This window comes from Salvia splendens, chromosome 6 (assembly GCF_004379255.2).
Source record: "Salvia splendens isolate huo1 chromosome 6, SspV2, whole genome shotgun sequence".
NCBI lineage: Eukaryota > Viridiplantae > Streptophyta > Magnoliopsida > Lamiales > Lamiaceae > Salvia > Salvia splendens.
The window spans coordinates 28,732,264-28,804,352 of NC_056037.1; the positions used below are offsets into that span (position 1 = coordinate 28,732,264).

The 72,089-nt window shown below is 35.9% G+C and overlaps 5 protein-coding genes and 1 non-coding gene across 8 annotated transcripts in view; 1 reads left to right on the plus strand and 5 right to left on the minus strand.

Annotated features, from left to right (window-relative positions):
* Nucleotides 1–5,760: 5,760 nt before the first annotated feature.
* Nucleotides 5,761–7,633, minus strand: LOC121807064 (LOB domain-containing protein 25-like). The gene is made up of 2 exons (XM_042207251.1): nucleotides 7,410–7,633; nucleotides 5,761–6,360 (listed from the first exon to the last, which is right to left on the minus strand). The coding sequence occupies exon 2, from the start codon at nucleotides 6,354–6,356 to the stop codon at nucleotides 5,907–5,909; it is 450 nt and encodes a 149-aa protein (XP_042063185.1). The 5' UTR covers nucleotides 6,357–6,360; nucleotides 7,410–7,633; the 3' UTR covers nucleotides 5,761–5,906.
* An 8,522-nt stretch (nucleotides 7,634–16,155) lies between these two features.
* Nucleotides 16,156–29,651, minus strand: LOC121809058. Its single transcript, XM_042209609.1, has 24 exons — nucleotides 29,565–29,651; nucleotides 29,094–29,453; nucleotides 28,569–28,973; nucleotides 28,035–28,421; nucleotides 27,432–27,878; nucleotides 26,936–27,274; nucleotides 26,321–26,728; nucleotides 25,800–26,033; nucleotides 25,304–25,654; nucleotides 24,926–25,165; nucleotides 24,363–24,767; nucleotides 23,857–24,207; nucleotides 23,456–23,719; nucleotides 23,177–23,383; nucleotides 22,961–23,044; nucleotides 21,463–22,866; nucleotides 20,905–21,309; nucleotides 20,431–20,781; nucleotides 20,055–20,294; nucleotides 19,481–19,900; nucleotides 19,003–19,350; nucleotides 18,599–18,862; nucleotides 17,857–17,940; nucleotides 16,156–17,763 (listed from the first exon to the last, which is right to left on the minus strand). The coding sequence occupies exons 1-24, from the start codon at nucleotides 29,649–29,651 to the stop codon at nucleotides 16,156–16,158; spliced, it is 9,693 nt and encodes a 3,230-aa protein (XP_042065543.1).
* Nucleotides 29,652–32,273: 2,622 nt separating this feature from the next.
* Nucleotides 32,274–38,927, minus strand: LOC121808527. Its single transcript, XM_042209065.1, has one exon. The coding sequence runs from the start codon at nucleotides 38,623–38,625 to the stop codon at nucleotides 32,995–32,997; it is 5,631 nt and encodes a 1,876-aa protein (XP_042064999.1). The 5' UTR covers nucleotides 38,626–38,927; the 3' UTR covers nucleotides 32,274–32,994.
* Nucleotides 37,967–38,073, plus strand: LOC121810142. The gene has a single exon (XR_006052400.1). It is a non-coding gene; the product is annotated as a small nucleolar RNA R71 (small nucleolar RNA).
* Nucleotides 38,928–38,976: 49 nt separating the features above from the next.
* LOC121808528 (protein piccolo-like) lies at nucleotides 38,977–47,128 on the minus strand. Of its 3 annotated transcripts, XM_042209068.1 has the most exons (6): nucleotides 46,885–47,128; nucleotides 41,120–42,451; nucleotides 40,906–41,034; nucleotides 39,795–40,800; nucleotides 39,601–39,695; nucleotides 38,977–39,457 (listed from the first exon to the last, which is right to left on the minus strand). In XM_042209068.1, exons 1-6 carry the CDS (start codon nucleotides 46,930–46,932, stop codon nucleotides 39,446–39,448), a joined length of 2,622 nt encoding a protein of 873 aa, XP_042065002.1. In that variant the 5' UTR covers nucleotides 46,933–47,128; the 3' UTR covers nucleotides 38,977–39,445. The 3 variants fall into 3 exon arrangements, with proteins under 3 accessions (XP_042065002.1, XP_042065001.1, XP_042065000.1); XM_042209067.1 differs by having other exon boundaries at nucleotides 39,601–40,800; XM_042209066.1 differs by having other exon boundaries at nucleotides 38,977–39,474; nucleotides 39,601–40,800.
* Nucleotides 47,129–69,353: 22,225 nt separating this feature from the next.
* LOC121809059 overlaps nucleotides 69,354–72,089 on the minus strand; it is a 3,146-nt gene continuing 410 nt past the window's right edge. The window contains exons 2-4 of the mRNA XM_042209610.1: nucleotides 70,678–71,593; nucleotides 69,515–70,549; nucleotides 69,354–69,434 (exon numbers count right to left, since the gene is read on the minus strand). Coding sequence (XP_042065544.1) covers nucleotides 69,354–69,434; nucleotides 69,515–70,549; nucleotides 70,678–71,593 — 2,032 coding nt within the window. The remainder of the gene's footprint in view (nucleotides 69,435–69,514; nucleotides 70,550–70,677; nucleotides 71,594–72,089) is intronic.

The window sequence follows — 72,089 nt, forward strand, 5'->3', positions numbered from 1 at the left end:
TAATAGTGAAATAACTTAGATATAAATATTTGCAAACATTATACTTATACAATATTTGTATATAAAAGTAGTTCAATTTATTAGATGGAATATTAATTTTTCAATCTTAAAGCTATACATAGAATATGTTATTTTTAAGTGCAATACAAAAGTGATGATTAAAAATAAATTAAAATTTATTAACATACATAGAATCGTAAATAATTCAAAGAGCTAAGTTTTATTTTATCTACTCTTATGTAATAATTGTAGTCTAAAAATATTAGTTGAAATTATCAATAATCAATTTAATAAAAGACAATTACATTCTTCGTTGAATATATGATTAATTTAAATCTATGATTGTTTAATTAAATAAAAAATCAATAGTTGCTATCAATTGTTTAATATCACAATGTCGCGTCTTAATATTATCATTAGGTCATTTACAATATCATGAAAATTGTCCATAGTTCTCATATCTATTCCCTTGACTATTCGTGAATCATATTTTTTCTACTTTATTATATTTTTATTTCAATGTAGTATATATTATATATTATGATTAACTTAAATTTTCAGTTTAATAAAATTACGAGATTCATTAAAATAAAATATTTATCTTAGTTTTATCTAAATATTGAGAATGTAACCATATATAAGTATTAACTAGCACTAGAAAGTAATATCATAATATTCAAATAAGGTATGATATATATTAATAATAATAGTATAAGATCTATTAAACTTAATCCCAAATAAATTAGAAGAAAGAAGAGAGTGGATGAATAAATAGATTGAATTGCCCTTCATGACCTTAAGGTTACTTTGGTCATGAAAATATTGGAAATAGCAAAAAAAATAGTTGAATTAATATTAATTTATAGTTAATGTACCTCAATAGATATTATGAAATGTTATTGACCAAATTTGCTCATTTGGGATAATTGATGTACTAAAAAGGTGTTCCCTCTATACATTATATTATATGGATGCTTGTCATTAATTATCTTTTGGGTCTGAGATTATCTCAAAGCAAAATGTGCTTTGTTCCGTGTCACCTTCATATAAAACCCTATCTAGATTTAGATCATTAGTTCATCCATCAAAACAAACTTGAGAGTGAAATTGTATATCCCATCTACAGTTTCTTTATTTAAATAAAAGAATAATCAAATACTAAATTTATTGATATAATAGTAGAAAAATTCATAACCTTTGAGGGAAATTAATTCCAAATAAAATTGATGTGCTATGACTAAAGTAACTAATAAAATCGAGCTACTGTGGTAAGAAGAATAAAAAGTTAGTGTGTGTACATTGTCTTGATGATAGAATAATTAATGTAGGCAAAAAATCTAAGCTTAGAATCCTTAGTTGGTACTCTAAATTTTAATTCATTTTCCTATAATAAAAAAAAAGTTAAAATTGGTTAATGTCAGAGTTTTAAGCCCATCAAATCAATCAAATGCAGCTAATTTAGATTAGCCTAATTATGCTATACTTTGGACTTGGGCTTATAGACTTTTGGGTGGTTTGGAAGGGGGCCCAATAATTGAAAATGACTGACTGATTAATTATTTTTAATTCGAAAATCACTTGACTTCTCTCTTATCTTAGTAGTACAAAAAATTCTAGATTAACTTTTTATAAGAGTCAAAAATTCATTGTTTCAAAAAATTTGTTTTCAATGGTAGAATGGGTTCTACCTCCTAATACTTTTTAGAGAAAATGAACCATGAAAATAAAAACTGATGCGAATCAATCCTCATAATGTTTAGAATATTAACATAGGCTTGTAATTTTTTGACAGCAAAAGTACCTTTTGGTCATGTTATTAACATAGGCTTGTAATTTTTTGACAGCAAAAATACCTTTTGGTCATGTTTGGTTGACAAAAGTGAAGTGAGCAAGGAAAATAATTGCTGAAAAATAAATCTCAGGAATATGATTCCTAATAACTTTACTTTCTTGGGTTTGAAAAATATTAAGATTTTAAATTTTATGTTTGATTTAAACACCAAAATAAAAATATTCTTCTATTTATTTATTTTTAATTTATAAAAAATAATAATATTAAATTTTAATAAATTATTAATTACATATGATAATAATTATATTTTTATATTTATTATTAGTTTAAATATGGATTATTCATAGTAATATATAATAATATAATTGTAATTATAATTACATGGAGTATTATAATTATAAATAATAATAATAATAATAATAATAATAATAATAATAATAATAATAATAATAATAATAATAATAATAATAATAATAATAATAAATATGATTATTGTATTATAATTGAATAAATTTTATAATTTGAAATTTTACTACGACTTTATTGATGAATTATAAATATATAAAATAATAATTATTATATAATTTATGTTATATAGTTATATTTTAATTATTTAATAAATTATTAATTATTATTATGATAATAACAAATATATATGAATATTATAATAATATAGTTATAATTATGATAATTTTAATTATAGTTATTTATTATACCAAAATTAAGTACTCCCTTCGTCTCATAATAGATGACACAATTGGAGATTGACATGAGATTTTAGGTGATATTGTTTTGTGTGTTAGGTGGAGAGAGAAAATAATATATTTATATTAATGTGAGAGAGAGTTTTTTCAAAAAAATGATACATGACATCTTTTGTGTGACAAACTAAAAAGAAAATTGTGACATCTATTATAGGACAAAGAAAGTATGATTTATAATTTTATATCATTTTTAATACATTGTAATAATAATAATAATAATAACAAAAACAGTGATAATAAAACTATACTTATATTTCATTAAATATGTATGAATCCTAAAAAAGAATACCTGAGAAAAGTTAGAATTTAAAATCCTGAAAAGTTGTACTAACTTTCCTTTTTCTTGTGATTCTGATTACTTTCTCAGTTTAGTTAAAAATTGAAATAAACACAGAAATTTAAAATTTAAAGAATTAGATTACTTTTCCAGACAGAATCCTGACAACCAAACATGACATTTATTCTACGTGGTATTGCTAAAGTTATTTCGTAAACATAATGTGGAATTAATGAATGGAGTATCAATAGGATACGATCATAAAATGTTGTTTTTTGTTACTTTACTGTGATTATACCACGCGCTACTTGCTTTATATTGAAAAAGGAAGATAAAAGATGTTTGTTTTGGAATCAATCATTTTAACAAATGTTCACTAGTATTCTTAAATTTAAACCTATCCCCCCCTCCACTAGCTTGCCTAATACTTTAGGGAAGGCATGGCCCAAATTTCCTACCATCATGTCATCAACCACAACGTACCATTAAAATCATTTCACACTTACAGTCTTAAAATTAAATAATTAAAATCTTAGGTAACATAATTACAAAAAGTTACATAATTTAAATTTTGAAAACGACTATAAAGACAAAATAAAATAAATAAATTAAAAATTCGAATTTCATACTTTATTAAAAAGCTAAAGGTGTGCAATATAATGTACAGTACTCCTAATATATATATATATACACTCTTTGTTATTACACATATTCTCATTTCTATTGCAGTTACAAAAATTAAAGCATAGTTCTTGTCGACTACTTACACAATAATGACCTGTCCAGCATCTAAGTTTGTCCTTTTCTTACTTCAATTTTGGTGATGTGAAATTTTTGGTCCTTGTGAATTGCATAAAAGATTTTGAAATTTCATCAAACTAAAAGACTTATGTCACAATTGAATTAACATACCTATATGCATATATCAATGGGTTAATACAATACATTTTGTGTGTAAAAATACTATAAATTTATGTCTTGCTTGATATAATATTATGATAGAATGAGGAGTCGGATTTGCAAATAAGCATTGTTCCATGTAGACAAGACGCTTTTGCTATGTCGGATATCCGAAAAAATTGAACACCCACTACAATATATTGGCGAGACGCCAATGAACTGACTCTCACTTATTATTATTGTCATTACAAAACAATGGTAAGAAATTTGAAATGAACTATTGCATGGATATGTATTGGTAAGAATTAAGATTGTATAAGTAAGAGAGTTCCCAAGATAAAGAATCAAAAAGTAAGGTCAAGCACAAGTTCAGCTCTGCTTACCTTTCACATTCCGGTCGTTTTCTTGAATTCTTCTTTGGCTTTCCAGCACCTATAGGGGCTCTTGTTCCTTTGTTGATTCTTGGGTTCTCTCCAAGCTTTAACTTCATTCCACTCATCATTCATTCATGCTATGTAGCAAAATGATTTTGAATTATTTTAATGCAAAGAGAATATAAGTATCCACAAAGGAAATGTAGTTATGATGTATCTTAAAATTATAAATAAAATTGTCAAGTAATACCGATATTGTATGTGACATAAGCTGATAATTGATATTATACATGTATGGATGTCCGATTTGGGAGATTAAATTTCCTATTATATCTATTTCATGTTCTGTTCATATAATTGAAATTCATAATAAAATTCTTGATGAATAATGAAATGATAAGGAATTATAGCCGCCTATCTCCAACAAAATTAGTCGAGCTTGAGATAAATGTTTTGTACAATTTTTGTCGTTATATTTTCAAAAGAATTCAAGCTCTTCATATTGAAGAGTTGTAAGGAATAGAGTATTTAAGTAAATCAGTTAAGTTTGTGTATATGTACACAATTTATCATTCCAATCAGATATATATTTTTGCCACGATTCAATATTTACTTATCACATATTGCATCTCGTTATAAAATTGAGCAGCTGGACGATACTATATAATAGTACTAATATAATGATGTACTATAAGTTGTGTGACACAAAGTTTCTATATGGTGTATGTTGCATGTGATATAGATTGATATTATACATGTGTAATACTAATATAGTAAAATAAATACGGGGATAATATTTTAAATTGGTAACTAATAATTATGTTAACAACATACATTATAGATATCAACACGAAGACATTTGTATGTCAACTCAATGTAGTTGACATACTTATGTCTTCTGTTGACATCAATATTTACATTAAGTTGACATACAAATATCTTCGTGTTAACATCTACTATAAAATAAGTTGTTAACATAGTTGTCAGTTAGCAATTTAAGAAAGTTATCAACGGATTATATCCTTACGGAATATATTATTATTAATTTTAAAAAATATATCAATGTTTTTTATTTGAACATAATCGGATGCCAGTTATATATATAACTATAATATTACTCCCCCCCTCCTTGAAGAGTATGCACTATTTCCTTTTTTGTCCGTTCTCAAAGAGTATGAACATTCAAATTTGGGAACTCTCTTCTCTCTAATGAGGTAGGACTCATTTCCCTAGCAATACTTAAAAAACTTTCTCTATCTCTATCTCTCTTACTTTATCAATAATGTATTAAAACATATGTCAAACCCAAAGTTCATACTCTTTGAAGACGGAGGGAATACCTTTTATTTGTCATACAAGCTTGGAGTTCTTAATTAGTCACCCATTTTTTTTCTAAAGGTTTATCCATTCCACGTATTTAAGATTATGATTTTTTTAAAGGAGACGGGTTCTTTGAATCATTCCACAATCTTATCGTTCTCTTGGATTTTATTATTTCCTAGATTAGACATGACTTCTTCTTTTAATATATGTTTCCCCGTTTGTCGGAAAAAGAGATTAAGCCAAATTAATATTGTCGTTAAATTAAATCCATCGTAAAAAAATACTGTAGATAATTAATCCTTCTATGGTCAAATAATCTTACTATCTCCTCATACATAATGCGTAGTTTATGTATATATACTGAAAAAGGTTACATATTAAAATGCATGCAAAACTAATTAATACACCAAAGCATAGTCAATGTTTTACATACATATATGCATTTTCATATACACACATAGTGAGAGTATATAATATTAGATGCCTCCATCTTGACCTTTCCCAGTCCAATAATCCGTACTATTCGGGTCATCATAACCCGACCCGCTTCCTCTCGGGGCTCCGGTTCCGCTAGCGAAGCGCATGATGTCAGCATTGGTAGCGTCGAGCTCTCTCTGAAGGGTGAAGACCTGGCGCTGGAGAATGGTGATGGCGCCGACGCAGCCGTAGACGGGGTCCTTGAGCCGAGCCTCGGCTTCGTAAGTAAGCGAGTTGACCGCGTCCTCGCGCTGGTGAGCCGGGATCTCGTTAAGCAGCTTGCTGACGTTGCTGGCGCCGAAGATTTTGTGGACGTTCACGAACTTCGTAGGCTCCTCGGGCGGGAAATATGGCGCGAAGATGCACCCGGAGAGGCATCTCCGCCGCAGGAATTTGCAGGCCGCGCACGGAGGTTTTGAGAAGCTGCTGCTCGAAGACGAAGCCGCCATAATTCTGCACCATAAAGAAAGAGAACATATTTTTTGGTCCACGCAAAATTTAAATAAAAATAACAACAAATATGAGTCTTATGAAGCGAACACGATTATATATTTAAAATATGCAATCAGTATATTTAATAAAAGCATGTTCCCAACCAATTGAAATAGTAACAAATGTATGTGGAATTCAGTGAAAATGTGCTACTTAGATACATTGAAGTTGTATAAAACTCGACCAAATTAATGCAAGATGATGTTTGTGTATTTATGTTGAGATTTTGTGAAGTGTTAGGTTTTTTTTGAACGAAGTCTTTATAAAAAAAGAGAATTTGACAGCTTGAATTTTTATGAAATAAATTTATTTCTTTTTGTTATTTTTTTAGAGGAAAAAAGAAAGTAATAATTCCCCGGCCGCCCTAGTAACATGGATAAAATAATTCAGAATATTTATTGATTGGTTAATTACTACTTTCTGTTGATAAGTACATAACTTAACAAGTAGGATGCGTTTGGCTATAAAATATAAGTGCCATATGTGAATTTTCTTTTAATTAAAATTTATCCAGGAATAAATTATGATCACGCTGAAATTTGCAATCAATATACTTTTATAATAAACGAGACACCCACACACACACACACAGTTTAGAGCTGTCTGTTCAGCATTAAAAAAACACTTAAGAAAGGAAAAAATAATTGCCTCGAATAGTTGATGAAATTTTCAACAAATAATGTATTTGATAACCTAAAAACTGCAATGAAAGAAAACGATTTGGAACATACAAAATTCATCCACGATTCTAATCAGTCTTTGTTATTTAACTTTAATACTAGTGAAAAAAGTAGTTAAGAAAATGATCCAAATGGGACAAACATAAATTGTGTGCATAGAAATTTTCAATAATTTCAAATATATTTGTATAAAATTCCAAAGAAAAATCGAGTGATGAGGGTTATGATACCAAACTAAAACTAATCAGCAAAATAGAAAGAAATAATTGGATCTAAAACTAGATTTGAAGTTAATCAAGATTAAGCTAGAACCTGCCGGCTGGTACATACCTCCTTAGTTGAATCTCTCTCTCTCTCTCTTCTCTTGAAAAACCTATTCTTTTTTGGAAAATCGAAAAACTTGGGAAACCGGCAGCTAGTTTATGTAGATCTTCGATCACCGAGCTGATAATTCAAATCAATATTCATTCTTAATTAATGCTTCAAATGAAAACTGTGTGTTTGTGTGCGTTTATATGAAGGTGAAGAGAAAATAGTACAAAGTGGAAAAACCCTAAAAGCAAATTAGAGAAATAGGGTTATATATATGTACACCAATTATCTAAAGGTGAGGATCGAGTATGTACATACATATATATACATACAGAGAGTGTAAGGTATGAAGGAATCGATGCAAAAGCAAAAGCTTCTAATATTAATAGTAATTAAACAACATAATGTTGAGGCTGACTCAATTCTCTTAATTAATGGAGTAAACCAATGAATAGCTAAATCAATGGGGACAAATTAAAAAAAACGGTCGGTGAGTGTGAGATTGTTTAACAATGGTTATAAATAATTTTTTTTGTATAAAAGTATTCTTGAGATAGTTATATTTATATAGGCATCGATAAAATACAAACTTTATATGTTGTATAAATTCTAAATTCTTCAAAATAGTGTAAAATTTAAAGATTTTGATGTCAACACGGCATCAACCGCTGGTATTGTGTTGACATTTTTTATTGTTGTTATTTTATCATTGGTTGACATTTTCTAAACGAATTAGATCATAGGTTAGACTTTGTAAAATATTTGAAATTTGTACAATATTTAGAGTTTGTATTTGATTATGTCCCTATATAAATTATTTATCATATTTGCATGCCATAAAATTAAATTGTGTATACAAAGACTAAAAATAGTTTTATGTTCTCACAATATTTAGAGGGTTTCATTGCAACTCGCCCTCTACTAACTAGACATTGATTAGTTAATTAATCACGAGATATAGTGATGAATTCACCTGATACAAACTTTTTTTACTCGGATCTAACAAATTGTTAGTAGTAGGAGTATATCTTTTAACTAGCTAGCTTATTTCATTAATGATTGTGAAAAAAGATACTCCAATTAATAGGAGTATATGATAATTATTCGTAATTTAAAATAAAGTTTTGAAATGTATACGCATATTTTCAGATTTAATAGTATGGTTTTAAAATAATTCTTTAATTAGAGTGAAAATTGGATTATAATTTATAGTTATTCTTTCTAATTATTTATTTCTCCTTATTAATTTATGAATATATATAGTATCATTAGGTATAAGTCATACTCCCTCCGTCCCACAAGAATATGCACTCTTTCTTTTTCAGTCCGTCCCATAAGAATATGCATTTTCCAAATTTAGAAACTTTGTTCACTCTAATGAGGTGAAACTCATTTTCCACTAATAATGTTTTAATTATTTTTTCTCTCTCTACCTCTCTCTTACTTTCCTAATTTTGCATTAAAACCCGTGCCGAACCCAGAGTGTAGGGGTGGCAAATCGTGCGTGTTATGTCGTTATCGTGTCGACACGATAACAACAAACACGAATACGACCTCTTGTGAAAACTCCAAACACGAACACGATCCGCTGCCCTCAGACACGAACACGACACGAACCCATTAACGACACGAACCACTTCGGGTCAACACGACACGAAAACAACACATATATGACACGACACAATAACGACACTATAATAATACAACCTAATACTAAGTGTTCCATTAGACTAAACTTAATTTAAATTTTAAAATAAATAATAATAATAATAATAATAATAATAATAATAATAATAATATTATTATTATTATATATTAATATTATTTCTTAACGTGTAACACGAACAGACACGAACATGACACGAAATTTTCGTGTCATTATCGTGTCGATACGATAAGGACACGAACCCAATAAGTTTTGACACATATCCATTAATTTCGTGCGGGTTCGTGTCGTGTTAAAGTGTCGTGCAAAAAATTACCAATTCTACCAAAGTGCATATTCTTTGGGGTCGAGGGAGTATAACTATAACATATAGCTCTTTCTATTTCAATTCAGTTTCAGCCTTTTATTCTTATCCGTCAGTTGAATACGACAAAATATATGGAAAAATGCCTTTTTTATGTGATTAAATTAGTTGGGCGCGTCAAAATATGACAAATGGAGAATTACCCCTCCCTACTCTATGAGGTCACATGGGATTTTCTAATTTTATGTTTTAACCAACCATATATTTGTAATGGTAATTTAATGTTTATATATGTAAAGCCAAATGTGCGTGATGATAATTCGAAATTGTTTGCGATTATAATTAATGGGTCATGTTACCAACACACTGGTGCATAACAAAGACCATTTAATAACGTGCATAATAAAGATCAAGTAACATTCATTAGATTCAAAAATAGCAATCAAGATTTCATCTCACATTTGTTAATACCGGCAATATATAATATCAATAAAATGGTAAAAGGATTCTAATAGTATTTTAATTGCATATAATCAGATTAAAAATTGATAATATTTTTTTAATGTTCATATATTTTGAAAATTATTACAATATCAACACGTTTATCATATCAACATCTCAGAATACTAAAAAAAGTCAAATATCAATATAACCATGCATATATAGACATACTCCTTCGTCTCATGTTACTTGAAGTGTTTTTTTTTGCACGTGATTTAAGAAAGTTGTGTTTAGTGAGTTAAATAAAATAGAGGAGAGAATAAAGTAAGAAAAAGAAGAGAGAGTGAAGTAAAAGAAAAAATAAAGTAAGTGAAATTAGATGTTCTGTTTTTAGCTAAAAAGAGAAATGATTCAAATAACTTAGGACAATTCAAAATGAAATATGACTCAAGTAACTTGGGACGGCTGAAATATATAATAGTGGTTAGGATGCAAGTGTGGTAAAAAGTTTGTCAATATATCAATACACTAATAATGATATAATAATACATGCCAGATGATGTTTTTATGAATTGGTGCTCTTTGTTAAGACCCTGACACAAGTATATTAATATTGTATAGGTATTATATTGATATTATATAAATATCATAGATTGACATATTGACACAGTAATTTATATGGTGTATATGATTTCTCGAGTATATATGTATTATATTGATATTATATAGAGAGGAATGATATGTTGGGCTCCTTATGTGAGCATCACTCTCGTTTAACTTACATTTAGTGTTATTCGTTTTGATTTATATATTTAGTTTAATATACATTAAAAAATGTTATTGCAATTTTTAATTTCACAAAATTCATAAAAATCAAAGCTTGATTTATTATTTTATTAATTTATTTAAAATTATAGAGAAAACAAGCAAATCGAGTTTTGATTTTTATGAATTTTATAAAATTAAAAATTGTAATAATATTTTTTAATATATTTGAATCAAATTAAATATATAAATTGAAACGACAATGCTAAACATGCTCTAAACGAGAGTAGTGCTCACATAAGAAGCTCACATAAAATATGTAGCATACATTTCTGGTTATATAGATATAGTAGATTGACATTCTGACACATGAATTTATATGGTGTATCTGACTTCTCGACTTTGATGCTATTTTGGATCGAAATTCTGAAATCATTTATATGGTTTATGTATCAATATCATTTCTCATTATATAGATATCGTAGATTGACATACTGACACGTTAATTTATATGGTGTATCTGATTTCTCGACTTTGATGCTATTTTGGATCAAAATTCTGAAATCATTTATATGGTTTATGTATCAGTATAGACCCAAAGTATATGCATGAATACATCTATCATATTATGTCAGTAATATAATTATAAACATATTATATGGATGCATTATGATGACACCATATTTAAAACGATAACTTAGGCAAATAATCTGCGATAAATAGACAAACAACTTGGCATATAGTACCAAGCAATATGCGATACAAAATTAGAGCACTATGGTGACACCATAATAAAAAAATGACAACCTATGCAAGCAATCGCTATACATTGGCAACCAATCTGTGATATATAGGCAAGTAACTCGGTATATGGTTCCAAGCAATATGTAATATGAAATCAGAGAAAATCAGGAAATCTGTGATACATGCGCAAGCAAACCTATCACGTGGTAGACTAAGGTTGAATCTGCTCTTAAATTTAAGGGTCCTCATAGGTGGTAGATTGTCATTTTTAATGGGTTGTCATTTTAGTACAACCCTACATTCATACATATACATATAAATATTGATAGTGATAAAATGCAAACTCTAAATATTGTACAAACTCCAAACTATGATATGCAATGTTAGAAAATGTCAATAGATGATCAAATAAGCGCAACAAAAAATGTTAACATAGTGTCAACACAATGTTAACACAGCATCAACAGTTGAGACTATGTTGACATTTTTTGTTGCTATTATTTGGTCATTTGTTGATATTTTTTAACGATGCAAATTATAGTTTAAAGTTTGTATAATATTATTTGTATTTGATTACATCCCTAAATATACATATATCAGTTGATCACGTACAACATCAGCACAAACATATATACTATATCATGTTAAATCTATATAAATATGTACAAATGATGATTAATCTAGAATTAAGTGGTGAGATTATTTTAATTGAAGATTGGCTATGATTAATTATAATATGATTATCCATCTAGAATTAAGTTATGAAATTCAATTCCGTGAACTAAATATAATGTTATAATATAATGTCGACGGGCCCTTAGGATAACAAAGATAAAAAAATGATTAATTGGAACAAAATTTGAATGGCTAAGAGTATATCATTTGTGCATGCCACTATATTTTGCAGTTCAGAAGATTAAATGGTAAAGTAGTTATTGGTGTAAATAGCAATGGTTGTATTTGAAGAAGCCAATAAATATGAAAAATCAATATGGGATTAAATATTTTTTCTCTGATCGACACTGATTACTTTTCCTGTATAAGTCATTTTACAAGTTTAAAAATATATTTTATAAATTTAAATCATTGTAGCATCGAATTTATTTCACCATAACAATAAACTAATACAACTACCATATTTACCCTTTTTTCATGAATAATTATTCTCCAATGGGAGAGGTATATGAGAAGGTATTATATATTTTTCTATTTTGAAGAGATATCTTTACCTTCCCATCAATGGAGAGGTAAAATTTTATAATTACCATATTTGCCTTCTTTTCATGAAAAACTCTTCTCCAATGAAAAGTTATTTGAGAAGGTATACGCTTTATATTTTTTTAATGCATTTTGTACTATTATTTTATTTTTAAAAAATAATTTATCTTTCTATATACCTTTTTCCTTTGGAATGTGTTACTTTTTAAAAGAGTATATTTCACTTTTTAAGAAAGTAAATACATAATATACCTCTTCTATATACCTTCTCCCCTTAGAGATGCTCTTATAACCGTTTGATATCGCATTTGTAAAATTGATACGTATTTAGCTCTTTTATAAGACGTGGTTTAATTTTGATTAATACTATCATTCTCTGTGTATATATCATACTGCACTATCAACATAATGCTTACAACTTTTTCATTTAGCAAAAAGTGAAGAGAATGTCGGCAGCATGGGGTTTAGATTTGGTAGTTAAAGGGTATATAAATTATGGTCAAAAGTCATGCATTTTCATCAATGTTATTTGGCCCATCTGATTCTCTATGCATGCATCTGAAATTGAAACCATACAGTACTATTTTGTCACAATATTTTATCACTTTAATTTTTATCATATATAGTACTCCCTTTATTCCATAGTAGAGGCGTTTTTTTCTTTTGGCACGCATTTAAAAAAATTATGTTAAGTGAGTTAAGTAAAGAAAGAATAAAGGAAATGGAAAAAGTAGAAAGATGAAGAAATGTCTTGACTTTTTACCGACTCGATATTATGGAACGTATCAAAATGACAAAATGACTGTACTACTATAGAACGAAGGGTGCAGTAGTACTTCTTAATTTACACTTTTACTTATTTTTTGCTTTGCCGACATGTACCTAAAAAGAAAAGAACGTTCACCAATATCTAGCTAGATAGATAGATAGTCTCTGTTGAACTCCATAATATACACAGGCAGACATACCTTAATGGTGATGAGGGCTTAACCTCCTATCACATAATTTTGTATTCATAATGGTGGTGAGGGCTTAACCTCCTATCACATAATTTTGTAAGTATTCATTTTGTCTCTTGTTATTTTGGTTCAAATTATTCGAAATCATTTCTAATCCTTACTAAATCAACATAGATCAAGCCTAATATTAGAAGAAAATTTCGCTATAAAAAATTAGTTTGAAGAAAAAAAAAATGTCAAATTGAAAAATAGCATAAAAGAAAAAGTTTAAAAATAGTCTCACATAAACGTAGTTTTAAGTTAGATTAATGTGTTGCACTGGACAAATTTTAAAATCTAGTAGTAATAAATATATTATTCCCATTCCCTCTACCTAAGGTATTTTCTAAGATATTTGAGTCATATTCAATTTTAAGAATCACACTTTCCTAAAAATAGCAAGATTCAGAAAACCACAACTAAAGGAGAGACATAATAAGAAAGGGAGAATAGAAATATGAGTTTGCAAGGATCAAACATTCATTTATAACATAACGAAAGAGAATTCATTATAATTATACTTGGTACCAAGGATCCGAATTCATTTACATGAAGTTTATCGTATCAAACTAAGTTCATTCCATCATTCCGCCATATTTGAACATTCCTTGTGCGCCGGAAAGTTGGCCACCTTCCACGGACACTTGAATGGTCAACCCTTTTGACGACACGCAGTTCATTCCTTTAAATTTGTATTAAATTGTCGGTTCAATTTAAAATTGATTTTCTTTACATTTAATAGGTAGGATATAAAGCACACCCGATATGCTTTCCAGCTTCAGATAAAATCTCCATCTTAAATTTATTTTTCTTGCAATCGCCCTTTTCATAGAAAAAGATAACAAGCTCCCACATTTTAATTAAGATCCATGCAATGAATTAACTAACCCATGCCCAGTACCTTAATTTAATCGGTCCACACATAGATAAGTAGTAAAACAATTTTCCCTCCCTCACATTTTAATGAAAAAGGGACCAATCTATCTTTATTCATAAAAAAATATTCTCATTAATGAACAATATGAGATTTAATTAATAAAGTAGGAGAGTAGAAAAAAATTGATTGAAGTATTGTTAGTTAGAATAAAACTCATAAAAAATATAACTATTTTTCGTGTGTTCTAATAGAGTACAAAATCACTATCATAACAATTACTATATTAAGATTTAGAAACTTCTTAAAAAATATTTTTCTAATATAAAGTTTATCAATAACAAACATAATACTAAAATTTATATTGAATAAATTCGAATAGCACCTCAAACTCAAATCCACGTAGCTTTATATTTTTTCACATTTCACCTTTAATTTGTCTTAATAAAAAAATACTAGTATAAAATTGTAAGAAAGCACATTTTTCATAATTAAAAAATAACTAAAGCCAACAACCAAAAAAGATTTAGATATTCTTATGTAAAGAGAATCAATTTTAAAAATGCGTCTATTATTTACAATTTTTAAAAAGTGGAGTAACTTATTTAAAAAAATTTGCGCCACGAATTGTAGAATAAACTCCTATGTCAGTGGGATGAGTTCACCATTGTAGATTTATAGTGTTCAAGTTCTTCGATCAGAAGATGAACCGATCACGCTAACAGCCTGCAGGTATTCAGGAAGTCTCAATTACAGTTGTTTTTTTTCTATTTTTGACCATTTATGCCATTTTTTTTTGTATTTATGCTTCTCAATTCGCCCAAATTGGGTGCGTAGAAATGTTAACAATCGTAGAAATGTTAAGCTGCTCTAGTAATCAACAAGGAAGTTGTCTCATTGAATCAGAATTGCACTCAATGATTTTTTGTAATGGTTGCTTCTTGCTCGATCCATCATCTCTGTTGGTTGAATTTCATTCTGATTTTGAGATATACTACATGAGTTCATGCCTGCCAGTTGCTCGACTAAATGTGCCACTGTTATTGTTATACTCCTGATATCTAAGCTAATACTATCTCGGCAACAAAAATTATTATCGGTAGTGGGCGTCATGAGTTTTAATAAATTGGTGAAGTTAGAAAAAGAGGGAGTGAGAAAAAGTAGTTGAAGTATTGTTAGTGGAAAATGAGACTCACCTCGTTAAAGAGAGATAACTTACTATAAGTAGATAGGGACTAATTTTGGTGGATGTTCATGGAGGTAGTATCACAAATGCGGAGAGCGATCATTAGAATGTCATGCTAATGTCTCAGCTTACGTGGCTGGTGAAATGACACTAGATAGGTACTTTACAGTTATTTATTTTTCTAGATATGAATATAAGGTAAGTCACATTTCTACGCATTGCTCTATCTTGGAGATACTTCAGTGAGATATAACAGAGCTTGTGTATTTTGCATAAAATAAAGCCACATTAATTTTTTTTGTACCTGTCATGGCCATGAAACAAGAGGGATCGTATCATAAAGAAAAACTTTATTAGCATTACAAAATTCATATCAAGTTCCAGAACAATTTCCAAACTAACAAAACAAGTTACACTGCCAAGCCAAAAAATGTAGAAAATAAATGTAATTTTTTTTTGCAAACACTTGAAAACAAGCCAAATCGAAAAGCTGAAAAAAATTATTAACAATTCAAGCTATAGTTTAAACTTGTAAAACTTCAAACTATACTTTAAGTGAAAGCAGAGCTTATTTACTTTCTGGGGTTGTCACTTTTTTTGGAGATTTGCCTGTAATGGCTTTCTTCACCTTGGCAATTGAATGCTTCACTTTTGATCCAACGCCTGAAAGTATGTTGTGAGATTTCTTATGAGCTACTTTCATGTCTGTGTCTCCAGTATCCACCACGACTGGTGCTTCAGAACCTAAGTCCAATTTTGGTTCATGTGATTCATCTTCATCATCTTTCTCCTCATCCGTTTTCATGTGTTCATACTCAACCTCACCAGTGTTTTCAGCATGCATGTCTTCAGTGTGGCTGGTTGGCTCTTTTTCAGTGGGAGAATGATCTTCCATCTCAGAGGTTCCTCTCGTAGATACCTGAAGTAGATCTGACAATGAAGGTTTGTCAGTCTCCTCTGATTCAGGCTTCCCTTCTATTTGCTTGTCCTTTCTTTCCTCATTTCCGCATTCCTCTCTTTCTTTCTCAACTTTAGAAGGTCTCTCTACTTCATGTTCACCTTGGGAATATTCTGTAGATATATTCTTGTCGCCATCTTGGTTCTCAAGAATCAAATACCTGGTATCATCTGCTTCCAGAACGACATGGTTATCTTTCAAGGAAAGAGGGGATGCCTCCGATTCTGTTACATCAGTGCTAGCCACACCTCCAACACATCGTGGCTCATTCTCTGATATTTTGATGTCTGAACATTGGGCATGTGGCAAGACAAGAGGGGAGTCAATTTGTTGATTTCCTTCTTTTTTGTCACATTGACCTGTATTCTCAGCAGAACTTTGATGAATGCTTGACTCTGGGACCTTTTCTGTATCTGCAACACAGACAGCTTCTAACTGATTAGGGATATTAGATATATGTTTATCTTCTTCATGGACGTCCGCAGTATCCCTTCCAAGTTTCTGTTTTTCTATTTCTTGCTCTAGAGTCTCTGAGACAGGTGCAACTTGAATTGGGTTTGCTTCCTTTCCGTCACTGGTCTCTGTTCTTTCTTCTGATCCAGTTGCTTCTGGGACTGGAACAGCAGCCCCCAAATAAATCCCATCTTTTTCTTCTTGGACTTCAGCAGTGATGCATGCACCCTCTGAGAGTTGTTCAGTTAGTACAATGTCTTTGGTCTGTTGGTCTTTTGCCTCCAGTGGTGCTCCTTCAGTACTTTCTCCTATCGTTTTTGATGCAGTCATAACGGAAGATTCATCTGGTGTGGAGGCGTGTGTCATCTCTGTGCATTCATCATTCAATTCTTCCACCTCTTGTCTTTCTGTTCCAGTTGCTTCTTGGACTAGAACAGCAACCCCCAAATCAATCCCAGCTTTTGCTTCTTGCACTTCAGCAGTGATAGATGCATCCTCTAAGGATTGTTCTGTTAATTTTATGTCTTCACTAGCAGAGGATGCTTCACATTCTATGATTGTTTTAGGATCATCCTCTCCAGAAGACTTTTCTGTTGTATATTTTTCATTCTCTTCTGGGGTTTCCTGCCCAACATCACCAATTGCACATTCTGATATGTCTTTGGTTTGAGATGATAAATCAAACTGCTCAGCCTCAACACAGGCTTCTTTATAGGTCTCTTTGGCTTTCTCCTTGCTTTTCCCTTCTGAAAGTATCAAATGTTCCTGCAGAGTAGATGTCTAATTAGAAAATGGTTATTACCTATGCATTGATGATGAATTGGGTGTGTGCTATATTTCTTTCACCCCATCTTTTACCTGCAGTTCGTCTGAGCTGCAAATTTCATCTTCCTTGTTATGTTCCTCACTTTCTCCCTCAGGGATTATTGTTGTTTGGACAACCTAGACAACAACTTAGGGTATGGAGACGTGTTATGATGCAAATAAGTAAAGGAGATGGCCATACTTGTCCAGCTACATCAGAACTTCTATATAACAATTTTAATAAATGATTATTTTAAAATTTGGATCTTTCTAAAGGTATCAATTTTTACAGGTTTTGAATCAAACATTGATTTTTTAATTAAATTACTGCAATGATTTTAGTTTTTCATAATAGATTTTAAAGCCTGCTCATGATCTCTAAGCCGAGAAATATGATAAATTCTTATGTCACAGGATGGTGATTGTTAGTTTAACCTTCTTCTATAATAGCAATTCTAATATCACAAAATATCATATATGTATTCTACATATTCTTACCGAGTGATATTTAATATAGCCTAAGATTTTACGAATAAAATGTTGTGAACTGTAGAATTCTCCATTCACAGTGTAACTCAACTTTGTTAATCCAAAGATTGTTCAATATAGAATATAATAGTTTGTATTTTAACATTGTGTGGACTAATTTTGTGATATATACTGACAGTGTAACTCAACTTTCTTAACAGATCACTTAATTCCAGATAATAAAATAATATTGTTAGTTTCAACATAACAATTTGTTCTTAGTCAATGTGCACTCATAAACTGTGTGTCTGTGACTGTATATACTGACCTCATCCTTAGGAATTTCATTTTCAAAGATTGTTGGATCAATTGTTTTCTTCTCTTCATTGTCATTGATGACTACTCCAGAACTGGCACATGGAATTTGTTCTTCTTGAGCATTTGTTTCCCTAATTTCACTCGAACAAGATTCTTTTATATCCTCAGCTACTATTCGAGGCGACTCAATAGATACATCTTCCTTCATTAACATAGCTTCAGTATCTTGCTCATTTGGCGAGTCATCTTCTCGTGGAACACCTTTTGCAATATCCTACAATATGAATAGAAGAAGATTACAAACAGTGTTCAATCTGGAAAATGAATTTTTCTTTGTCCTGTTCTTTAAGCTTGGCTATCTTTTTCATCTACATGATGAAAAAAACTTAAAGTAGCAGAGTCCAATTCAATCACCTGAGCCTCTTGAGTTTCCTCGCCTGTTGCATCAGCTGTCTTTTCTGTTATTTTGTTACTTGAGATATCTTTCGAATCTGTGATTTGCTCCACAGTGGAACTTAATTCTGTATCTTGACAAGGAGAAAATGCCTTGATATCCTCAGTTACTATTTCTGTGTCAATAGGATCGCCAACCTCTGCTACTTCCTTAACCAATGTGCTTTCTGTGATGTTATCTTTTGGAACATATGAGACTGATGTGCTTTCACTATCCTTTACTGAATGTTCTTCCCGTTCCAATAGTAAGTCATCTACTTGGCTTCGTGAATCTTCTTTAGTGTCCTCATCTGTAGTGGCTGCATAGTTCTGCATCAAGTATAAGATATTTGTTAATCATTTTATCTTACAGATATACATTCTTGTTTTCTCTTTTCTAGCATAACATAAGATAACAATTAATTTTTAAATTTTTTTGCTGATGATAGAGTCAGCTTACGACTATGATTCTGGCCTCATCCTCAAGAGTTTCTTGCTTCAAATCAGTTGAATCAAATGATTTTGCACATCTTTCATCGCCCATAGTTTCGTGAGAATCTTTGGTTGAGGCTTGCTCTTCTAAATGGCTTGGTTTTCTATCTTGACTTGAAGAAGTATCTTTAACATCCTCATCTGCTACCTGCAATGACTCAATATATACTTCTTCGTTTACATGAGGACATTCTAGTTTTTCCTCGTTTTCATTCAAGTTGACTTTTACAGTGTTTTCATTTGCAAATTCAACCTCATGGGTAGTAGTTGGTTCAGCATCATTGATCTTCTCTGCAGGAACTTCTTCAGAAAAAGGTTCTTGTAAGCCACCTACTTCAATGGGTGAGTTATCCTCGTTGTCTCCATTTGGAACGCTTATTACGACGTCCTGTGAGGATAATTACTTAAGAACTTGATTGAGCTAAAAGAAGAAATATATTATTGAGTTCTCTTTTCATTAAGAACCTAGCTTTTAAATATCATTGCTTGACTTCAAATTAGCAAACAACAATTGATTTTGTATTTTCTACTTCAGAACTTACATTGTTTATATTAGCAGCATCAACAGTTATTTCCTGTGTGTCATCACATGGCCCTTGTGGATTAGCAGTTAGGATTTGCTCCTCCGTAGGGATTTCCATTTTTTCTTCTTCTTGGACTGGAATACTTCCCTCAGCTACTATTCGAGATAGTTCAATGGATTCACTTTCCTTTATCAATATAGCGTCAGTATTTTGCTCATCTGGTGAGTCATATTCCCGTGAAAAACTGTTTGCCATATCCTACAATATGAATAGAAGAAGATTAAAAACCATGTACAATTTGGAAAATTAGTTTTTGGTTTTCCTATTCTTTAAGCTTGCTATCACCTTCATCTACATGATAAAAAAAGTTGTAGTAAAGTCCATTTGAAATTACCTGAGCCTCTTGACTTTCCTCGCCTGTTGCATCAACTGTCTTTTCTGTTATTTTGTTACTTGAGATATCTTTAGAATCTATGATTTGTTCCACAGTTGAACTTGTTTTTGTGTCTTGACTTGGAGCAAATGCCTTGATATCCTCAGTAGCTACTTGAGAGGAGTCAATAGGATCCTCAATCTCTGCTACTTCCTTGGCCAATGTGCTTTCTGTGATGTCAACTTTTGGACCATCTGATAATGATGTGCTTCCACTCTCCTTATCTGAATGTTCCTCCTGTTCCAGTAGTAAGCCACCTACTTGGTCTTGTGTATCTTCTTTAGTGTCCTCATCTGGATTGGCTGCATAGTTCTGCATCAAGTATAGTATATTTGTTAAATCTTTTCCATCATAACATGAGATAGCAATTAATTTTTCAAAAACCTGCCCACTAATTTTCTGATAATAGAGTTAGCTTACTGCTATGATTCTGACCTCATCCTCTAGAGTTTCTTGCTTCAGATCAGTTGAATCAAATGCTTTTGCATGTCTTTCATCACCTATGGTTTCGTGAGAATCTTCAGTTGAGGCCTGCTCTTCTAAATGGCTTGATTTTCTATCTTGACCTGAAGAAGTATCTGTAACATCCTCATCTGCTACCTGCACTGACTCAATATCTACTTCTTCGTTTACATGAGAACATTCTAGTTTCTTCTCATTTTCATTCAAGTTGGCTGTTACAGCGTTTTCATTTGCAAATTCAACCCCATGGGTAGTAATTGGTTCATCATCATTGATCTTTTCTGCAGGAACTTCTTCTGAAAAATGTTCTTGTAAGCCATCCACTTGAACTGGTGAGTTGTCCTCATTGTCTCCATTTGTAATGCTTATTACAACATCCTGTGATGATAATAACTTAAGAACATGATTGCGCTAAAAGAAGAAATATATTACTTAGTTCTCTTTTCATTAAGAACCTAGCTATAAATTATTCTTGTTTTTCTTGAAATTAGTAAACAACTATATTATTGATTTTTTTAATTGAGAACTTACCCTGTTTTCATTAGCAGCATCAACAGTTTTTTCCCGTGTTTCATCATTCCCTTGTGGATTAGCAGTCAGGATTTGCTCCCCAGTAGGGATTTCCACTTTTTCTTCTTCTTTGACTGAACTACTTTCTGTCCAGGACACTGCTGGAGCTTCCAAAGAAGGTATGTTTTCACTCTCATTTTGTTCCTGTTGTGAGCAATTTACTGATCTGTCACATTGATCTGTGTTCTCAACAGAACTTTGATGAATGCTTGATTCCGGGAGCTTTGCTGTATCTGCACCACAGACACTTTCTAACTGATTAGGGATACTAGATATATTTGTATCTTCTTCATGGACGTCCTCAGTATCCCTTCCCGGTTTTTGTTCTTCTATTTCTTGCTGTAGTGTCTCCGAGGCAGGTGCTACTTGAATCGGGTTTGCTTCCTTTCCTTCACTGGTCTCTGTTCTTTCTTCTGGATCTCCCTTCACTGGATTTTGATTGTTTGACACTCCAAATGATTCCTTACAGAATTCCTTGTCTTGGACATCCTCGCCAGTATCTCTGACACTTTGAAGATTCACTGCATCATCTATTCCTGCTATCTTCTCTTCAGTATGCCTCATATTTGATTCTTCTGGAAAATCACGAAGTTTTGCCTGTTGGTCTTTGGCCTCCAGTTTGGTTCGTTCTGTACTCTCTCCTATGCTATTCAATGTGGAAATCTCCGAATTTTCCACTGGTTCAGAGGTGTCTGCCATCTTTGTGCATTTATCATTTAATTCTTCGACCTCTTGACGTTCTGATCTGGTTGCTTCTGGGACTGGAACAGCAGTCCCCAAATAAATCCCACCTTTTTCTTCTTGCACTTCAGCTGTGATACATGCACCCTCTGAGAGTTGTTCAGTTAGTGCAGTTTCTTTGGTCTGTTGGTATTCGGCCTCCAGTGGGGCTCCTCCTGTACTTTCTCCTATATTTTTGGATGCTGTCACAACGGAAGTTTCATTTGTTGTGGAGGTGTCTGCCATCTCTGTGCATTTATCATTTAATTCTTCTACCTCTTGACTTTCTATTCCAGTTGCTTCTGGGACTGGAACAGCAGCCCCCAAATCAATCCCAGCTTTTGCTTCTTGAACTTCAGCAGTGATGGATGCATCCTCTGAGGATTGTTCTGTCAATTTAATGTCTTCACTAGCCGAGGATACTTCACATTCTGTGATTTGTTTTGGATCATCCTCTTCATAAGACTTTTCTGTTGTATATTTTTCATTCTCTTCTGGGGTTTCCTGCCCAACATCACCAAATGCACATTCTGATATGTCTTTGGTTTGAGAAGATAAATCAAACTGCTCAGCCTCAACACAGGCTTCTTTATAGGTTTCTTTGGCTTCCTCCTTGCTTTTCCCTTCTGAAAGTATCAAATGTTCCTGCAGAGTAGATGTCTAATTATAAAATGGTGATTACCAATGCATTCATGATAAAAATGGGTGTGTGCTACAATTCTTTCACCTCATCTTTTACCTGCAGTTCGTCTGAGCTGCAAATTTCATCTTCCTTGTTATGTTCCTCACTTTCTCCCTCAGGGATTATTGTTGTTTGGACAACCTAGACCGCAAGTATAATAGGTTATTGAAACTGTACTGAAAGTATAAATGGCGAACCTGTAATTCCTATGTATTACAAGTGCTACGCTTCGGAGTGGTCATCAATGTTGGAAGTGAACTTAAATGAGCATACCTCTTTACTTGAATCTTGAGTGTCTGTTTTCACACATGCAATATCTAAGTTGTGAGGATTTTCACCGTCTTTTTTCGGTGTAGGCTCCTCAATGCTCGTTTCCAGCTCTTCTTGGTGGAGGATTCTCTCCATTGCTTCATTTGCAAATATCTTTTCTTCGACCTCTTCTGAAGCCTTTTCTCCAGCTTCTTCAGAAACTTCTGCTACCTGCTCAATGAATGGCATTTCAACGTCATAAGACGCAGAGCTCTATAAAAAACAGAGTATATATATACTAACCTCATTCTTAAGGGTTTCATTTTTAAAGATTGTTGGATCAATTGTTGTCTCCTCTTTGTTGTCATTGATGACTACTCCAGAACTGGCACATGGAATTTGTTCTTCTTGAGCATTTGTTTCCCTAATTTCACTCGAACAGGGTTCTTTTATATCCTCAGCTACTATTCGAGGTAACTCAATAGACTGATCTTCCTTCATCAACGTAGCTTCAGTATTTTGCTCATTTGGTGAGTCATCTTCCCTTGGAACACTTTTTGCAATATCCTACAATATAAATAGGAGATTACAAACCGTGTACAATCTGGAAAATGAGTTTTTATTTATCATATTCTTTAAGCTTGCTATTCTTTTCATCTAAATGGTAAAAAAATCTTAAATTAGTAGAGTCCAATTGAAATCACCTGAGCCTCTTGACTTTCCTCGCCTGTTGCATCAACTGTCTTTTCTGTTATTTTGTTACTTGAGATATCTTTAGAATCTATGATTTGTTCCACAGTAGAACTTATTTTTGTGTCTTGACTTGGAGCAAATGCCTTGATATCCTCAGTTGCTACTTGAGAGGAGTCAATAGGATCCTCAATCTCTGCTACTTCCTTAGCCAATGTGCTTCCTCTGATGTCATCTTTTGGTGCATCTGATACTGATGTGCTTACACTATCATTTACTGAATGTTTTTCCTGTTCCATTAGTAAGTGATCTACATGGTTTCGTGAATCTTCATTAGTGTCCGCATCTGTAGTGGCTGCATAGTTCTGCATCAAGTATAAGATATTTTGTTATATCTATTTATCTTGCAGATATACATTCTTGTTAACTCTTTTCAGCATAACATGAAATAGCAATTAATTTTTAGAATTTGTTCCCTAATTTTCTGATAATAGAGTCAGCTTGTTAATATAATTCTGACCTCGTCCGCAAGAGTTTCTTGCTTCAGATCAGTTGAATCAAATGACTTTGCATATCTTTCATCACCCATGGTTTCATGAGAATCTTCAGTTGAGCCTTGCTCTTCTAAATTGCTTGGTTTTCTATCTTGACCTGAAGAAGTATCTTTAACATCCTTATCTGCTACCTGCAAAGACTCAATATGTGCTTCTTCCTTTACCAGAGAACATTCTAGTTTTTCCTCATTTTCGTTCAAGTTGGCTTTTACAGTATTTTCATTTGCAAATTCAACCTCATGGCTAGTAGTTGGTTCATCATCATTGATCTTTTCTGCAGGAACTTCTTTAGAAGAAGGTTCTCGTAAGCCATCCACTTCAATTGGTGAGTCATCCTCATTGTCTCCATTTGGAACTCTTATTACAAGATCCTGTGATAATAATAACTTAGAACTTGATTGAGCTAAAATAAGAAATATATTATTGAGTTCTCTTTCATTTAGAACCTAAGTATTAATTGTCCTTGCTTGACTTGAAATTAGCAAACAACAATTTATAGTGCATTTTCTACTTCTACTTCAGAACTTACATTGTTGTTATTAGTAGCATCAACAGTTATTTCTTGTGTTTTATCAAATATCCGTTGTGGAGTAGCAGTTAGGATTAGCTCCTCAGTAGGAATTTCCACTTTTTCTTCTTCGTGGACTGGACTAATTTCATCACCTACTATCTGAGGTAACCCAATGGATACATCTTCCTTTATCAATACAGCTTCAGTATTTTGCTCTTTTGGTGAGTCATATTCCCGTGGAACACTTTTTGCAATATCCTACCATATAAATAGGAGATTAAAAACCCTGTACAATTTGGAAAATGAGTTTTTGTTTTTCCTATTCTTTAATCTTGTTATCACTTTCATCTACATGATAAAAAACTTCTTAATGTATTAGAGTCCAATTTTAATCACCTGAGTGTCTTGAGTGTCCCCGCTTGTTGCATCAACTGTCTTTTCTGTTATTTTGTTACTTGAGATATCTTCCGTATCTATGATTTGGTCCACAGTGGAGCTTATTTCTGTGACTTGACATGGAGCAAATGCCTTGATATCCTCGGTTACTACATCAGAGGAGTCAATAGGATCCTCAACTTCTGCTACTTCCTTAACCAACGTGCTTTCTGTGATTTCATCTTTTGGAGCATCTGATAATGATGTGCTTTCACTATCCTTTTCTGAATGTTCTTCCTGTTCCAGGAGTATATCATCTACTTGGTCTCGTGAATCTTCTTTAGTGTCCTCATCTGGAGTTGCTGCATAGTTCTGCATCATGTATAAGATATTTGTCAAATCTGTTTATCTTGCAGATTTACATTCTTGTTAACTCTTGTGAACCCTGCTTGTCTTGAAATTAGTACACAACAATTGATAATGCATTTTCTACTCCTAATTATACTTGAGAACTTACATTGATTTTATTAGCAGCATCAACAGTATTTTCATGTGTTTCATCACATGTCCCTTGTGGATTAATTTTCACTCTTTCTTCTTCTTTGACTGGACTACTTACAGTGCAGGACACTGCTGGAGATCCCGAAGAAGGTATGTTTTTACTCTCATTTTGTTCCTGCTGTGAGCAATCTTCTTGGACTTGCATACTCTCTTTTTTGTCCTCACTTGGAGTAGTATTTGCAATATTTTGCTGGAATTCCAGTTCATTTGTTATCTATTTAATACATGGAATCATATTGGTATGATACTAAAGTTTTAATGCTAAAATGATGATCAAACAAGAACATAAAAGAAATGCAAAGACAGTTTTTATTTTGGCTAGTAAGTAGAACTACAGAGAAAGTTTATACCAAACTGCTGCCAACTAACCCATATATTAATGAATACTTATGTGTTTTTTTCTAAAAGATGATCAATAATGGTTCCCCCATTTACCCCTGTGTAATGATGAAGATAGTTAATAAGTTTGATTCTCACCTCATGGTTAGTTTCAACCTCCAGACTAGTTTCACTATCAGCTATCTCCTCTGTGTTATCATCCTTGATTCCTTCAAGAGGCCTTTGCTCATTTGGAGAACTTATTTCTCTCTCTTGACCCAAGTGGGTTGTCTCAATCTCCTGAGCTGCCTCTTGCAAGGACTCAAGGGATGCTTCTTCCCTGATCAAACTGCCTTCAGTGATTTTAGGAGTCTCAATCTCCTGAGCTGCCTCTTGCAATGACTCAAGGGATGCTTCTTCCTTGATTAAACTGCATTCATTGATTCTTGGTGACTCCTCAATGTTGGCATTCTCAGTCGAAGCTCCATTCAGTGGATTCTGTGACACAACTTCTTCGAATGGCATGTTATCTTCCTTGCCATACTCCGAAATATTTTCTACAATATCCTGTGGCAAGAATAAAAATCATGAAACTTCTATTTGCCAAAACTCCGGAAAAGGATGATGTTGATCATATACTTTTAGGGTCAAGTTAGCCAGTTATTGTTTACTTGTGTCTTTACAACCAACTCAAATATCGTAATCCGTAGTTATGTTTGCATCAGGGGAATTTAATTATCAATAATCAAGATATTTCACAAGTTTGATTCTCACCTTATCCTTAGGAGTTTCATCCTCTTCCCCTGTTTTATTATTAGGCATCTCCTCTTTGTTATCGTCAATGATGGCTTCAAATCTTGTAGTGGGGCTTTCCTCATCTAGAGAACCTATTTCCCTGTCTTGACTTGAAGGAGGTGTTTCAATATCCTGATCTGCTACTTGCAATAACTCGAGGGGTTCTTCTTTCGTGATCAACCAGTCTTCAGTAATTTTTGTTGACTCCTCATCAATGGCATTGCCTGCTAAAGCTTCGTTCAATGGATTTTGTGAGCCAACTTCTTCAATTGGTATCCTATCTTCCTTGTCACAGTCTGGAATATCTTTCGCGACATCCTGAAGTAAAAATAAAAATCATAAAAGTCTATTCAATAAAAATCTAAGGAGTGATGCTTTTATCCTTTTGTTTAGGATCAGGTCTAGCCATCTATTATTCACTAATGCGTCAAATAAGATACTGAATCAATGATGATAAGCTAAGTACATTATTCACCTTTGTCTCCACATTTCCCTCATTTGCATGAGTCGCATCAACAGATTTTCTCTCTACCTTGTTAGTTGAATTTTCTTGTGGATCTGAATTTGAGGTTTCTTCCTCGATGGATTTGTTTATATCTGAAACTGAATCATGTTGTTTAATATCATCAGGCTTGACTTGCAAGGAGTCAATAGGCATCTCCACATCTGTTTCTTCCTCCTCATATATACTTTCTGTGTTCTCCCCATTTTCCAAATCAGGTTTTATTGACTCTTCGCCCCAATTTTTGGGTTCATCGATATTTTTTGATTCCATGATATTGGTTTCCTCTGCTGGAGCTTCTATCAAAGATGAATTTTGATTGTCCTCTTCCATACTTTCCTCATGTTTCCCCACTGAGTAACCCACTTGGGTTACTGCATTCTCTTCAATGTGCTCATGTGGAGTTTCTGTGGCTACATTCTGCAGCCAGATAATATACAAATTGATAAGATATAAGCTATAGGGAAATTATTTCTGTTCATTTCTTTTCTTCTTGCAGACACGTTTCAATGTTCAAAATTGTATAATCGTAAGAAAAAAGTCCACATTCTAATTTTGATGCTTAGTCGTACGTACCTCTAGAGTGAGATCATGCTTTTCAGCTGCACCTTCGTCAATTAGTTTTTCGCTTATAATTGTTTGGGAGTTCTCCCCTAAGCTTTGCTCTTCAAGTGAACAAGTTGTTTCTCTGGCTGCACTTGGAGTAGGTGTATTATGATCCTGAGGCTGCAAACTCTCTTTCTTTGATGTAGTACAGTCTGTACTTTTCTCATCATTGGGAAATTCAACTTTGCTTGCAAATTCGTCGCTAGTTTTTGTTGACTCGTTATCTCTGGCCTCATCTTTTGAAGTTTCAGTTAGTGACAGTGTTTCCAGTTCCTCTTCCAAATTTATATCTTGTGCCATTTCTGAGTCAGCCACTTTGATCAGCAAGCCCTTGTCACTACCCTCATATGAGACATTCTGCAACATGGACAAGAAAACTAAATATAATGATGTATGTGCTCAAAGGGAAAAGAATAATCTGGTTCCTTTTTTTTGGAGGGTTTACTATTCAAGATATACACTAGCTGAGTAATGATATAATTCAGTTCAAAATATGATTTTCACCTGTAATTCCTGAGTTTTCTCATTGGTATTAGCTGCATCAGTTCCCGTTTCATCACTGGGCATTCCTTGTGAATTTTCAGCAGGGATTTGCTCCTCAAGGATACCAGTTGCTTCTGTGCATTGATCGAAATCAGATGTTTTTATATCTTCAAGTGCTGCATGTAAGGATTCTACAGCCTTTTTGCTCTGCACTTCTTCTGTCAGCAAAACACTCTCAGTGTTTTTGTCCTTTCCAAACAATTCTTCTCCACTTGGTTCCTCGTCCTTGACAATTACCTCATCATTACTGGCGTTTGCTGGGTAATTATTTATCGAGGATAGTTGTTCATTTTCTGTTTCTTGACCATCAACATGGACGCATAAATTCTCTTCCGTCTTCTCATTTGGAATAATTATTGGAACATTCTACAAGAAGAAGAATAAGGTCACTCTTAATTATTATTTTTTTTCTTTTTTAGTACTTCTATATTTATATGATGAAGCTAGTTGTTATAAAATAATATACTAGTAATATATGACCAGTACCTCAACATTTTCTTCCTTTTCTGCTTCTCCATCAACTGTTCCACCTTCTGATACTTTGTTCACTGAATCAGGTACTTTTGTATCTTCAGAATCTACATGCACATCTCCTTCTTTTATAGATTCCGTCTTCGGTGGCATACTTTCCACATCCATCTCATCAGCACAAAACTCAGCTTTCTTTGGCTCTCCATCCTCAACACGAGCCTCATCCAAAAACGTTGATGTGTCACTGACTTCTAGTGGCAAAGGTGTTTCATTGCTTTCCTTTTCCGAGTCATCTTCCTTTTTAGTTTCTGAACCTTCCAGTTCGACCAATGAGTTTCCTTCGGAATCCTCAGTCAAAACAGTTGTAGACAGATTCTGCAGAATTAATAAAAAATTACTAACTCCATAAGTTTATTGATAAATAATATTACTCTTTTCAAACTGAAGCCATATATATCTCTTTGTAGTATGACTCCCATGTTGTACCTCACTAACTTCCTCGTGTTTGTCAACCTCATCAATTATATTTTTATCCTTATAGTCACTTGTGACTTCTTGTATAACTTCATTCATGGTTTCCTCTTTGGGAGAACCAGAAAAAATTGGTAGAAAACACTACAAGTGAAATGTTGATTTAATAACGGCCGTAAATATATGTATTTTTCTTTCTAGGGTGAAGCTATGAATCTTCAAGCGTGTCGATGACTAAGTAAAATAGAACAAGAAAAATTGGCAGATCAACATGAAAGGTTAATTTACTCAGAGCAATGTAAAAGTTATTCTTATTACTAGTATCCTTGTTTTAGAATGAAGCTACTATTCTTCAAATTTGTGATTTGATGTGTAATTTTCGAGTTCAAATATTGTATGCAAGATCACTCAAGTTTACTAAAATAACTCTAATATTACAACGACACTGCAAGAATACAGGGTCGACTGTAGTACTTTGAGTGTCGATCCACAGGGAAGGTAAAGATTAATTAACTCCTAAACACAGAAAACACATGCCAATGAGGTATTTTGATTTGAAGATTTTGATTAAAAGATTATGCAAAAACAATTACAAAAGATTAAACAAGCAAGACGAAATAAGAGAAGAACGTGTTACTCCCAACATTCACGGATAAAACGATGATTTATTCTAATATCCAACTCTATCTTATGAATTACGGGACTTCAAAATCAGTTCACAATGCTAGCACTAAACATGCTTGACATACGAAAGCTTAAGAATAGTTGAACACATATTCTAAAAACTTATTTTCGTTAATCTAAGAATCCTACGGGTGCGCGAGAATCAGAGATCAACTACTATTAGCACATGAAATCCATTATCAAATTATCATTTGAACAAATCTAATTGATAATTAATTACCACAATGTTCCAACTTATTCAAAGTTAAAGAGACATTCAAATAAGCCTAAAGATCTACTACAAAAGGTGCACCAAAAGTAATAGATTCAAACACTAAAATTGTGATAAAAACGATCATAAGATAGAGAAGAACATAGCATAAATCACATGAACAAATTATCCAATTACATGTTTGGAGCAACACAAGATTTTTAGCCAAGCATAATTAAACTAGGAGCAATTGACAATGGAAGAAGAACCCTATGATTCATGAAGTAAGCTTGAAGAATATTGTTGATAAATTGTTTTAATAATTCCCCCAGCACAAATCGGCACTTCTCCTTTTTCTTAATTCTAACAATTTGTTGAATAATCAATGCTCCCTCACACGTCCCTTTCTTCTCAGCTTTTTTCTTCTCTCCTCTACCTTTTCTTTTTCGTCCCTGACACCTCTTTCTTCCTCCCTCACGTCACTTCTCCGCCTTTTTCCCCTCGAAAAAACGAAACTGCAGTATAAACTGCTAATTTGCAGTTCGCTCATCAGCCCGGCCGGGTTGAATTTTTGGGCATAAAATTAACCCGGCCGGGTGACATAAATTCGACCCCTCCTGGATTTCTCATGCCTCGCGAAAATCACCCGGCCGGGTTGAATTATTAGGCATTAAATTGACCCGGCCGGGTGGCCACTTTTGAGAGCTTTCTGCACAGATTTTCACCCTCCGAGCTTCCTTCTTTGTCTCACCATTTACTCCTCTTCCTACACCATAAAACACACTTTTGCAAGCATCAAACTATATAAATCATGTAAAGTTATGAGAATAACAATGTAAATTTGATTCACATCAAATACCCCCAAACTTATTTACTTGCTCGTCCTCGGGCAAGATCATATAAAACACAACACTTTGAAGCTCAACTCACAAAAGTTTTTTTTTTTTTTTTTTTTCAAAAGTTTTCAAAAGAATGAATCACGTAGAGACATGAATGACAAAGTCTAAACCCCCAACAATTTCAATCAAGATTTCCCACTCCCATGAACCATCACTTATCAACTTAGAACTTCAAGTCAAGGTACACATCAAAGTAAGTCCAAGCATAGGATCATACAACTCAAACCGTCATCATTGACTCATCAAGCATTACTTACCACATAGACTCGCGGATTTCAAACCAAACTTCTTTAACTCTACCAAGCTATTTACGTACATCCACAAGCATCAACGATTAGGTCCAAGGTCTTCGTTCAAGGTTGTAATGGGGCTAGGGACAAGGTAGGATAAATATGGATGATGAGCTCAAAGGCTACACATTTGAGTGCCAAAATCTTCCCTCCTACACCATCCTTCCAAAGATAGAACAATAACAATTTTACAACCCAACTCACACTCCCCCAAACTTGAGATCTATTCTAGACAAGATTACATCAAACAAATGTCGAAGCTCTATCTTTATTTCATCAACTTATTCTTTCTTTTTCTTTTTCTTTTCTTTTGTAAAGACCTCGACTTTTGCGAATTTAGAGGTCGTCTTTTTCTTTTTTTTTTTCTTTTCTTTTTCTAAGAACTTCATTCTTTTCACATTACATCGAGTCTAGAGATATCTATACTTTACAATTCACCACCCCACACTCAAACTCAAACCACAAAGCTCAACTTGTATTTAGCACCCAAATAGTAGCAAGGTCAATCGATGAGGCTAAAATTAGGCTTATTTCAGTGGCTAAGTGTTTGGCTAAGTGTTTACACAAAGAATAGGGAATTAAGCTCAAAGTGGCTTCTAGGGGATCATGTGATGGACTAGGCATGTGATCATTTGGCCATAGAGTTTATCCTAGTGCCTTATCCTCCCAAATCGTTAACACAAACGAACGCAAGCACTTCACTCGATAAAGCAAATCAATCCAACATAATTTCCACAAGTCATGCGATTTTCACACTCTCCTCAACTCAAGAAATCGGATGTAATCACGACATGCTTTTTCAAATAGATTCATGCACCCATTCCATTCATCCTAGGCTTCAAAGATCAAGTAAAATCAAGCACGAATTCCCAACCAGAAAGCCGAAGATAAAGCATGCACCCGTCAAATACATTGATTCAAAACACCTTTATCAAATAATACACCCAAAAAAATATGCATCAAGCATAAAAATCATTGACAACCCCCCCCCCCAAACTTGAATGCGTCATTGTCCTCAATGCATGCATAGAAGAACAATTATAAAGTAAAGGGAAAGATAACTCCCCCAAACTTGGCATGAAGTCCATAGTGCATTCGGGTGGGAGGGTGGGTATATATCTCTTTGTGGGTGTGCTTCCTCTTAAGCTCCAACAAATGTCACATCTCCATGTTGCTCCTACAAAAAGAAACAAAACCTACAAAAAGAAACACTCAATTCAAAATAAATGTTAGAGGAAAGAATTGAGTAAACAAAACCTCCAACATAAGAAAACAAAAATAAAAGAAAAATAAAAAATAAAAAAAAAAATAAAAAAACTTGGGTTGCCTCCCAATCAGCGCCTTTGTTTATAGTCGTTGGCTCGACTTTCTTCATCCTTGATCTACACTTTTGGCTCCACCAGAGAAGCCACTTCTCTTGCCTCCATGCCACTTTCAACTCCAACATAAGCCTTCAAGCGTTGGCCATTCACCTTCCAAATAGAATCACTCTTCTGATCTCGAATGTCCACAGCACCATAGGGGTACACCTTGTGCACCACATAAGGACCCCACCATCTTGACTTGAGCTTGCCCGGAAACAGTTTGAGCCGAGAATTGTATAGAAGGACCAGTTGTCCTTCATGGAAATGACGAGGCTTGATGGCTGCATCATGTATCTTCTTAGCACGCTCCTTGTAGAGATCAACGCTCTCATATGCATGAAGCCTAAACTCATCCATTTCGTTCATGTCAAACATTCTCTTCTCAGCTGCCGCATCATAATCCACGTTGAGCTTTTGCAAAGCCCAATAAGCTTTATGCTCCAGTTCTACCGGCAAATGACAAGCTTTTCCAAAGACCAACTTGTATGGCGAAGTTCCAATCGGGGTCTTATACGCCGTTCGATATGCCCACAAAGCATCATCTAGCTTTTGAGCCCAATCCTTCCGAGACGGTCTTACCACTTTCTCAAGCACCCGCTTAATCTCACGATTGGAGACTTCAACTTGACCACTCGTTTGGGGATGATAAGGGGTAGCAACCTTGTGTTGGACACCATATTTTCCAAGGAGGTTTTCAAACAACTTGTTGCAAAAATGAGTTCCTCCATCACTGATAATAGCTCGAGGTGTCCCAAAGCGGTTAAAGATGTGATTCTTGATGAACTTCAACACCACTTTGGCATCATTGGTTGCCGAGGCCACTGCCTCCACCCACTTGGAGACATAATCGACAGCTACGAGAATGTATTGCTGCCCATTAGACTTGGGAAACGGTCCCATGAAGTCTATACCCCAAACATCAAAAAGTTCTACCTCGTGAATGTTATTCATAGGCATTTCATTTCTCCACGAGATATTGCCGGTTCTTTGGCAACTGTCACATCTCTCTACATAGGCTTTTGCATCCTTGAAGATCGATGGCCAATAGAATCCGGACTGAAGCACCTTAAATGCGGTTCGACGTGCTCCAAAGTGGCCGCCATACACAGAATCATGGCAAGCAGATAAAATCTGAAGGTGCTCATGCTCTCCAACACACCTTCGAATAACTCCATCACTACAAATGCGGAAGAGAAACGGATCTTCCCAAACATACGTGCGGGTGTCACTCAAAAATTTCTTCTTTTGGTTAGAAGACAACCCTTCTGGTATAATACCCGTGACAAGGTAGTTCGCCAAATTGGCAAACCACGGCACATATGTTTCTCGAGCCTCCACTTGCAACACTTGCTCGTCGGGAAATTTCTCATTTATCCTTTTCTTTCTTTCATCTTCCGTCTCTTCCAAGCCCTCTAGCCTAGACAAATGATCAGCTACCAAATTCTCGGTCCCCTTTTTGTCCTTTATTTCCACATCAAACTCTTGTAGTAAGAGGATCCACCTCACCAACCGAGGCTTAGCATCTTTCTTATTCATCAAATATTTGATAGCTGAATGGTCCGTGAACACTATCACCTTCGTGCCAAGTAAATATGCACGAAACTTCTCAAAGGCATACACTACTGCTAGCATTTCTTTTTCCGTCGTGGTGTAATTCAATTGAGCTTCATTGAGTACTTTGCTAGCATAGTAGACGGCGTGTAGGACCTTGTCTCTCCTTTGGCCTAAAACGGCCCCCACGGCATAGTCCGAAGCATCACACATCAGCTCAAACGGCTTTGACCAATCGGGTGTGATAATAATAGGAGCTTCGACTAGCTTTTTCTTCAGCAATTCAAATGCCTCAAGGCATTTCCCATCAAAGACGAACTTGGCATCCTTCTCAAGTAAGTTGCAAAGTGGCTTTGCAATCTTTGAAAAATCTCTTATAAAACGTCGGTAGAATCCCGCATGTCCAAGGAAACTACGGATGCCCTTCACATTCGTTGGGGGAGGTAACTTCGAGATCACATCAATCTTAGCCTTATCCATCTCTAATCCCAACTCCGACACCTTGTGTCCCAACACTATGCCCTCTTTGACCATGAATTGACATTTTTCCCAATTGAGCACGAGATTCGATTCTTCACATCTTTGTAAGACCCGTCTCAAATTTTCTAAGCAAAGATCAAATGAGGATCCAAAGACGGAGAAATCATCCATGAAGATCTCCATAATGTCTTCATTCATATCGGAAAAAATTGCCATCATGCAACGTTGGAATGTAGCCGGTGCATTGCACAACCCAAAAGGCATCCGGCGGAAGGCATACGTACCAATAGGACATGTGAATGTCGTCTTTTCTTGATCTTCCGGGGCAATTGCAATCTGATTATACCCCGAGTATCCATCCAAGAAGCAATAATGAGAATAACCCGCAATTCTATCTAGCAACTGATCGAGAAATGGCAGCGGAAAGTGATCTTTTCTTGTCGCCTTGTTCAATCTTCTATAGTCCATGCAAACTCTCCATGAGTTTACCAATCGAGTTGCTAAGACTTCATTCTCTTCATTGACGGTCACGGTTATTCCTCCTTTCTTCGGTACACATTGCACCGGGCTGACCCACTCACTATCGGAAATGGGATAGATCATCCCAAATTTCAACAATTTTTTCACCTCTTTTTCCACCACTTCTTGCATAAGTGGGTTCAACCTTCTTTGTCTTTCTCTTACCGGTTTAGCTCCATCTTCCATCAAAATTTTATGCATACAAATTGCAGGGCTAATCCCTTTGATGTCAGCCATGGACCATCCTAGAGCCTTCTTGTGTGACTTCAGTAGCTCTATCAACTTCAATTCTTCTTCATCATTCAACATCGCCGATATCACAACCGGTAAAGATTCACCCTCACCAAGGAATGCGTATTTCAGATTTGTCGGGAGTGGCTTCAATTCTAGCTTTGGTGGTACTTCGATTGAAGGTTTCACATCTGCCGTGAAAGTATCCACCACACATTCATTCTCGAGACTTGGTTCATCAACTTGAGAATCTTCTATTTCATCAAAATCGACATTAAGTGTCGCACCATAGTCTCTCTCCAAACTTCCTTTATCATACACGCTTCCTTCTATTCTTGCCGAGCAACACATCTTGTCAAAAATGCACTTGTCGAGGACATCAACTCTAAAACACGCTTTTGCATCACTAGGATGCTTCATCGCTTTCTCAACATTAATGGTCACTTGCTCACCATTAATTCTGAACGTGACTGAGTTGTCCTTTGCTCCAAGCAACACATCTCCCGTGGCGAGAAATGGTCTACCAAACAGAATTGGTACCTCTTTGTCCTCGGGCATGTCCAAGACTATGAAGTCAACGGGGATGATAAATTTGTCGACTTTGACCAAGACATCCTCTACTATTCCAGTGGGCTTCACGATGGAATGATCAGCCAACTGTAGAGCAATGTCGATGGGCTCCATTCTGTTCTCCAGTCCAATGGCACGTGCAGTTTTCAATGCCATCAGTGAGATCCCCGATCCTTGATCTAATAAGCATTTCGTGAAGATTGTGTTACCGATCTCACAAGGAATCACACAACTTCCCGGATCCCTCTTCTTCATTGGCATCATTCCCGAAATCAGTTGTGAGCAATTCATGCTCAAGGCCACTATCCCCTCATCTTGAAGTTTCTCCTTATTTGCCATCATGTCCTTGAAAAACTTGGAGAACTTGGGGAAATTAGTGAAGAGGTCCACCAATGATACATCCACATTCACTTTCCGGATCACGTTCATCATCCACTCAAAGCTTTTCTCTTTTGGAGCCCTCTTCTTCCTCTTTGGTGGATATGGTGGAGGAGGAATGTGATCGGGGAAGTTGAACTTGCTTTTCGGATCTAGTGCTGGACTTGTCGTCATCTGTCTCTTTGATTCCATCTCTATTCTTTCCTTTCCTTTCTTTTCTGCTAAAAACCTCTCACTTACCTCGGATTCTACACCATGTTCCTTGCTGCCGGATGCAGCCTGTTCTTGACCATGTTGGGCACCATGCACCAACGCGGGACTTCCCTTACATGCCTCATCCGCCCCTGCGTGCGAGGAATGCAAGCCTAACATCTCATCCGCCCCTGCGTGTGAGATGCCGGAAGTACCTTGGCCGTCCATTAATGGTGTAGAATCCAACTCACGACCACTTCTCAACGTCACTACCTTACACTGTTCATTGCCTCTCGGGTTGGGTACAGTATTACTTGGGATAGTGTTAGGAATCCTCGTATGTGATGCCGTAGCCAGCTGTCCAATCTGAGTCTCGAGATTTCTCATAGTAGCCTCCATCTGCCCAAACTTTTCCACTGTTTTGTCCTTGAAATTTTCGTTCTCCTTTTGACTCTTAGACATAAAAGAGAGAATCTGTCCCAACTGATCTTCGACTGATGGCTTCTTCTCATAACCCGGGGGTTGAGTATTGTTCCTCCATTGATTACCCGAGTTGTTGCTAGGACCAGCTTGATTCCATCCCGTTTGTTGAGGCCTCCAATTTTGCTGATTGTTATATTGGTTGCCTTGATTGAACCCTTGGCGATTGTTGCCAATATAGTTCACATCCTCCACGGGAGGTCCTTGAAGACTTGGGCACTGATCAGTATGATGCCCGCCTTGGCACAACCCGCATCTCATCACCGTCACAGCTTGGGGTTGAGGAGTCAGTTGAAGAGATTTAACTGCCTTTGTCATCGACGACATTTGAGTGCTAATGTCCGCCAGTTGAGCCTCAATTGCGGTCACTCTTTCCGCATCCTTTGTAGCACCAAATGTATCTCCTGCTCTATCAGCCCCTCGCCTTGGATTGTGCCAATTCCGTTGATTGTTGGCCAGCCTTTGAAACAAAGCCCTCACCTCATCGTGAGTTAGATCATCTAGGTTCCCATTCGAACCTGCAGTCACCAATCCTGTGCCTTCACTGTTGAGTCCCTTGTAGAATTTCAAAAGGTCATGCCCCGGAGCTAGTCCGTGACTTGGGCATTTCCTTATCAATTCCGTGAATCTCTTCCATGCTTCCGCGAAGGACTCGTCATACTTCTGTCGGAAAGAGGTGATCTCCTCTCTCAACTTCTCAATCTTCATAGGAGAATTGTATTCCAAGAGGAACAACGTCTTCAACTCTTGGAACGTTGCTATGTTGTAGCCCGGGAGTGAGTCATACCACGCTCTTGCGTTCTCCCTCAACGAGAATGGAAATAGGGCCCTCTTAATCCGATGATGCTCCACATTTGGAGGTCTATGCGAGTTTGTCAGCTCATAAAAGGCATTGAGGTGGCTCACCGGATCTTCCTCATCCCGTCCGTGGAAAAGGTTTCCTCCATTCACCAAACTAATGTAGTGAGGTGGAATGTTGACGTTGTCGTTTGCGTAGGCACACTCCCCTGGGTACTCAATTCCCGATCTCAGAGTGTCGCCAAACCTCACCACGGGTGGTGGAATCTCATTGTGATCTGCCATTGATTCACCGTCTGAATCCTGATCCCTTTCTTCACCAAAGAGTCGGTTACTTCTGAATGGACTCGAATAGTCCGGGAATATCTCAAACTCTGAACCTCTGACCTTACTTCTTCTTTGATAACAGAGTAGTCCAAACGGTGGTGTACCCTGTGATCGCGTGTGCATTCACTTTTTTTTTTTTTTTTACCTATACAACAGAAAATACACCAAGCACAAGCACAAAATATTTCCTATTACCGAAAGCGAGACCTCTCGACAACTTCGGGGTAAGTACTATAAAATGTGTGTGCTTAAGTGAAAACTAAACTATCTAACTAAGAGATAAAAAGATGTCACCTAGAAAATATACTCCTTCGTCTTCAAGTCCAGACGCGGTAGATGGCTATCACCTCCAAGAACACGAAATGAGTACCTACAAAAATAAGAGAAAGATCAAATAAAAATAAAACAAAACACATACTAGAAGTTAAACTAGGAGCAATTGACAATGGAAGAAGAACCCTATGATTCATGAAGTAAGCTTGAAGAATATTGTTGATAAATTGTTTTAATAATTCCCCCAGCACAAATCGGCACTTCTCCTTTTTCTTAATTCTAACAATTTGTTGAATAATCAATGCTCCCTCACACGTCCCTTTCTTCTCAGCTTTTTTCTTCTCTCCTCTACCTTTTCTTTTTCGTCCCTGACACCTCTTTCTTCCTCCCTCACGTCACTTCTCCGCCTTTTTCCCCTCGAAAAAACGAAACTGCAGTATAAACTGCTAATTTGCAGTTCGCTCATCAGCCCGGCCGGGTTGAATTTTTGGGCATAAAATTAACCCGGCCGGGTGACATAAATTCGACCCCTCCTGGATTTCTCATGCCTCGCGAAAATCACCCGGCCGGGTTGAATTATTAGGCATTAAATTGACCCGGCCGGGTGGCCACTTTTGAGAGCTTTCTGCACAGATTTTCACCCTCCGAGCTTCCTTCTTTGTCTCACCATTTACTCCTCTTCCTACACCATAAAACACACTTTTGCAAGCATCAAACTATATAAATCATGTAAAGTTATGAGAATAACAATGTAAATTTGATTCACATCATGATTAGAGGAAAAGAATCAACCGAGTTCTTAGTAGGAGTGTTTGTTATACATACCTCACGACCGTTCTTCTGCCCCTCAGCTGCATCAATTGTTGCTTCCTCTGCCTTAATTTTGTTTCCATGCCGGTGTGCATTAGTGCTTTGTTCATCTGGAAGAAATTCAATGTTGTTTTCTTGGCTAATATTAGAAACTCTAATATTTTCATGGGGCACATTCAAGGATTCTGCAGTATTTTCTATTTGTGCACCTTCTGTCACCAAGGTACATTTTGTACTTTGCTCGCTTTCAGAAAATGTTGCTTCTTCGTGGTCTTCATCCTGTTCTTTGGCTTCACATGTGTCTTTTGAGACGTTGTCATTGGTGCCCCATGTTGACGCTTCTGTCAATGGCAGCCCCTCCTCTTCCAAATGCTCATTATGATCTATTTGTGAGTCTTCGACTGGGGTAACTGATATCTCCTTAGACTTTTCTGTAACCTTTATGTCACTATGACTTGTAGCAGCATCTTCCAAGGTTTTATCCTGGCATTCTACGCCTGCGTGACTCTCACTCGAAGTATTATCTGAGGGAACTCCATAATCTACTGAAGTTGTCGCAGGCTCATTGCTTTTCTGTACGATCGTTTCTTCTTCATTCTTGCTCCGTAGTTCGTCACTATTAGAAGTCTCAAGTGTTTTGATTGTTTCTCCAGATGTAATATTTTCAACACTTCTATTATTTTCCAGTTCCTCCTGTTCCGCGATCATCTTATTGAGGTCAGATTCCCCTTCCTTAGAGACTTCATCTGTGAGATTACATGAAATATCCTCTTCTGTTGGTTTCTCATCCACAGATTTGTTGTCTGTTATTGTCACTAGGATATTTGACTCCTTATCTTCAGAACCTTCAGAGATGCAAGGCGTATGAGACTCAGTTTTCTTTAAAATCTCATCTGTAAGCGCAACATCTTCAGTGAAGGAATCGTTTATGCCATGATGATCGCTACTTGTGTCTTTAGATATCCGAGTCACCACCTTCGCATCGTCCATATCAGGATCAACAAGTGTATCTCTCACTTTTATTTCTGAGATTGCAACTGACGAATCCGCACAGCACACCTCTGGTACTGCATCTATATCGCCATATTTGTCAGTGTTGTTGGATTCTTCAGTACTCCGTTGGGTTTCTTTGGCAGATGCGTCTTCATTTTTGGCCAATTCCACTGGTCGATCAACTAAAGTATCAAGGCCGTCTTTTGATGTTTGATCTGTGTTCTGAAGAAAGAACAAAAACTGTCAAGTTCGTGAATTGAAAGATTAATCATGTAGTTTTAACAGAGTGAAGCCGTATATTTCAGCTCATAATGTCTCATCTTGTACCTCAAGAACTTCCTTGTGATTGTCAACCTCCTCAACTACTTTTCCATACGTATGGACTTTCGTATCTTCTTGTAGAACCGCATTCATGATTACTCCTTCGTGGGAACTTAAAATAATTGTTGGAAAAACCTGCAACAAGATGAAAGGTTAATATACTGAGTGTGATTAAAGGAAAAGCAACAAACTAAGTTCTTCATAGGAGTGTTATCCATACCTCAAGACGTTCTTCATGTCGATCATCTGCATTTATTGTTGCTTTGTTTGCCTTAATTGTGTCTCCATGTGGAATTACATTTCTGCTTTGCTCCTCTGGAGTAGCTTTTACGCTGTCTTCTTGGCTCAAATCAGACACTTCAATATTTTCAGGGGATGCATGAAAAGATTCTGCAAGATCTCCCTTATGCTCATTCTCAGAAACTTCAACTTCTTTGAGGTCTTCCCTGTCTTTCACATTATCCGTGGCTTCTAGGGCAACGTTTTCAGCTGGCCCCTCGGTTGATACTTCTGTCAATGGCAGCCTCTCACTTTCTTCTTCAAAATGATCATCACGTTCTATCTGTGCGTCTTCAACTTGGACAGGTGAGCTCTCCTCAAACTTCTCAACACGCTTTAAGTCGTTAAGACCTGTAGCAACATCTTCCAAGGTTTGAGACTGACATTCGACATCTCCATGGCTCTCACTCAAAGTCTTCTTTGAGGTAACTCCATGGTCTTCTGACGCTGTCACAGACTTGTCACCTTTCTGTGCGACCGTATCTTCTTCTTTAGAGAATGGTGTGTTTAACTCACTCTTGCTCATTAACTTGTCGCCATTAGAAGTATCGAGTGGTGTGATCGTTTCTTGAGGTGAAATATCTTCATGGCTTGCTTTCTCTGCAGTTGTGTTGAAATCATATTCAACACTTCTCTCATTTTCTATTGGCTCCGGATATAATGTGAGATTAGACGACAAATCCTCTTTTGTTGGCTTTCCATTTGTAAATTTGTCATCTGTTGACTCTGATTGGAGATTCAGCTTCTCACTTTGTGAGATGCAAGGTGTACGAGGCTCAGTTTCTTTGCTCACGAGACTAGATTCCAGTAATATCTCCTTTGGAAGGGCAACATTTTCAGCGGTGGAGGAATCATACGAGCCATGATGGTCGTTGCTTGTCTCTTTAGATAGTTGAGTCACCCCCGCTGCATCATCTATATGACAAGCATCTATTATATCTCCCGCCTTCATTTCTGGGGCAACGGCTACTGATGAAACCATGCTGCATTTTTCTTCTCGTACCACACCTCTGTCTTCGTCACCATCCTTGTTGTTTGATACTTCGACATTCTGTTGGCTTTCTTCTGCGGGCTCAACGACCTTACTGGCATCGGGTGCAACACCATTTGCTTCGGAATGAACCTCACTAGTCACGGGTGATTTTAAAAAATTCTCACCCTTAACCATAGGAAGTTCATTGTGTTTGTCATCTTGATTCTGGTTTTCTTGGGGGACTTCACTCATAGAAATCTTGACAATAGTATCTACAACATTTTCAAGTTGCTCCACTCTCTGCCATGTTGGATAACAATAGGCATAGCTATTTGTCAAAAATGTGAATAAAAGACTTACATGATAAAATAGAAAGTTCTAGTATGTTAAAAGGAGCAACACAACATTTACTCTCACGGTTGACTTAAATTATGTAAACTATGATATGAATACCTATCAAAAGTATATCTCGCTTGCCTGGCTAAGTTACCTTTATTAATCGATTTTGGGATATTGGCCCATAATATCATGGAACTTTAAAAAAGTTGGGTTTTTTCCACGAACTTTACATAAGTTTGTTATTTTCCACTTACGAAAAAATTCTGGTTATTTTCATGGATTGAAGCCGAATTTTGGAGGGTGTACTTCAAGAAAAACTATTCTTAAATATTGAAGAACTTGAAGCTCTCGAAGTTGTTATCAAGAAATTAGGAAAAAAAAATCGTATCATGATATTATTTGCCATAACTTTTTCGATAGTGTGAAATAACAAAATCGGGTAAAGTTCGTGATATTATTTATCATTTTAAAATTAGTGAGAAAAAACCTAACTTTTTGAAAGTTTCATGATATTAGGGGTCAATATCTCATCGATTTTTATATACTAACTATACACACATATATGATGGTGATCTTTCATGGAGTTTTTTTTAGTAAAACCGTAAAACCAATCTTATTCATTAGATACTGTAATCCAATAATTTACACATGTGACGTGATATTTAATAAATTATTTTTTTTAATTTTTAATGAGAAATGGTACACTTGTCCATTAAATCTAAGCAAAGAAAACTTCAATAAATAAACTAATAAAATACATGCATTATTCGGTTTACATGTATATCTTAGGATTAAATATGTATTATGTTTGGTTCATGATATTGAATCTCATAACTCTTAATCTTAGACTACATCTCATGATTATTGTCTAATATACGAATCAGTATACTAACATAGAAAACCTATGGTATATACTTATATTTTGTGTATATCTATTTTTACATTATTGTGATTAACTTTTATCAGTATTATGATTAATTAATTTCTATGTCCGTGTTGACGAAGTGATTTTAGAAACAATAATGAAGCAGAGATAGAAAAGTTCTACTGTTTAGGGATATATATCAGTGTTTCAAAAAGAGAAATATTGAGGATAGATTTACTTCATTAATTATAAGAGATTTTCTAATATATCGTGATTCTTTAAATTAAGAATGGATAAATTATAACCTTTTGATGATTATTTTGATACAGCTATAAGCTTATAACGACACGCGTTTTTCATAGATGCAAGCCATCCATATTTGGATTCAATCGATATTGTGGTCTTAGTTTTATTTCACTCTATTGCACTCTAATACATATGACTAAAATCTAATAGTTTTGTACTGCTAAAAAAATTGGTCTTATATATTAGGTTCGTTAGTTTTTAGTCATAAATGAAGTAATATGTTTTAATTCATATTTACTAATCGAGATATTGACCTTTACTATCATAGAATTTTCAAAAAATTAGTGTTTTCTCACGAACTTTTAAATTGGTAAATAATACGTATCACAAATTTTACCCGAGTTTGTTATCTCCCCCAATTAATAAACTTTGGCTATATTGATGGATTTAAGAAAAATTTTGGATGATGTGCTTCAAGAAAAACTATCTTAAAAGATTGAAAAACATGAAGTTCTGAAGTTGTTGTTGAGAAATTAAAATAAAAAATCCGCATCATGATGTAATTTGCCAAAATGTTTACGCCGGTGGGAAATACCAAACTCAGGTAAAGTTCGTAATATTAATTGCTAATTTGAATGTTGGTGTGAAAAACCTTACTTTTTGAAAGTTTCATGGTCAATCGTGCTTATAGTCCAAAATTAATCTTGTACATTTGTAAGAAAACCTATTTGGTCCTACACATTTTAAGAGTCTTAAATCTTACTACATGACTAGAGATCAAAATCCCAATCATAATCAAAAAATTATTACAGTAGAATCAATTCTGAATTATTTAACCTCAACATTAACTACTTTACCAATAGATCAACATACGGCCCAATTTATGTCTATTATTACATAGTTTAGGGACTAAACTTGGAGTTCTCTTTCTAAAATTCCCCTAAACTATGTAGGAGTTCTCTCTCTAAAATTCTCCTATTTTATATTTTATTATTTGTAAAATAAATAACTTAAAATTTAATGATTACTGGATTAAAAATCTTAAAATTACATAATTTAAATTCTTAAGAAATTTAATGAGAATAGTAGTGGAAGGATCAGATAGAGTTTAAAAATTTCTGATGTGCCGTGGATGGGGGTGTTTTGATTCATTCCAATAGTAAAATGATCATTTTAAATTGGCAGCAATGTTTTCCTTTTGAATGATCTGCACTGTCTGATATATGAAATTATTTAAATCTGATCTAAAATGGCTACAAAATGACCCAATTATACACATGTCTTGACCTAAAACGGCTATGGAATGACCTTATTCCCATAAATTACATTTACATTGAATTAATAAAACGATTGTGTTAACTCTAATATAAACTAAAATGATCTAAAAATGACCTCCTTGTTTTTAAAAGACTAAAGGCCCATTTAGGTCCTTAACATATTGCAATTTTTTTTATTTTTGTCCAAAACATTATCTTTTGAATTAGGTCCCTCACAAATAAAAACGGGTCACATTTGGTCTATTTTGGACGGTTCAGTCGAAAATTTGACGGAAATTCCAAATTTGGACGAAATTTCAAAAATTTGACGGAAACATGCCGGCTTCCGACTCCTGGTGTTCTGCCGCTGCGGCTCGCCCTCGCCGTCGTCCAGGCACCCTCCGCTACGGCTGCCTCCCCCAGCCGCAGTTCCACCTCCTCCTCTCAAATCGTGGTTGCGGCAACACCGGAAGGCGTCGTCGCCGCTAATTTTGCCTGAGATGAAATCGATCGGATACACCCCCGATTGCGGCACCTACAATTACCTATTTCTGACTCTTTCAAAATCGGTCAATTCGTCGTCTTGCCTCCTCTCTCTCTCCCTCACCCTCGACCCCTCCATCGACCACCTCCCCCTCGCCCTCGCCGTCGTCCAGGCACCCTCCGCTACGGCTACCTCCCCCGCCGCAGTTCCACCTCCTCCTCTCAAATCGTGGTTGCGGCAACACCGGAAGGCGTCTACGGGGGATTGATTGCTGAGTTTAGCGAGGCGAGGAAGGTGGACGCCGTGGCGGAGGTGGTGAGGGAGATGATGTAAGGAGGGGGTGAGGCTGAGGGATGATGGAAGGTGGACGCCGTGGCGGAGGTGGTGAGGGAGGTTTGGGTTTAGGTTTCCGTCAAATTTTTGACGGAACGGTCTAAAATGGATCAAATGTGACCCATTTTTATTTGTGAGAGACCGAATAATTCAAAAGATAATGTTTTGGACCAAAATAAAAAAATCACAATATGTTAAGGACCAAAATGGGCCTTTAGTCTTTTTAAAATCAGAAAGTTAAAAAACAAAGTCTGATCCATCCATTTTTCATTTAATAGTTCAGACTTAAGCTTTAGTTATGTATAAAAATTTAGTTATCAATTGATCACACTAGCCAGGTAAAGTTATAAAGCCACCAATTCTTTATTGCATAACTAAAGATCAAATTTCAATCACTAGATCAAAAAATTAAAGGATGGGATTGAGTTTTAAAATTTTCTGATTTCAACACGGGCCGTTTTAAGGCCTTTCTAGTTCATTTCAGAAAATATGAATTTAAAAAATTCGGAGGTAATTTTTAGACTGTTTTAGTCCATTTAAAAAATTTTGATTTGACAAGGAAGTTATTTTAAGACCACTTTAGTTTATACACACTCACAAATTCTTGATAAATATATCGTGTTTATAGTTTCATCCTATTGATCTGGTGTGTGTGATCCGAGAGTTTCAGAGCTCTAGCACAACTGTAACTGTAAGATATCATACTATAATTCTAATTAAGTCGTAAAAACAAAGTGAACCACTAGTTGAACACAAGGTCTCCTGATTGAGATCTTGCTTGAAATTTTTTGAAACTATACACCTATGTTTCTGAGTTACTTTTCTCTTCTTTAAGGATTAGCTGACTAATATATCTTTGGAATTCTATAACAAAAAATGTCATAGAATTCCGAACATAGATGAGTTCTTCCCTACCAAACATACTTATAATCAACCAAGAAACCGATGTTTTGCGAAGATTTTAACATCAGAAGAACCACATAGATATGATTCAAGAACTTTAATTTCATATAACGGTAGTGTCATGAAGGATCATGGCATAGTAAATTCATGCTGAACAATGAAAAAGTAATGATCAATTCTCTTCTATGAACATGAACATGATCATAGCTTTACTTCACGTATAGGCAATATTTTGAAATAGAACATACTACTATTAAATTCCAAGATCACGTTAAACATTCGGTATTAGAGATGAAGAACAACTTACTGCTTCACACACCGGTAGTCGAATTACGATATCTGCATCGGTTGCCATCTCCGATGACACAAGTTAACTGCGATCGGAGCTCAAAATATATGTGCTAGTTATTTTCTCAAAAAAGGGTACTATAAAGAGAGGTGTTTTAAAGAAATGATCATGCATTGTATATGTAGATTTAAGCCTTATGTAAAGTTGCAAAAGGTGACAAAAAATGCCACTTCACCTTTGCTATTACTACTATTTTAGTTGGCTAGAGAGTGACAATGGTCCTAGTGAGTGTGATCTTTCACTCCCAAGTTGGTTTGATGAAAAAAAAATTGAAATTACTCATTCTAAAATAGGATCAATTATTTTGGATGCTCACTTATTGCTGATGCTGATGCTGGAAACAATAACAAAAGGCCATGTTCTGATTACTATTATCATTGTGGGACAATATTTCATTCAGTTTTTTGGACATATATTCACAAAACGCTGCCCAATTTTCCTTCAGTTTCAAGATCAAATAATTCCCTTGTGATTTTGGGAGAATGACTGTAAAAATAGGGAAACTAGTCCTTAGGCCATCCACAACGCTGTTCCTATACCGTTCCTAAACCGTTCCTTAAACCACTATTTGAGGGCCCCACTGTACTTTTTTACTCCATTCCTTAACTAAGGAACGGAACCTGCAACCCTCGTTCCTTAACCGTTCCTTAACCGTTCCTTAAATTACTATTCATTCAATTTCATTTTTTTTTAATTTCAACTCAATTCAATTAAAAAAACAAACACATTTTATTAAAAAACACACAACATTAAAACAAAGTTACAACTTAAACTTAAAAAAATAAAAAGCACACAATTAAAATCATAAAAAAATAAAAGTACACAATTTTAATAATTTCATCCGCCAAAGTTTGCCCAAATGTGCTCAATTAGATCATGTTGGAGTTGGGTGTGGGCGCTAGAGTCGCGTGTCCTTGCACGAATAGATAACCGTTCTTGTATAGACGGATGCGCTCCACTTCGAGGCGGACTACTTGCGGTTGAGCTTCCGGGGGATTCGGGGTCGAACCAATTTCCCGCCTCGGGTCCTTCGTCTTGGACAATCATGTTGTGCAAGATTATGCACGTATACATGATGTCGACCATGTTCTCCATGAACCACGTACGAGCCGGGGCTTTGATGATGTTGAAGCGCGCTTGGAGAACCCCGAACGCCCTCTCCACATCCTTGCGAGCAGCCTCCTGCTTCTGCGCAAAAAGAGCCTGCTTTGGGTTCGCAGACCCACTGCACGTCTTCACGAAGGTAGGCCACTTCGGGTAGATGCCATCGGCGAGATAGTACCCCATTTTATAAAGCCGATTGTTGGCGACGAAGTTGATGGCCGGCGCTTTACCATCCAAAACTTCGGTCAAGAGGTCGGACTGGTTGAGCACGTTTACGTCGTTGTTCGACCCGGGGACCCCGAAGTACGCGTGCCAGATCCAAAGGCGGTAGTCGGCAACAGCCTCGAGTATAACGGTTGGGTGGGTACCTTTGTGGCCGCTCGTGTAGGACCCCTTCCACGCCACCGGGCAATTCTTCCATTGCCAGTGCATGCAATCGACGCTGCCGAGCATCCCTGGGAATCCGTGCACTGTTTCGTGAAGGTCGAGAAGGAACTGACAATCGGCCGTGCTTGGCCTCCGGAGAAATTCGTCGGTGAAGGCTGCCCGGATGCCTTTGCAGAATTTGAGCAAGCACATTCGCCCAGTGCTATCTCCGATGTGGAGGTATTCGTCGAACATGTCGGCCGTTTGTCCAGTCGCAAGCTGGCGGATTGCTGCAGTACATTTCTGCAGCGTCGTGTGGCTGGGACGTCCGACCGCGTCGAACCCTTCCTGGAAGAACTCTTCCCGGGCTGCCAAAGTATTCGCGATGTGGAGAAATAACGGTTTCCCCATGCGGAAACGGCGACGGAAGTACGTATATCGCAGAAGTAGTCGCGTACTAACCTTACGGCGGCTTCCTCCCGGTTACGATGGATGTACGTACGGGAGCGACGTTGGGGCGGAGCGGCTTCTTCCGCCTCCCGTCGTCGATCTTCTTCAAGTGATTGTTCCAATATTTGACGCATTTGTTCATAAGGATCCATTAGTTTGATTAAATTTGGGAGAAGGAAAATAGAGTTGATTTGAGATGAAAATTGGGGTGGAAATAGAGAGAAATAGATGTGTGTTTGTGATTGAAATGAGTATGAAATAGGAGTATTTATAGAGTAAATAAATAAATTAAAAAAAAAAACGGCTATAAAATTAACGGTCTCATTACCGTTAATAAAAAAAAAAATTTTTTTTTTTATTAAATTCGAATTTTTTTTAAAAAAAAATGAATTATTGCGTCATCGGGACGAAGCCCACTCGCGGGGCAGCGAGTGGGCTTCACGCGTCGAATGGGAGTCCGCCACGTCGCCTCGGCGCGTGGCGGAACGTTTCGTTCCGCGTTCCGGAGGAACGAAACGCGGCACGGCATGGGAACGGTGGCGGCACGGAATGGCGACGGAACGCACGCTGCAACGCGTGCCGCCGCGAAACCGTTCCTCCGGAACGGCATAGGAACGGCGACGGCACCGCGTTGCGGATGCTCTTAAAACCGCTAACTTTGTTCAAAATTTAGTATCCCATTAACTTTAAAATTAGTCTAAAATATCAAAAATTTTGTACTCCATCCGTTCCATAGTAATGGAGACGTTTCTTTTCGGCACAGAGATTAAGAAAATTGTGTTAGGTGAGTTAAGTAAATGGGGAATAAAGTGGAAAATGAAAAAGGTAGAGAGATGAATAGAGAATAAAGTAAGAGAGAGTAAAGTAGGTATGGAGAAATGTGTTGACTTTTATTAAAAAGGGAAATGACTCTATTACTATGGGACGTACCAAAATGACAAAATGACTCTATTACCATGGAACAGAGGGAGTACTATTTTATTTGTTATTTCTCATGGCAAGTCAATAAAACTATATCCGACCAACTTACGTGCATTTTTATCCTACTTGGCACTACTAAATCAACATGATTTTCTACATGTCTTTTTATCTTACTTGCTACGAACTTAAAAAGTGGTCTAAAATATCATAAACATTTCATAGTTGCCCGTATAGAATAAGTTTTTTGCTGAAGATTTTATATGGGCTGAGTTGGGAAATAACAAATAAAATGTAAAGTTTGTGATATTTTAGATCAATTTCAAAATTAGTGGAAAATATCAAAATTTGGCCAAAATTCATGATTTTAGGGATCAGTGTCAAGTAAAAATTATACAATATTAGACAGTTTTTTTTACGTAATTAAAGGAAGATAGATAGGACATTACAATATATTTGGAGATCAAGTAATTTTGCCTTATGATTTGAGGAGAAGGTTATTTTATTTAAGATTTAATAACACATGGTTAGTCCAGCTAATTTCAGACGAAGCCAAAGGTTATATTCTAGGGATGATGATGGTTAAGAGTTTTAAATTAGATAGACACGTCAAATGAAGTGTAAAGGAATCTTACTTTTTAATGAAATCAAGAGGCAGGAACAATGTGTGGTCAGATTGGCGTGCTTTGCCCCCTTCTCAATGATTTTTATAATGAATCATTAATGGTTTTGCATAGTATGCAATCCCTCCGTCAACGAAAAATAGTTCCATTTGTGGACGGCACGAGTTTTAATGAAAAATTGGTTAAGTAAAAGAAGAGACGAAAAAAGTGGATAAAGTGTGAGAGAGAGGAGAAAAAGTGAGAAAAGTATGAGAAATAAACATTCCATTTTTATAAATGAGATTATTTTTTATGGACATTCCGAAATGGTAAAATGAGACTATTTTTCGTGGACGGTGAAAGTAGTACTTAATTAATCACTTAATACTATAATGACATTGGCAAGATCAGCAGCTCTTTGGGCTCTCCATTTTATTTCCGTAGTTATAATACTTTTTATAAGTTGCAATTTAATGAATTTAAGTAGTTCTTTTATGTCGCATACTCGAATGCTGGATTGCATAGCATACTATACATTTTAAATCATAGTAGTATTTTATAAAATTAGAATTCTAAAATAAATACTATAAAAAGACAACTGACTATTAGAGCATAACTTCATAGTTTTACTTGTTGGTTTCTGGGATTACAAAGATAACTACCGGGCGTAATACAACCCAAAAGAAAGGAAAGGAAGAACTGAACTTAAAAATACAACGTATAATCGAAACTACTAAACCAGTGTGATTAGCCGAGTCGAGGAGGCCTCTTCCCGCAAGACGAGATACGCCCCGGTAGTGCTCTTCGGTTTGGCGTGTCGTCCCCAAAGGTAAAACGGCTACGTCTCTATTGATGCAGCACCGCAATCAACAGAGCTCCGGCGAACTGGATGGAGGAGAGGGCAGAGCTTCGACAGAAAAACTATGCAGGGAGAGGGAGAGAGCTTATGATGCAGAATGCTTTTTGAATTGTGTAGTGATGCATGGAATGGCTGGCCTATTTATAGGCTCAGTCCACTGCAGGGGGTCAACAGCCATGATGGCTGTCATCATGGCAATTCGTAACCGACGTCGGTTACAGACGTGTGGCAGGAGTGTGCCATCCGTGTGTGGAGCGTGTGGATTTCTCACGTGGCAACCGTGACTGTGCCTCGCTTGACGACGTGTCAAGCCACTTGGATTGCTGACTCGGCGGTGGTCCAAAAAGAATAGTTTGGGCCAAGCACCAAGCCCAAAGACCAATTGCCAATTGCCAAGATCCAAGTCCGAGATCGAGATCGAGATCGGGCTCGGGCTCGGGCCCGGGCCCGAGGCCCGAGGCCCGCGGCCCGCGCCCGCGACCACGAGCACGGGCACGGGCACGGGCACGGGCTCGGGCTCGGGCGGGCGGGCGGCGGCGGCGCGCGCGTGTGCGCGCGTGTGGGCTCTTTCACCCATCTTGGTCCACTATAATTATTAAGTAACATAAAGTCACTTAATTTATACACATTAAAGATGTGTTAATCCTCCAATGTGGGATAATTAACACTAGTTAATTATTCCCTAAGCTCCATCTCCAAGCTTTAATTAAAAGCTAATTATGCCCAACTTTAATCCACTATTTCTCACTCACCGGAAATCGGATTTGAGAAAGTGAATATACTACATTTACCTACGTAAAATGTAGATCGACGCTATGTCATTTAATTTCACAAAATTAAATGTCTCGTCACATTTATTATTTGGTCAAAATCCATTGACCGGGCATATTTAATCCATGATTTTTTACATTACTCATCAGACTTTAGGCTGCCCTACTTTTAAGCCTGAAACCTTAAATAAGCTTTAATTAAAGTGATAAAATAGTGTACAAATTTTGACCAGCTTAGTTCTGTGTCAGATTGATTATTCGATTGTGTTGCTACAAACTTAAAATTCTACCATAATAATATAAGGTCTAATAAATGCTAGTATAAGTTCGATTAAATAAGTCAAGTTTTGTTTGCGTAGCTCATCAATGATTTGTACGAAAACAGGTAACAAAACAATCAATCACAAAACTTTTTAGTAAATATTACAGGGTTGTTCTATTATTTTAATAATTTGCAATTTGAAACTTTATTATTTAAAATTAAAATCATATCATCACAACCTTTTGTTGAAATATTAATAGAAAATTAAGTAGGCATGGTCGCGCATGCCATAATGTGTACACATCAGTAAGGAAAATGTCTATTTTTTCCATAACTTTGATTTATTAGAGCATCTCCAGTGGGCGGACATCCCACTCGGACATCCACTAGGACATCCCAAAAACACCTCCTGTCACGTCACTAGGACATCCCACCCCACTGCCACATCACTAGGACATCTCATGCATATCCGCCCTTCCCATCGCCCTTCCCACTAGGACATCCCGCAATAAAAAAAATCATAAATTCACAAATAAAACAATTTACGTTTACGGAAATAAAATTTGACCGAGAATACGAACGGGAAAAATTAACAACTTTATCGGAAAAAACATACATGATTCGAAAAAAAAATTACACACTAATAAAAAAAAATTCATACATTATCACGTCAACCCCTCCGAGTCCAAACCTCTTCGATATACTTGAAATTATAGATGTAGAGAGAGAAACTTGTTATTAACGCAAGTGGTGCGAATGAAATAAAATTCAACGAGCCGTATATATAGAGTTTCAAAACAAAAAAAAATAATAATAAAAACGGGACGTCCGACCGGACGTCCGAGTTGAAGCCACAGTGGCGGACGTCCGCCCGCCCGTCGCCGGGACGTCCGAGGACACCCGACGTCCTCACGGGACGTCCGTATCCGACCTCCGACCTCCCAACGGCGGACGTCCCGTCGCCCTTCCCGGTGTCCGACCGGACGTCCTACCGGAGGGGCGCCATAGGAGATGCTCTTACAAAAATGGACCGTCTTTATTTTATTTTATTTTATTTTATTTTATTTTATTCTCCTAATTTTCAGTTGGGGGATACAAAATGTGTGATTCATGCCTAGGTTCATCTGTTATTTAAATACGTTTAAAACAATTTACGGGAAATTCTCGAATCATTACTCTTCAAAATAAAATATGTAGTGTGATTTAGTTTCTATTGAAATTTATATTTCAAAAATAATTAAATAACAAATGAATGCTTATGTTGAGGATGTATAGGAATTTAAAGAAAATTGGTCAAAAAAAATCATGAATTTTCATAAAAAATTGATATTTTTCATAACTTTTAAAAGTTGTCCTAAAAATCATCAATCATTTTTCAGACTAAAACTTTTGGCATAAATTTTCCACAATACACTCAAAAATTTAATGAAATGATTTGGCCTAATAAATATAAGATCGTAAGTCGGGTTTTGTACAAAATAATCAAAAAACCGACCAAACAAAAATAATTTGGCATCCTCTGCCGGCCCCTGACGTGGATAAATGCCAACCTATTCTTATGTCCTTTTAATACTTTTTGGTATATATAATTAACTATGCATTATTAAATCAGTTCCTAAAATAAAAAGTAATTGCATGTCATAATATTACCTTTACTCATCTTTTGGTTTATAACCATACTATTTTTTCATTTAGTATGGATTATAATATGGATTGTAATTGGATGAAATTAAAACTGGTGTGGTTATAAAAAAAATATGTGCATCGAGAATTAGTATAATTGACAATTTATATAATGATTCATGTTTAAATTCACTAACTTTAACTGGTGTTGTAAAATGCACAAATTATTAGAATTATATTTCGTGTTAAGATTTAAAATTTGTATTGTAGCACAAAAAATTATCAAAATGCAATTGATGTGGTAAACAATTTTTTTCAAATCTTATGGCAAACATTTTTTTTCAAAGTGAGCGGTAAAGGAGTGAGACTATGCGTACTCACTACTCACAAGCCGACGAGTGGGCGTCATCGTGCATCCAGGTTGCGCGGATTCACAAATTTCTTCATATCTTAATTCCGTTGTGCTATTTTACCATAGTCAAGGTAGGGTCAAATTTATGTAAATCTACTTAATTAATAAATGTCTACAAATGTTTTTTAAGATTAAAAGATATGGCTTTTGAAAAGATAATACTCCCTCCGTCCCATTAAATATGAAACATTTAGTTTTCGGCATGAGATTTTATGTAATATTGTTTTGTAAGTTAGTGAAGAGAGAGTTATTAAGAGAGAAGAAAAAGTAAAGAGAGAAGTATTTCTATTTTTAGAAATGTTTCATTTTTAATAGGACAATGTTTCATTTGTAATGGGAGGGGGTGTAGAAATCAGGTGAGTAACTATTTAGAAAGAATGTATTTATAATTAGTGGCCAACAACAATAACATCATTTTCAACAAATAAAATGAAGAATGTATTGAAGTAAATGTAGGGTGGAGCCTACATGGGCCACGACATAATAAAGTGGGCTTAGGTTCGTAGAATAGAGTCCACTAATGCCAAGTAGGCTCATATGTTATTGTAGGTTCTATTTTGCAAAATAATTTTAGTAATAAAAATTTAATTTTATCTTATATAAAATCCACGAATAAGTGTTCTTCATAAGAAAAGGTGACTGATAAAAATGGTGCAATTAGAAGCAAAGGTGGTCTTGTTCCACAGCAATATGGTGTCAATAACTTAATGCAACAAGTTAAACAAAATGTATAAATGTTTAAACTTATTAGATTTTATAGGCTGTTTCTCACTCATTATTAATTAATTGTTTTTCCACATAATCAATTTATCAGGTAGGACTACCTTGCTATATAGTACTCCTACTACATGTAGGGCTGGCAAATCGTGCGGATTGGGTCGTTATCGGGTCAACCTGATAATGACCCAACCCAGTAAGGCCTAACCTGAACCCTACCTGTTAAGGAAACTGTAAATCCGAACACGAATCCGACCTGCTACCTTCAAATCCGAACACGACCCGCACCCGACACGAACCCGTTATCGACACGATATAATATGGGTTGACACGACACGATAATAACCCGAACCTGATATTACACGATTAAAACCTAATATTACACGATTAAACCTTAATTTTAAACCTACTTTACACAATTAAAATTCATTTTATACTATTTAAACCTAATTTATAAGAAATTAAAAAATTAAAGTAATATATATTTTTTTAAATAATAATAAAAATAATAATATTATTTCTTAATGGGTTACCCGTATCCGACCCGCATCCGACCCGAACCCAACCCAACCCGAAATTATCAGGTTCTTAATGGGTCAACCCGATAAGGACACGGATCCAATAAGACTTGACCCCAACCCAATAATTTGGTGCTGATTCGTGTCAGATTATCGTGTCGTGTCGAAAATTCCCAGCCCTAACTACCTGTCTTGTTACCTTAAAGATTGAGTGAGTACGTGTAATATGTTCAAATTTATTTTGTGTTATTATATGTAGTCAAATTTGCAAATGGATTTGGCACATAGTTTTATGTGAAAGTTGTTTGGACTTGGAGCCTCCAAATTTTGATGGACTGCTTCTTGTTGACATACACCCTTCCTTTCTATTTAGTATTTATAAATCTTACTAGTGCTAGTATCTATTAAGAAAATGAGGCAAATTTTTGTTGCCATTTCTTAATAATAGAAAAAAACTTCCTCTGCCCCATCCATTATAGGAGTTCTGTTTAGTTTAAGCATGAGTTTTAAAAAATGTAAAAAAATGTGGATTGAATAAGTTAGTGGAATGTGGATCCTATTATATATATATTTAGTTTTGTAATAAAATGTGAGTTGAATAAGTTGGTGGAAATGGTAAAAGTGAAATAAAATTCTTATTGTGTGACAGTCAGAAATGGTAAAACAGAACTCTTATTATAGGACGGATGGAGTAATAAATATTTGAAGTTTTTAAAAAATAAACAGTATACAAAAGAAGGCCCTTCACCAAGCCCATCAGTCATAAAGAATTACCCGGGGCCAAAAGCCCATAACCACCAACACTTACCAAAACGACGGCGTTTCAAAGAAAAACCGAGACAGGCGCCAATCAAGTAAATAAAACACATCACAGGGGCAAATCCGGAAACGAGCATGGCGGGAAGAAGAGCCGTTGCTCTCCAAAACACCAAAATGGCGCCAAAATATCCACACCCCAAAATATTTCAGACATTTTATTAGGTTTTACTATTTCCTCCCTCTCTCTCTTTCTCTCTCTATAAAATCCCTCTCACAAATCACGCACTCTCTTCTCCAATTTTGCCGCTCACTCCTCTTCAAACAAATCTTCTCAAACACAAATCAAAGAGCAAAAAACAAAACCCTTTTCTCTTTTAGCTTATTCTTCAATTTCCCCAAAAACAACTCCTTTCCCCCCTAAAAAAAATCAAATCCTGAGCTCAACAATTTTTCCACATGGGATTCCAAATCGAATTTGCAATTAGGGCTCCATTAAAGCCCATCTCCACAAAGCCCCGAGACGACGGCGACGACGACGAAGGAAGCGCGACACCGACGGCGCGTGAGTCGAGAATACCGGAGAAGCTGCCGTGCCCGCGCCCGCCGAGGAAGCGCCGCCCCGTCTCCACCTGCCATTTCAGCGGGCCCAGGGAGTTCTTCAATCCGCCGGAGCTCGAATCGATTTTCATGTGCCACGCTGGCAGAGCCAATTGAGTTTGGATTTTAAGGCTTTTTTTTAATTCTGGGTTTTAATTTTTTTTCAGGTTTTTTTTTCTTGTAGTTTGTTTGGTAGCAGATTAGTTTGGTTAGGCTTTGATTATAGTAGTAATAATGTACAAATACAATAGCTTTTTGGGATGAATCTGTTTTTACCTTGACAAACAAAAGGAGAAAGATTTTGAGATAAATTCTTGTGTGCTGAGCCAGCTAACTTCCTTTTGTCACAATTTTTGTTTTTTTTTTCTTTGGATTGCATTTATATTAATATTTGTACATTTTCTAACTTGTGGACATATATATGTTTTAATAAGAAATTGGTAAAGTATAAGATAAAAGAAGAAAAAATAAAAGAAATTTTTTCTATTTTATGTGTGTAAACTCTATAACCTATAATCCACTCTCTTTTCTTCATGGATATACCAAACAGGGCATTGGCATGTGTGTGCGTGAGAATGCATGAGTAAAAGTTTAAATGATTTTGATGGTAAAAAATTAATTAAATAGGAGTAGTTCAAAATTTCGTAATTTTTGACCCAACCTCAAAACAAAACCCCTCATGGGTGGGCCCAGAATGGTTATTAAAAAGGACAAGCACTTGCATAATTGAGCCTCTTAATTTGAAGAATCCAATGTCGTTTATATGACTTCAATGCCCTCTCTCGGTTTTAATGCTTTTCAGTTTCTAACTTGAACCAACAAAATAAAGAAGAAGAATTAACTATATTATAGTATTACTAATTTCTACTAATTGAGCTACATAAGCTATCCCAAGAGTTTAATGGACATAAACCAATCTTATCCTGAAATCTTTACATATTTGTGGAAAAGAATCAATCAATTTAATTAAGATTATGAATCTTATCTTATCGTAAGTAAAGCCTTTTTTTGCTATCAAATTTAGGAAAGTGGTGTCTAAAATATTCAATGGATATAACAAAGAATAAAGTATAAATTAAAATAAAAACAAATAAAATGATATAGAAAATTAAGTGTGATATATAAAAAAAAATTTTGTTAAAATAGGAAATAACTGATTTAGACGGAGACACTCCTAAAATATATGAGGAATATGACTGAATTACCAAATTCTTGTTTAAACAAAATTCTCACATAAATTATAAGTCGTCTCAACCCTTCTCGCATATTAAAAAATTTACCAAATTCTGGTTTAAAATCCTTAACCTTAAAACCGAAAGAATTGAAAATGACTAGAAATAAATAGAGAGTAATTATACATGCGAAAAAATGTAATTCACGAAATTTATTGAGGATTGTGTTATCAAATTATAGTACTCACTCCGTCCCCATTAATTGGCACTAATTGTATGTCCCTAAGAGCATGCGCAGCGGTGGCGTCCGTCGCCACCACCGTCCGTGCCGCTGGCACGGACGCCATCCGCTGCCTCTGCGCTCGCGCCGCTGGCATGGCGCTGCTCGATGTATCGAGCACGTCCGTGCCAGCGGACGCACACGTGGCGCGCTCCCATTCGTCAACGGCATAGCCGTTGTGTTTAAACATTTTTTATTTTTTATTTTTAAAAAAATCGGTATTTAATTATAAATAATGCTAAAAAATATTTTCCAAATCCCAAAAATATGGCCGTTTTTTTCCCGTTTTTTCTGAATTTTTTTTTATTTTTTTTATTTTTTTTCCCAGAATCATCTATAAATACACACATTCATCACTCATTTATCACATCAATTCATCTCTCATTCATCTCTCATTCATAATTCTTATACAAACTATCAACACATTCAACCTTCACTCAAAACATCAAATGGATTTCACTCATCTCATGGCGGAAGCGGAGCGCGAAGAACAAGAATACTACGAACAACATCGTGCCGCTTACGAAGCATATGTCGCGGCGAATACCCCCGCTCATCCTCCTCAACGCACTAGATCAAATCGCCGCTACATCCATCGTGACCGGGAGGGAGCCCACGAAAGGCTCGTTGCCGACTACTTTGCTGACCGTCCGCGGTTTCCGGCAGATTACTTCAGGCGCCGTTTCGCATGTCAAAGCGCTTGTTCATGCGAATTGTCAACACATTGTCCGCACGTGTTGAATACTTTCAAACAGGTGTAGATGCAGCCGGCCGGCAAAGTATCACGGCGTTGCAGAAGTGTACGTGTGCCATCCGACAACTCGCTACTGGGCAAACGGCCGACATCTTCGACGAGTATTTGCATATCGGTGAGTCCACTGGAATCCTTTGTTTAAAGAATTTTTGCGAGGGCGTTCGTTCTGCTTTTGGGGATGAATTCCTTCGGGCACCCACCACCGATGATTGCCAACGGTTGCTTCGTCTTCACGAATCAGTCCATGGCTTTCCCGGAATGCTTGGCAGCATTGACTGCATGCATTGGAGGTGGAAGAATTGCCCGACTGCTTGGAGGGGGCAACACTTAAGCGGTCACAAAGGCGGCGGCCCAACACTTATCCTTGAGGCGGTCGCCGACTATCGCCTATGGATTTGGCATGCATATTTCGGCGTTGCCGGATCCAACAACGACTTGAACGTGCTCTATTCTTCACCACTCTTCAATGATGTGATGAATGGTGTAGCACCGGCGATCGACTTCACCATCAACGGAAATACATACCGCATGGGTTACTATCTCGCCGATGGTATCTACCCAAGGTGGTCGACGTTCGTGAAGACGCTCCACAACCCGCACGACCCGAGACGGGTTCTTTTTGCGCAGCGTCAAGAGTCAGCGCGGAAGGACGTCGAAAGAGCCTTCGGGGTCCTTCAAGCTCGATTCAACATTGTGAAGGCCCCGGCTCGGCTGTGGTACGTGAATAATATCGCCGACATCATGTTCACGTGTATTATATTACACAACATGATTATAGCCGACGAAGGGCCGAGGGCGGCTAGCTTCTACGACGGGGACGAAGCCGGAAGCTCAACAGTGAGGTCTCCCCCACGCCGAGGCGAGCATACGACGGTTGGCCAGAGGATCGAGACAAGACACACAATGCGCGATACTCGAATCCACAATCAACTACAAGAAGACCTAATCAACCACATGTGGGCGAAATTCGGCAACGAGTAGTGGTTTTTTTAATTTTTAGGATTTTAATTATGTAATTTTTAATTTTTAGGATTTTAATTATGTAATGTTTAATTTTATTTGTCATTTGTAATATTTATTGTGGTTTTTAAATGAATTTTAATATTATGGAAATGTTATTGTTTAATTGAATTTTAAATTAATTGTGCTCGTCCTTGCGGAAGAGCACAGTTGTGGGTGTTGTGCTCTTGCCAGAGAGCATGCATGAATAGTACCGCCCGGGCCCACAACCGTGCCGCTGGCAAGAGCACGGTTGTGGATGCTCTAACTAATTGGCATCTTTACTTTTTACTCCCTACGTTCCCTCATAGTTGAATCATTTTTTCATTTTGGGAAGTTCCCTCATAGTTGAGTCATTTTAATATATAGTAATAACAAACACTATTTCTCACTCTTACTTTACTATCTGTAACATTATTCGTCTACTTTATTCACTTTCTACTCTATTATCTATACTTTTTTTCTCGCCTACTTTTATCTATCTACTGAACACATTAAATACCTACTATATTTCTTAAACTTCGTACCGAAAAGTTCCACCTTAACTATGAGGAAACGGAGAATGTACTACTTTTGGTAACGGACTTCATATTCCACTAACTCATTTTACTCATATTTTATTATACGGTGTAATATATAAATGTATGATCCACATTCCATTAATTTTTTCCATGCACTTTCTACTATATTTTTTAAATCTGTGTTAAGTAAAAATGTACTAATTAATTGGGGGTGGAGGGAGTAAAATTGAGTGTCACTTCTTTTGATTCACTTGCCAAATTTGTTTCCTAATTGTATTTGATGCTACTAGTTGAATCCTCATTAATTATGTGCCATTGTTATCATTATATTTCGATATAGGAAAGAAAAAAATAATGAAAGTGGAGATCAATGATTAAAGCCCATTCTTCTTGAAGAGACAAAATCACATCACTCGAATATTCTCGAAGGTAATATTATTAGTATTCACATCACTCGAATATTATTAGTATTATTGTACATTATAGATGAACAATCTATATATATTTTTTGCATTAGGCTATTAGAGAGAGATACGTATATATTCTTGCCTTTGTGTCAATCATCCATGTTTTCACGTATATTCACGAAGAAAAAATTGTCTCAATTAAGGCACAACATGCGGCTTTAATTTGTAGGCATAATTAAGTCAAAAACTTAAAAGAAAAATCAGAAAGTCAGGTATCATTTTACACACAAATTCAAGACTTGTGGATAGAACTAATTAAATTTTCCAACTATGTAAAATTACACATCGTGTTTTCAGTCAACGCGTTTTAAGACATTGATTAGCAACCTTAAACCTTTGCTAATTAGCGGCCCCACTTCTTCTTGATAGTGGAGAATGCAGAACTAACATATTGCATCATCAACCACCACCAAAGTGAATACAAATTACTAAATAAATTGGTGTACTATATATTTCCTTTTTTGTGCTTCTTTTTAATTCTTTTTTAAATAATTAAAAAGGTAAACAGACAAAGTTATTGTTATGTTAGGGTTGTTAATTGTTAAGGGCTGTTTTCTAGGGATCTTCATCATATATGGAGTATGAAACGTGTGTTTGCCCTCTTGCGATAAAGATAAAAATTTGCAGTAGAAGTTTATCTTTTACTAGTTGTTTTCTACTGGTTTTGAATTTAATTCAGTTATTTTGTTTGAGTCATATTCTACCTCCTTAAGGGATTTAATTTATTTGCATAGTTTCCAATCTATACATATATAAAGGGGGAGTTTTGGGGGTATTTATAGAATAACAATTAGAGTTTTAGGGGTATTTATGGAATAAGCATTTAACTTTGTGAAATGAAAAGTTTTTTTTGAAGGTTGTAAGACATTATAGATTTTTAATAAAATTATGAATGTGAAAAGTTTTATTTTTATGGGAAGGGATTTTGAAGAGACTGGGAAGCAATCGTCGTTTCTCAAAGTTATTTTTATTTTTATATATTTATTTGTTTTTATTATTATTATTATTATTAATTAAAGAAATGAAAAGGTTTTTATATAGATCAATATGAAACAAATCTTTTTTACTATAGTAAATAAAAAGAATCTATTTAGCAATACTATTAAAAATATGGTTTTGATTAATTTAATTTGACATACGTGTGAAGTGTTCCTCTATAATTTTTCTTGAATTTCTTGAATATTGTTGGGCATCTAACAAAAGTGTTCAAAGAAATTAATTAAGACAAAAAATTTAAACATGGGACGTCAGTGGGTCATGGGAAGTCTTTGCCTCTTCACCTCTTTTGTAACTCCCATTCCATTACCATCGTTTTGTGGTTTATGGTGTATTAATTTTATGACCTCTCATATCTTTGTTTTATGGCTATAAAATACATAGAATCGTAGATGAATTACATAACAACAAAAGCATACTCGATTTTTGGAGCTTTATCAAGTTTGTCGGTGTCTAGCGGGTTGGAGATGCTTCAACACACTAGGAGGAATTCGTTTTATATCTGTGAACAATACATTAATCCGAGAGCACTAGATGCGACGTAATTTTTCTTGCTGATAGAAGGCTTTTCTCGACTTGCCTTATAGTTCGATTTGTCTTAATTGCATTCATTGTAATTTTCATTTCATTTATTGTTCATTTTTCTACTATTATACTATTTGTGTATGATTCGGAAATTTTATCTCAATGTTTTATCAGTAAGAGGGCTGAAAATATTGGCATCCTAACTCGAAACATGCACAATATATTCTTCATCTTCGTACAATTTATTATTTTTATATATATGTACACGTTACACTTATATTAAGTGGTACACAAAAAAATAATATTTGATCATTAATATACTATATATGTAATTTCCATGTTTGAGTAGGATATTTTTGTAATGGAAGAATTGTCATGTACACATGGAAGTAGGAGATAGCTCTGGAATTTCAATAATCATAGAATCTGAGGGTCGTAGAATAGAAAACAGAATCAAGAACGCTTTGTTATGTTAATGATGTTTTATTTTTATAATAGTTTTAAACTTTTAATAATTGATATACATACTTTATTTAATTTTAGGATTATTGCCAAATAATGATAGTGACAGAGTTGTATTATTTGTGAGTTAATTTAATTTGTTATTTAACAAAAATTCCATTATGAATAATTTATTAAATTCAGAAAATAAAACAGTTTTTAATTCATGTAATAATTGACGGAAGTGGATTATAGGAGTGTTATTTGGAGTAGTGGCTATTGATTACAATTGGAAGTGGAACGGTGGATCTTTTATTTTAGTGGGAGTAGTGGCTCTTAATTAATTAGTTTTGGAATGTGGTGGGCCTGTTAAACACTTGTCCATAAAAGGGACTATAATCTTGATTGGGTCATCCGATGAAGCCCCGTAGAAAAGGATCTTTGCAGGTTTCATCTCTTCCTTGAGAAGAATTACCTCAGACACGCAAAAAGACAGATCAGATGAGGCAGCTGGTGAGGTTGCGATCGATGATGGGATCGACATTAGGGGTGGCCGAAGGTGACGACCTTCTCAGCCAGGGAGAAGATGATGACACCGATCTCCACTCCGCAGAAGCTGACTTGGTGGTGGAGGGCTGAAAATTTGGATATCATGATTTTGAGTCTTGGTTATTTATTAATGTGTGGATTTTGTTTTTCTAGTGAGTTTGTGTAATGTTGATTAATTGATCAATCGTTGTTTTGGAATTTGGAGCACAAATCAATCTCATATGTATGTTCCCCATTGTATTTTTTAATATCCATTTATAAAGATTTAAAAAATAGTATGTAAAATTATTAATATGCAAATCCAATACACTAACAAATGCGTGTATAATATTATAGTGAAATAATAAATTAAATATAAAATTTTATCACAACAAATTGGTGAAACATATAATGGGATTGAGAAATTTATAAAAGTTACCTACTTTTATAACTTATGAGATGAACCAAGGAGTAATTAAGAAATTATGATTTAAATGATAATTATTTTTATAATTAAACAAAGTCAACTAATAATAAGAATTAATTAGAATTTTATTATGTTTGATTGATAAATCACTTATTGATGTTATTTTTATGCCATATAGATATTACTTAAATTTTTAAAATTTTAATTAATATAAAAATAAATTAATGTTCATGCAAATAATATAAATAAAAGATCATTTTTAAAGTTGTGGATTAATTGAATAAAATGAGAACTACGAATCACAAACCACACATTTTTATTAGACAACTAAAATTATACAAGTAAATAGATTTTGAATTATATATATCACATTTCATTGAAAAGTTTTTACATTTCTATAACAGATAGAGTACCATATTATTAAAAACATATATACAATTAAATACTAAAACACCATTAATGTGAATTAACCATGAAAAACTCTTTTATATATGTATAGATTTGCACAATTTTTTTTAAAAAAATAATCGCATCATGTTTTTTTTTAATTAAAATTGCACTTTCTTGATATGAGCATATAATCAGATTTACAGCCAAGATTCAGGTAAAAAAAACCTCTACTATCAGTAAGGATTATCAAGTAGGCTGACCCATTGTAAGAAATCGAATAAAGATCTAAAACCCGCAAGATAGAATAAGTGATCAACAAAGTAAAATTGAACTGGGGCGGAGGGAGAATTTTATTGATATTTGGCTCATTTGTTGGTCATGATGAGTATATTTTAAAGTTAAGGGTTTATGATTTAGGTTTCAAGGTTTGAGTTTTTAGTGTATAGGGTCACTATATTGCAATGAAATGACGCTCGACTAAGAAGTGTCTCACCAGTGCAATCTTAAATTATTGCAACGTAAACTTGCTCCTGCAGTTATAACTAAACGGTTAATTCATATTTTCACAGAATTAAAATACTTTTTAATTTTAAGTCTAATATTTAAATGTCGACACAAATAAGTGTTGAAATTTTAATGTGATCGTATTGACATTTTAAAGAAAATTTAGCATTTAAACACACTCTTGTGGCCATGTGGGGTTATTTTGATTGAAAAAGTATAATCCAAAGTAAGAGGATGTCGAATATTCTTTTGTTTACCATTTCACAAATTTTATTTCGCATAATGAAATAAATATGAAGAAATTAAAATGATCTGTGCATCGCACGAGCGTGATACTAGTTAGGATTAAAAGTTGAGCTTGGCTCCCCTTTAGGGGTTGGGTTTATCTTTTCAATTAAGTAATAGGATTTTTTGTTGCCGATACATATGGCTTATTGTTAATTTTAATGGTAGCTATTGGAGAATTTAATAAACGAGATTTAGAAACTTGTGTTTATATATCGGTTGATTATATCACCCACTGAATGAAAAAGGCTAACGATGTAAGCAAAACTTGTTTTTTAAATGGATTTGTTAATGAATTACTACGATCTAATAATAGTAATTATAATGCTCAACTATAATCAATTACCTGCTAAATTAGCTTATTATAATTAATAACCTACTAAGATTGAACATGCTTTTTTGAAAGCACTGGTGTAGTTAAAAACACACAATTGCATTCTTAATTAATTGTCTAAAAAATGTTCTTCAAAGATTTCTTTGTAGTGATATGAGTTATTCAAGATTTTTCAAAATCATTCACGTAATACTTTTGGGACATGAAAATGATTTAGTTTTAAGAAGAGTGTGAAAATGGTAACTTTTGGATTGGATTTTATATATGTACTACTACAATTATATATGCACTTTTGAGATTTTAAATACTTGTAACGGTATGCACTTTTGAAATAAAACACAATATTAAAGCGTGAAATGTACAAATTGCTAATTGACTGTTTCATTGGATTCCATTGAATGTAATTTTGTAACAGTATCTCTTATGCTGTTGTTTCCTTCTAGGAAGCAACTCTGTATAAAAGAAAAAATATATATATCTTTATTTTACACAATAATTGTGATCAGTTTTCATCCTCTTTTTTCCACCCCTGCAGTAAAGAGGGTTCATTAATTAATGACTAAAATCCCAAAATGATCCCTAACATTTGACGGTTTTTTGATTTTGGTCCAAAACATTATCTTTTGAATTATTCGGTCCCTCACATTTGAAATCGGACCATATTAAGTCCTTTTTGGACGGTGCCTTTTAAAGATGACGGTCAACGGCAGTTTAAACAATTTTGACTAAGGTAGAGATTTAAATTAGAATAATTAATATTTTTCTTATTTTAAAAACAAATTTGGACTCTCTCTCCAAACACTCTCTTATATCCTCTCTCGACACCCTCTTCTTCCCCTTCCACTCCACCACTCTCCTCCGCCGCCGTTGCCCGCCCCCACCTTTGCCGCCGCTCCTGATTTGGTTCCCTCTGCTCCCTGCTCTTCTTCTGGGCTTCATCTAGGCCATCCGGCACAAGACCACGCCAAATCCCATCTCGAGAAGATGTTGGCCCGGGATAAAGAGGACTCGACACTGCTGGCCAAGTGCGTCGAGAAGCAGAAGCGGAAGGGTGTCGAGCTCGATCTGCTCACCATGTTCGTATCAATTTATGATGCTGCATATCCTGGTGTTCAATTCGTCGTCGCTACTTCTCCAATCCAACCATGTAATTCCTTACCTCTGCTCGAATTATCTCATGCATCACTCATATCGATTCCGCACTGAAGGGTACAAAATTGACCCCCGCTTGTCGTTGCATCGGTTGAATTGGCTGCGGTGGCAGCAATTGTATAGAATTAGGTTGAATTTTTGGGGAATGAGTTGTGAGTCAGTGTTGTGAGTAACAGAGTCGATCTCGGGGAGCGAGAGACTAAGCCTCGTGGGCGGATCGGTGAGCAGAGAGCTGGTGTGGGTAGAACCGCAGGTGGAGGGACTGGGAAGGGCGAAATAAGTGGCAGAGGTGGAGTCGGCAGGTGACAGATCTCTTCAAGGGAGGAGTTGTCGTCTTCGGTGAAAGAGGAGCACTTGCGCTTGAGGGTAGAATTGCAGTGGTTTTTTTATTGCGTTGCCGGTGCGGCCGGAGAGGAGGGGACAATGGTGGCCCATTTGTTGACGAAGCGCGAGTGGGCGTGAATGATGGTGTCTTCCTAGTCGGGGTGAAGGCGCGATGCTTGACTTGAGGGGAGAGCTGGTTGCACCGGGGGAGGCGGCAGCTCTTACCGGAGGGGCGGGTGAATGAGGGATTTTTGCTATATAGGGAATCTGCGTCACTTCGCATTTTAGTCGAACATTTTTATTTTATTTTTTATTTGCAGGTTTTATATTTTAACTTATTTTACATTTTGCATTTTTAAGTTTTAGGTTAATTAGGTTAATTAGGTATTAGCCCTTAATAAAATATAGTTATAAATTTTAATCTAGTCAAAATTGATTTAAATTGCATTGACCGTTACATTTTAACCATTCCGTCAATTTAGGACTAAATGTGGTCTGATTTCAAATGTGAGGGACCGAATAATTCAAAAGATAATGTTTTGGACCAAAATAAAAAAACGTCAAATGTTAGGGACCATTTTGGGACTTTAGTTTTAATTAATCTAGAGTGAACTGCACCAAATGGCCCTAACTTTTCGTTGTGTAACGGCAGAGGCCCCTAACTTTTAAAAATCCCACCAGAGGGATCTAACAAAATATGTAATCACAAAACGTGTATATTTTGCCATTTTCGGACGAAAATGCCCAAATGGGCTGAAGGGCAATTTAGACCTTTTACGTACTACACCTGCTCCCTATGCCCGCACATAGTCTGCATGTGCAGGGGCTGTCTTTTCAAACAGTATAGTCGTCATAATTCCATTCTCCTATTTTCTTTCTCATTTCCCTCCCTATCCGTTTCATTTTCGTCTTTCATATTTCCCTCTCTAACATAATAGGCGATTATATTTGGTTCGGCATCTGTTCGGCATCTGGAAATTACGGGTTTTCATCTGGATTTCGCTGAATTTAAGGTATCCACAAGGGTTTAAGCGATTTCAGCTGGAATTTTATTTTGCAATTGGTGGTTGATTTTTTTGTTGTAGGGTTAGCATCTGAAAAACTAATTTGCAATTCTTGGTCGAATTTAATGGTTGTAGGGTTACAGTCGGGGCATGTGGAAAATTTTGCTGTTCTTGGTTGAAGTTTACAGTTGGGCGGAAATTTTAGTTTTTGTGCTATGTGCTATGTGCTATCTTTTCGACGAAATTGAATTCAGGCCGTGTTGAATTCTTGCATTGCTGATTTGAATTTTATATTGTCAAATTGAATTCAGGTCGTGTTGCAATGTCTTCTTCTTCTTCTCAATCTTTCGGCTCAAGCTTCAATTGGAATTGGCCTCGTCCCGAAATTGTGAAATGTAATCACGATCTTGATGCTGAGCTTGTGACATCTAGGACGGCTGCTAACCCGGGTAGACGTTACTATCGCTGCCCAATATGGAAGGTTAAAACCATGTATTTTGGTCCTTTTTCCATTAATTTTCTTGGCATAAAGATTAATGAGGAAGTATTATGCAGGAAGATGATTGCAAGTTTTTTCGATGGGTTGATGCGAGTCTATCCCCAAGTCAAGACAGTTACTTTCAGAGAGTGAAACTTGAGCGAGACCAATTCGAATATGAAGTTCGAGCCAAATCGGTACTTGGAGGTGTTCTGCAGGAGAAATTGTGCATGAAAACTGAGGAGGTTGAAACCTTGAAGTTACAACTGGGCATGAAAACTGAAGAGTGTGACGATTTGGCGCTAACAATTGGTAAAACGGCAAAAACTCTCCGACGGTTAAAAATCACTATCTTGTTCTTACGTACTGTAATTTTTCTACTGTTATAACATAGCTATGTCGTGTTCACTCCGTCGTTATCTTCTGCTGTGGATTGATTACGCTTTGCAAAGCTTTGTTTTAATCTATGCCTGAAATTACGAATGAGGTTACTCTTACTCAACTATGACTGAAATCACAACTGAGGTTAGTAAAATATGACCGAAATCACAAATGTCTGATGATGATTATTTTCTTTATGCCTGAAATCACGAATGAAGTTACCCAACTATGATTGAAATCACAATCACATACTATGTAAAAAATGGATACAAACCGACGAAGTACTCTTATCAAATACCACCGAAATATGTCATGATATCATTTCTACCAAAATACTAGAGTAATTTGTTACAAACTAGTCTGTAACATACATAACATACATATCATATCATGACTGCCACCAAAATATACAAACTCGTAGTTACCATACACATCATATCAACACTGCCACTGTAAATTGTTCACTCATCCCAAACAAACACAAAGTTTTAAGATTAAGTAAAGCCCGTCAATCTTGATCACCGCGGCGGCCGCATCTCTGAGGCTGAGTCCTGGTCCGAGTGCTTGGTCCCGGATTCGAAACATTAGGCTGCAACACTTAACAGCATAGTAAGTACATACGAGAAAGCACTGTGTACAATTAGAGAATATATGTTTATTGCATATTACCTCTCGGCAACTATTTGACGATTCTGGCAAAGTACTCTCACCACGTTCACGCGACCCGTTGGGCTGCGAAGTCTCCCCAACCTGAGAACGGGCATCTGTCCGAGGATCATTGCTGCATGTCCTCCTATTATGACCTTCTTGACCGCATCGACGACATTTCATCACGAAGGTGCGACGCAATGACTCACCTCCGTCCGCATGAAGAAGAATCTGGGGCTCCTCACGTCTCCGTTTCTTCGGCCTACCATGCTGTCGCTTTGTCCGCGGGGGCACCAGTTCCAACGCACCAGCACAAGTAGACTTGGGCCAATTGTCCACCCCATTGATGGGGTAAAGGACATTCTCGTACAGCATGATCATTGTGGACTTCAAATAATATCGAGAGACGAATCGCGTCACGTCGCCGCCATTCTTGTTGATTGTTGTGATAGCATGCGTGCATGGGATTCCGGTTAGCTGCCACAATCTGCAGGAGCATGTGAAATCACGCATGTTGACTACATATTGGCCAGACGGCCCAGTTACTTGGTACGAAGACTGTCCGTTCCATGTAGCCCTCCACGATGACGCCCTCGCGTACCACTTGTCAACAATCTCCTTGATAACAGGAGGGACCGCGTGATCGTAACTTTTGATCCACTGGCCTCTGATCTGAATTCTTTCCATTTGACTTATTCGAATCTCCCCCAACATGCTGATAATTGCTTTCTCTCGAGCCAATGTAATCTTCGAATTGAATGTCTCACAAATGTTGTTCAGGAGCACATCACAACAAGTGTGTGGAGAGAAAAATGCCTTAACCCAGTTTTCTTTGGGAGCAACTCCAGAAAGCCACTGATGTGCTTGGGGATACTCTGTCTGCAAAGCATCCATCTTGTCCACATAATGTTCGATGGTGGTACTCGAGGCAATCTCCCACAAACGTTCTTTGAAATTTTCTCCAACAAATCTCTTCTTGAAATTGTTGTATATGTGCTGCACACAAAAGCGATGCTCGCTTTGTGGGAATTCCTCAGCAATCAATTTTGCAAGCCCCTGATGCAACACAACAAAACATTATCACAAAATCACAGTTCAAGTACATCATGTATTGATCAAATCACAGATAAAATAAAATTACATATCACGTACATTATGTAATATTGAAATCACAGCGACCATACCTTTTGTTGGTCAGACATAAACACATATCGTGGCCCATTTGCATGCAAGTTTAGGTCATCAGACAAGTACTCCACGAACCACTTCCACTGGATATAACTCTCGGCTTCAGTCACAGCCCAAGCAATCGGCCACCAGCCATTGTTGGGATCAATCCCCATTGCTGTCATGAGTTGTCCTCTGTACATCCCTCGCAAGAAACAAGCTTCGAAGAAGATAATTGGCCGACATAATTGCATCCATCCCTTTTTCAATGGTCCTAGGCAGCAGTAGAACCTCAGGAATCTCGGGCCCACGGCGCCAGAATCCCTCGTATTCTCATAATGTATATGAATGCTGGAATCAGGGTGTGTCCGCTCCAATTCGGCTTTGTAGTAGAACAAGTTTCTGTATTGGGTTGCCGCAGAGCCGAATATGTCGTCCAGTGCGTGCTCTCTGGCCCGATATGCCTTCATCCTACCTATCTTCAGGCCAAAATCTTTATCGACACACTGCCGTATAGCTGCAAGTGGAATGTGAGGGTTGACTTTGATCTTCTCCATATAACGCTCACCTAGCCACTTTGCCGTCAGCCACTTCGAATCCAACACTTGAGAGCATGTGTGCGCGTGATCGCGTTGCATATTCATCACAACGTAATCATGACCATTGTGTATTTCGTGCTTCCTCAAGTATACATACCACTCACACCCTTGCCCTTTACAAATGGCTCGAAGCTTGTCGCCGTCATTTCTTTTCACGTGCATCCGCCTTCTGGTCATTATTGCGTACTGTCTCAACACGTCATAGAAGAAATCCCTATGCTTAAAAACATCACTCGGCTTCCACACCGGAAGCTCATTACTCTCGAGCTTGAACGGGGTAAACTTTATGCCGCTCTTCTTCAAACCCTCCAAACCCTCCAAATCCGGGGTTTTTCTGTTTTTGTTCTAAACTAGAACTTAGATTTCGTGTTTGTTCTAGACTTTTTTTTTGTTCCGGGTTTGGGAGAGACGCATGACCCTCATGCGTCTCCTTTTAATGAGACACATGAAGATTATGCGTCTTTCATAGAGACGCATGAGGGACATGCGTCTCTCATTTTTTTCAATTTTTTTTGAACGACGCATGACCGTCATGCGTCTTAGGGAGAGACGCATGAGGGTCATGCGTCTCTAATACATACACTGCAGTAGCATTATTATTCATGCTAGTGTGAAAAGTGGAACTAGTGGAAATAGTAGCGTGAAAAGTGGGAAAGGTGGCGTGAAAAGTGGGAAAGTGAGAAAGTGGAAAAGTAGGCTAGTAGCATTATTAATACATAGATGAAGCTGTTTTCCTTGGTCTGACTCCCATTGTTCAGCACTGCCATCACAAAATCGTGCGTAATGAGTATATGTAATATCTCAACCAACAACACAAACATCACATCATC

Excerpts from the sequence above, each read along its gene's own strand:
- LOC121808527 (XM_042209065.1), bottom strand. The coding sequence starts at position 38,625 with ATGCACACGCGATCACAGGGTACACCACCGTTTGGACTACTCTGTTAT.
- LOC121807064 (XM_042207251.1), bottom strand. The coding sequence starts at position 6,356 with ATGGCGGCTTCGTCTTCGAGCAGCAGCTTCTCAAAACCTCCGTGCGCG.
- LOC121809058 (XM_042209609.1), bottom strand. The coding sequence starts at position 29,651 with ATGAATGAAGTTATACAAGAAGTCACAAGTGACTATAAGGATAAAAAT. Across the intron at positions 29,454-29,564 it reads AACACGAGGAAGTTAGTGAG|AATCTGTCTACAACTGTTTT; the intron begins GTACAACATGGG and ends TTAATTCTGCAG. Across the intron at positions 28,974-29,093 it reads AAAAGGAAGAAAATGTTGAG|AATGTTCCAATAATTATTCC; the intron begins GTACTGGTCATA and ends TTCTTCTTGTAG.
- LOC121808528 (XM_042209066.1), bottom strand. The coding sequence starts at position 46,932 with ATGGCAACCGATGCAGATATCGTAATTCGACTACCGGTGTGTGAAGCA. Across the intron at positions 41,035-41,119 it reads GACATGAAGAACGTCTTGAG|GTTTTTCCAACAATTATTTT; the intron begins GTATGGATAACA and ends ATCTTGTTGCAG. Across the intron at positions 40,801-40,905 it reads ATCACAAGGAAGTTCTTGAG|AACACAGATCAAACATCAAA; the intron begins GTACAAGATGAG and ends TTCTTTCTTCAG.